The following is a 72,089-nucleotide window of genomic DNA, read 5'->3' on the forward strand; positions in this document are numbered from 1 at the left end:
ATGCGACGAGTCTCCCACTGGTAACCGGGGTAGCAAGCCCTGCTCAGAGCGCCGACAGAAGAGCGTCGGCCCTCTTGGGGTCAGGAAACAACTCTATTGTCCCCGGAGCTGAATCCACCACCATGTCCTGCGATATTTAGGAGCGCAGCAGGAGGCCCAGCTGAAACGGAATCCGTTAACAGCAGGATCCAGGTCGGCGGTGCAGTGCCCAAATTTGCAGAGAAAGTAAACCAGGAGTCTGGAACTCCCATGGTGGTTACATTAGAGTCCATTTGGAAGGCACTTTAAGATTTAACTGAAGCGGTAACAAAATCAGTGCAAGATACCTCTCTTCTCGTGAGTAAGGTGGACAATTTAACTGTATCTTTGGAAAAGGTTAAACAGGACTCACTCAGCTAACCAAGTTTTACAGACACAATCAGAGGTCAATAATTTAAAATCCACAATGGAAGACTTTGATCCATCGAAAAATAGAGCAAATTGAGAATTATAATAGACGTTTGAATCTTCGTGTATTGAATTTTCCCAGAACCACAGGTATAACTCCGATGGATTTATTCAAGAAATACTTTGTTGAACTTTTGAAATTTTCTTCTTCAGCTGTTCCTCCTCTTAATAAGATTTACTATCTTCCAATATCTTCTCAAACAGGGGTAGAGCTCGTGGGTTCTGGAAATTTAGCTCAGATACATGAAATTGAACTAAGAACTCAAGATCTTTCTGCATTACTGGAGGATTTTCTGTCTGATGTTTCCAATCGAGGGATATTAATTGTCTCGTTTGTATTTGAACAAGATCTTAATGCTGTAATGAGACTATATTTCAAGAATTCTCATATACCATTCTGTGGCTATAGAGTATGGACATATCTGGATGTGACAAAGGCCATGCAGGACAGAAGGAAGTTGTTTTTGTCTCTTAGAGAGGAGACGAAGGCTTTGGGTGCATAATTTTTACTTGCATATCCATGTAAATGTCTAATCCGTTATTGGGGGTATTATGTTTTTTTTGTACCAGAACAATTGCGAACTTTTTTGGATATGAAGAAACTTTTTGGTGGACCGAGGGAAACAACTGATTAAAGCAAAAAGTGTGGGATTAATCAGGTTTTTTTTCTACTTTAGTTTGATCTCCTAATCTTTATACCACTCCCCCTAATCTTTTTGAGGTCTAAGGAAGAGAGCTGGTGATTATTTTCTTTATATTTCTTTCTTTCTTCTGTTACTTTTATTTTCTGTATATTTCATTATTCAAGTGTCACATGTAAAAAACTTTAATCGTTATAAAGAAAATTTTTAAAAAATGTGCTATTTTAGCACATAGTTCCATTTTATGCAATGAGACTGTGCACAACTTGTGGTAAAATAACCCATCTTAATGGTAGCCCATGTTGCTAAATTCCTCCCTTAATGTAACCATCCAACTCACTGGGTCACACAAAATAGAATTTCTAATCTTTCTGTCTCTTGCTGGGGAGTGGATGATCACTCTCTCCAGGACAAAACTCTTTTCACAATTCTTTCTACTCCCCACAGCAACACAGAGGACATAATATACGTTGTTTTGAAAACACTTTCTATACTTATGGAAATACAGTAAAGGAAATATCTACAAAAGATGTCTTCTGCAATTTCTTGAATTTACATCATAGTAACATAGTAGATGATGGCAGGTAAAGCCAATTACGGTCCATCCAGTCTGTCCAAAGAGATAAACTCATTACATAAGGTATGAGGTGATACAACATATGTATACCTGAACTTGATTTATCCATGTGCTTGTTCAAAAACTTTTGAAGTTGTTATCAAACACTTGATAAGTTCCATTCCAGCCCATCCAAATCTATCCAGCCACGATCAAGGCACAGACCATAGAAGTCTGTCCAATACTGGTTTTGCTTCCCAATTACCAGTGTTAACACCTAGTCTCTGCTAAACTTCTTTGGATCGATTCCTTCTAAACACGATTCCTACGCATTTATCCCATGCATTTTTGAATTCTGTTATGGCTTTCATCTCCACTACCTGCTGCAGTAGGGCATTCCAAGTATCCACCACCCTCTCGGTGAAAAAATACTTCCTGACATTATTCCTGAGTCTTCCTCCCTTCAACCTCAATTCATGTCCTCTAGTTCTACCACCTTCTCATTTCTGGAAAAGTTTTGCTTGCGTATTAATACCTGTCAAATATTTGAATGTCTATCATATTACCCCTGGTTCTCCTTTCCTCCAGTGTATACATATTCAGGTAATCAAGTCTCTCCTCGTACGTCTTACTATGCAAAACGCATACCATTTTTTGTTGCTTTTCTTTGAACTGCTTCCAGTCTTTTTATATCCTTAACAAGATACGGCCTCCAAAACTGAACACAATACTCCAAGTGGGGCCTCACCAACAGCTTGTACAGGGGCATCAACACCTCCTTTTTTCTACTGGTGATACCCCTCTCCATGCAGCCTAGCATCTTTCTGGCTGTGGCCACCGCCTTGTTGCATTGTTTCATTGCCTTGAGATCCTCAGACACCATCACTCCAAGGTCCCTCTCCTGAGCCAAGCTTATCAATCTCTCCCCTACTATCCAGTACATCTCTTTTGGATTTTTGCACCCCAAGTGCATCACTCTGCACTTCTTCATATTAAATTTTAACTGCCAGACCCTTGACCATTCTTCCAAAGTTTGGAGATCCCTCCTCACGGTTTCTACACCTTCCAAAGTATCCACTCTATTGACTATCTTTGGGTCATCCACAAAAAGGCAAACTTCAAACCCTCCAGCAATGTCTCTCTCAAATATATTAAACAGAATCGGCCCCAGCACCAACCCTTGAGACACTTCACTGCTCACTTTACTTCCCTCTGAGCGGGTTTCATTTACCACCACTCTCTGTTGCCTATCAGTCAACCAGTTTCCAATCCATTTTACCACTTTGGGTCCTAAGTTCAGCCCTCTCAGCATATTTACGAGTCTTCTGTGAGGGACCATATCAAAGATGTTGCAGAAATCCAAGTAGAATACATCTAGCACATGTCCTTTATTCAGTTCTTTGATCACCCAGTCAAAGAAGTCAATCAGATTCATTTGTCAGGATTTTCCTTTGGTAAAGCCATGTTACCTCGGATCCTGTAACCCGTTGGCTTCAAGAAAGTTAACTACCCTTTCCTTCAGCAGTGACTCCATTATTTTTCCTACCACTGATGTGAGGCTTACCAGCCAGTAGTTTCCCACTTCTTCCCTGTCCCTGCTTTTGTGAAGTGGGACCATCTCAGCTCATCTTCAATCCTGAGGAACTTCTCCTATCTCTAAAGATCTATTAAATAAATCATTAAGAGGACCCACCAGAACTTCTCTGAACTCCCTCAGTATCTCCCATCTGGCCTTATAGCTTTGTCCACTACCAGATTTTCAAGCTGCTTATAAATGATTTCTTCCATGAACAGCATAATATCCACTCCATTCCCAGATATACCCTCAGTAGCCACCATGGTTCTTCTCCAGGATTTTATTCTGTGAACACAGAAGAGAAGTATTTGTTTAGCACATTTGCTTTATCCTCATCACTCTGCACATAGCTATTCTCAGCTTCTTTCAGTCTTTTCTCCTTTCCCAAATATATCCGAAAAAGGTTTTGTCACCTCTTTTTACATCTTTAACCATTTTTTTCTTTTGCCTGTGCTTCCGCTTGCCATATTTCCCTCTTGGCTTCTTTGAGTTTAAGCCGGTAATCTCTTCCATGATCCTTCTGTTGCATTCTGTATTTCTTCAATGAAGCCTCTTTTGCCCTTATTTTTTCAGCCACCTGCTTGGAGAACCATATAGGCTGTCATATTTTTGCTGGGGGTGACTTTCTGAATTCCCTTTTTTCCTATTGTCACCCCCCCCCCCCCCCATCTGGTTTAAATGTCTAAAAACATACCATCTGAATTTCTCCCCAATGATCCTTTTTCCCGTCACCAGGTACAATGTAGCCAAATTAAGTCTCAATCAACTCTACAGTAAGAAGATTCAGCAAGAAAAAGCCACAATTTTTGAAATACAGTACCCTTAAGCAGTTAATCCAGCATAACATTAAAAAGTCAGATGACAGAAATATAGAACTTATAGAAACCAGATCTAGTTCACAGGAGAGGAACTTTGTTTATTTTTTTTTTTGTGGGATAAACATAAAGGAATCCTGTGCAGAAGGAAGGGATCCTCAGGAGCTTAGCCTAGAATGGGTGGCAGAGCTGGTGGTTGGGAGGCGGGGCTAGTGCGGGCAGACTTATACGGTCTGTGCTAGGGCTGGTGGTTGGGAGGCGGGACTAGTGCTAGGCAGACTTATACGGTCTGTGCCGGGGCTGGTGGTTGGGCGGCGGGGATAGTGCTGGGCAGACTTATACGGTCTGTGCCAGAGCCGGTGGTGGGAGGCAGGGATAGTGCTAGGCAGACTTATACGGTCTGTGCCAGAGCTAGTGGTGGGAGGCGGGACTGGTAGTTGGGAGGCGGGGATAGTGCTGGGCAGACTTATAGGGTCTGTGCCAGAGCTGGTGGTTGGGAGGCGGGGTTGGTGATTGGGAGGCGGGGATAGGGCTGGCCAGACTTATACGGTCTGTGCACTGAAGAGGACAGTACAAATAAAAAAGTAGCACATATGAATTTATCTTCTTGGGCAGACTGGATGGACCGTGCAGGTCTTTTTCTGCTGTCATCTACTATGTTTACTATGTTCTTAATATATGAAAGATAAGAGGTCAAGAAATGTATTAAGAAAGGGGGATGCACAGAGAAGAGAACAGTTCAGAATTTATCAAAACAATCTCAAATACAAATTTGATAATGTACAAACTCAAAAGAGCTTAACTTCAGCCTTCCACTACTTTTCAAACTTCCAAGTCAGGAAGTAAGCATCCCCTCCCCCAAAGACAGGCTGACTAGATACCAGGTACAATGTAGCCAATACAGTCTCAATAAACTCTACAGTAAGAAGATTCAGCAAGAAAAGGCCACAGATTTTGACATCACATTTTTATGGCTATTACACCATTATTGCAGCCACAGAAAGCTTGTAACCCATCCCCTCCGGGGGTGCAGGCCGATATTTCTATGGACAGCCTGCTGAATTCATGACCCAAACATAAGTTTTGTGACCCAAAGTTTGGGAAGCCTTGGTTTACATAATAGAATTCTATATATATTAAAATTATATTAAAAAAACAATTCATTCTGTCTATCTTTTCTTAGACAATGGTGGTTATTTTAGAAACTCTATTCTTGTTTTAGATGTCTGAAAACTGGCATTTATTTAGTCCATATTTCATGGATGTACAAATCCCAATTTTACAAAGGCAGGATACTACTACTACTACTACTATTTAGTATTTTTATAGCGCTACAAGGCGTACGCAGCGCTGCACAAACATAGAAGAAAGACAGTCCCTGCTCAAAGAGCTTACAATCTAATAGACAAAAAATAAAGTAAGCAAATCAAATCAATTAATGTGTACAGGAAGGAGGAGAGGAGGGTAGGTGGAGGCGAGTGGTTACAAGTGGTTACGAGTCAAAAGCAATGTTAAAGAGGCGGGCTTTCAGTCTAGATTTAAAGGTGACCAAGGATGGGGCAAGACGTAGGGGCTCAGGAAGTTTATTCCAGGCGTAGGGTGCAGTGAGACAGAATGCGCGAAGTCTTAAGTTAGCAGTAGTGGAGAAGGGAACAGATCAGAAGGATTTATCCATGGAGCGGAGTGCACGGGAAGGGGTGTAGGGAAGGACGAGTGTGGAGAGATACTGGGGAGCAGCAAAGTGAAAAAATATTCCCTTCTATTTTTTTTTACATTGAACAACATTGAACTCCCGTTGGTTTATATGCTGGTATCATACAGTTGTTGCTACCATGAATGGTAGAGATTATTGTAACTCTGGAGACCATGATTTGTTGTTGTTGTTGTTGTTGTTGTTGTAAAGACTTTATGGATTACAGACTATTGAATATGCCAAAAAGAGAGAAACTGTGACCTCTTTTACAGGCAGTGAGAATGTCATAAAATTTGAAAATTTGGGAGAGAAATATGTGATAAAAAAAAAATCAAATAAGTCATTAGTCTAATAATAGATTTAGATCCTAAGAGTTTTCTTATATGGATCTTAGGAGAAAGGAAATAAATAAAACTTGCATTGCAATTACTTCTGGCTGCAGGAATTAAATTTGCTAAAAACTGGAAAGCTAGTATCGGTCTAGTATATGGGGTCCTTTTACTAAGGTGTGCCAAAAAGTGGCCTGTGCTGGTGTAGATGCATCTATTAGACACGCGCAGGTTCATTTTTCAAGGCACCTGCAAAAAAGGTCTTTTTTTTGCCAAAAATAGATGTGCGGCAAAATGAAAATCGGCACACATCCATTTTGGGCCTGAAACCTTACCGGCACCCATTGACTTTAGCGGTAAGGTCTCACACATTAACTGGGCGATAATCATCAGTGCGCATACAATGCCGATTACCGCACGGTTAGTGCCGCACATCGGAAATTTTCCGGCACTTGTAGTGGGTGCACATAAAAAATGAAATTACTGCCTGGGCCATGCAGTAGCCAGGTGGTAGTTCTGAATTAGCGTGTGTTGGGCGCACGTAGGCACCTACGCAGTTTAGTAAAAGGGCCCCTATGTGAGATAGGTATATAAGGAATGCTTTTACTGAGTTGCAGTAAAAAGTAGCCTACTGCACCCTTATCTGGGTTTTGTCCCATGTGCTAAGGCCAGTTTTACTGCAGCTGTAAAATGGCTGACGATTATCCTATACTAATGTTGCCATTAGCACATTGCAATTTTTAAACACTACCGCATGAGATCTTACTGCTACTCATTTTGTAGGTGGTAAGGGCTTATGTGGTATTCCTATGCTAATTAGTTAGCATGCTCTAATGTAAATGCCCCCTGACAAGACCCCTCAAAAAATATTTTAAAGTGCACGGTTAACGTGCACATTAAGGGCCCTGTTTACAAAGATGTGCTAGCATTTTTAGCACACGATAACTATGTAGATGCCCATAGGAATATTATATCAACCAGCAATACGGCACTCATATACTTTTAAATAATGAAGGAAGCATTCAGTCAATCTTTCTCTATGCGCTCAACTTCTCCAATAGCTTATCCTTTATATTACTCAGGTCTAGATTACTACTACTACTACTATTTAGTATTTCTATAGCGCTATAAGGCGTACGCAGCGCTGCACAAACATAGAAGAAAGACAGTCCCTGCTCAAAGAGCTTACAATCTAATAAACAAAAATAAAGTAAGCAAATCAAATCAATTAATGTGTACAGGAATGAGGAGAGGAGGGTAGGTGGAGGCGAGTGGTTACAAGTGGTTACGAGTCAAAAGCAATGTTAAAGAGGCGGGCTTTCAGTCTAGATTTAAAGGTGGCCAAGGATGGGGCAAGACGTAGGGGCTCAGGAAGTTTATTCCAGGCATAGGGTGCAGCGAGACAGAAGGCGCGAAGTCTGGAGTTGGCAGTAGTGGAGAAGGGAACAGATAAGAATGGAGCGGAGTGCACGGGAAGGGGTGTAGGAAAGGATGAATGTGGAGAGATACTGGGGAGCAGCAGAGAGAGTACATTTATAGGTTAGTAGAAGAAGTTTGAACAGGATGCGAAAACTGATAGGGAGCCAGTGAAGCGACTTGAGGAGAGGGGTAGTATGAGTAAAGCGACCCTGGCGGAAGACGAGACGGGCAGCAGAGTTTTGAACCGATTGGAGAGGGGAGAGGTGACTAAGTGGGAGGCCAGCAAGAAGCAGATTGCAATAGTCTAAACGAGAGGTGACAAGGGTGTGGATGAGGGTTTTGGTAGAGTGCTCAGAAAGAAAGGGGCGGATTTTACGGATGTTGTAAAGAAAGAAATGACAGGTCTTGGCGATCTGCTGGATATGAGCAGAGAAGGAGAGAGAAGAGTCAAAGAGGTGCTGGGTGTCTTGCAGCAGTAGAAAGAAACAACAGAGAGCAGACACCAAAAGTCCAAATAAATCCTTTATTCAAACAGACCCAACGTGATCACATCTGGGCCCAGAGAAGGAAGAACTAAAGCACAAGTCTATGCCTGTACAGAATAAGTTTAGTCGTTGTAACGTGGCTGAGATGTTTTATGTCTCTACCCCTGATGAAGCCTTATTGGTAAAAAGTGGCCATGTCGGGTCTGTTTGAATAAAGGATTTGTTTGGACTTTTGCTGTCTGCACTCTGTTGTTCCTTTCTATCAGATATGGAATTCAATTTCTCATATTTAGAACAGGATCTGCTGACATACAGGCTGTTCTAAACTACATAAGAAATGGATGTCCAAGTGCTGGCTACGTCCAACATGAACATCCGTTTTACAAACTGAAATGTCTAAACTATTAACAGGGCAAAATAAGGGATATGGACAGCTTTGTGGCAGAATAGGAATGTCCATATTATAAAATGGCCAGCCATGCAGCGGATTATCCTAATGGTTAGATCAGCCAGCTGAGAACCAGAATAGACATCCAGAGATTGCCAGTACAAATTCCACCGCAGTGTTTTGTAATTTGTGTGTGTGCGTTTTCTTTTAAATTGTGAGCCCTCCAGAAACAGCAAACTATCATCTGTGACTTCCCTTACTCCATTCAGTGGAGAACTGCTCAATTGGAGCATCTTTCTGTAATCTGCATGCGTCAAATAGAAGGTCTAAATACGGACCGCCATCTTTCTGAACATGGATGCCCCTTTCTCTTCTGCAATTGGAGTTGAAGTTCTAACTTTTGGTCCTTCCTTAGTCCGATCCAAACCACACCCAGACCACAGCCCCTTGACATATGTATGAACAGCAGTTTTAGACATCCATATCCTGGCTTTATGAAATTGACTTTTGGACATCCATGAAAAGCTAGAGCTTTTCAGCTTGGGAAGAGACGGCTAAGGGGAGACATGATAGAGGTATATAAAATAATGAGTGGAGTGGAACAGGTGGATGTGAAGCGTCTGTTCACGCTTTCCAAAAATACCAGGACTAGGGGGCATGCGATGAAACTACAGTGTAGTAAATTTAAAACAAATAGGAGAAAATGTTTCTTCACCCAACACGTAATTAAACTCTGGAATTCGTTGCCGGAGAAGGTAGTGAAGGCGGTTAGCTTGGCAGAGTTTAAAAAGGGGTTGGACGGTTTCCTAAAGGACAAGTCCATAGACCGCTACTAAATGGACTTGGGAAAAATCCACAATTTCGGCAATAACATGTATAAAATGTTTGTATGTTTGGGTAGCTTGCCAGGTGCCCTTGACCTGGATTAGCCACTGTCGGGGACAGGATGCTGGGCTCGATGGACCTTTGCTCTTTTCCCAGTATGGCATTACTTATGTACTTATATATGAATGTCTAAATGCTGGTTTTCAGATGTCTAAAACACGACTAGAGCTTGATCTGGAAATCTCAAGAAGTCATTCTCAGTATGCAGTTCAATACTAAAGAAATAGAATCAGAAATGCACTTCTTCTTGTACCATGTAAAGTACAAAAAAATCAGAGATGTACATGTTCTAAAGCTGTCAGAGAAAAAGGTTAGCTACCAGTAAAATTATTTTAAATATATAAGAAAAATAGCAAAACAGAGTGAAATGTGAATACATTAGGTTTCAAAAAAAGTAGAAGAGAGCTTTTGTAAATTTAGAGGTGGATTTTACAAAGGTTGTAATAAATTGAAATAAAACAAGGAAACACCATGATATCTTTTTATTGGACTAACTAATTTTTTGAATAAGTTTATAGTTCATAAGATAGGAAACCCAGATCTTAAGTCCTGTCTGGTGGGTGTCAAAATATTTTGTCATTTTAACTGCAAAGGTCTTATGTTCCTGGATTGATTTTACATTTCTTTTAGTAATTGATGCAGTGCTTTGATCTTGCAAAGTGCTGTCCCAAGGTGTCACCCTGATTAGCTTTGTGGTGTTTAATTCGGTGCCTCTGTAAACTGACTCTTGTCTTTACCATCTGCTTGTCTCCCCAATATAGCATCCTTCTTCTCATTTCTTGTATTGAATCATATATAAAGCATGAATAGGATTCCCTTATGCTGAACATTTTTCTATCTCAGTAACAGTGCGGGCCTGTGATATTTTTGGCATAGTTTGCAGCTTATATTGCAGGGATGTGTGCCATTCTCTTTGTTTTGAGTGTCTGTTAGGAGTTTGCTTTTTACAAGTTTTTATTTCAGATTAGGTGGTTGTCAAAAGGCCAGCACTGGTAGAGCTGTGGTAGCAGTAGGGGCCATTTTTCCCGCAACCCAGGGCCTTTTTACTGCAACAGATAAAACTCACCCCATAAAAAATGGCCATGTGGTAAGATTGTTCTTATCGCGTGGCCATGTGGTGGGGAACACTTATCGCTACCCACTGAGGTGGCAATAAGGGCTCCCGCTGGGTTAGCACCACAGTAAAAATTTCAGCGTGTCAAAAATGGCACACACTCGAACCGGAATTACTGCCGGCGGCTGCATTGGGCCAGCAGTAGCTTGTGTGGCAACCCTTTCATAAAAGGGCCCCTCAGTGATTCATCCTCCTGGAGTAGATCTTTGATTTCTTTCATTTTTCAAGCTTTGGATTCTCTGTCACTACGAGGGGGATTCTCAGTGTTTTTCTTCTCTTTGTATTGCAATAGGTTTTCCTTGGGTGTTTCAAGTGTAAGGAGTATATTAGTGGTCAGTGCAGTGGATTTTGAGCAACGGGACCCAGGTGTAACTTCCACTTTAACTCTTATTCCTGTACAAATATGTGAGCCCTCCTGGAACATAGAAATACCTGCTGTACCTGAATTTATAAGACACCTGCAAACCTGAGGGCTATTGTAGTGTTGTACCTTTGGGCACAGTAGATTTTATTTGTTCCTGGAGAGCTCACAATAAAATTTAAAGGAATTAAGGTGGGATTTGTACCTGGGCCCCATTGTTCAAGTCCACTGCACTGACCACTAGGCTGCCCCTCTACTCTGCACGGATGTCTGTATGGCCAGTTTTGTACAAATAAAGGTGCTTCCAGTTATAGGCTGGGAGCGGATAACATGGAACCATACAGGTTAAATAAAGAAATTGATGGTCCAATGCCTTCAATAAATTTGACTTCAGTAGCTAGAGAATGAATAGAATAATGGCATATATGTTTGTACATGCCAAAAGTCTACCTAAGTGCTGTTCTGTAAATAATTGTATACCTTTCACTGTGTGTATTTTACAGGTGGGTATATGCATAGGTAGAGTTTAAGCAGATCAAAGGCAGAACTCACACATATTTGTATAACTTATAAAATACTATAAATGTGTATCTCCAAAATTTAGGCATGAACACTTTCATCAATTCTATGGCTGGCATACATGTTCACGCTTAAATTATTCATGTGTATCTAACATGTTATGCTAGCATTTTAGAAAGGGAAGTAGGCACCTGTTTTTTTTTTCATAGAATATGCTCCAATCAGGTGCCCTCTAGGTGCTTATATTTAAGCACACTGGGCTAGATATATTACGCCTGAAAAATCCATGTGTAAAAAACTCCCGCCTAGGTGTATTCTCTAAAGTACATCTAAATTTTATAGAATAGGCTTCAAGTTCCGCATGGTTTATAGAATATGCCGAGCAGATCTCCACGCGACCACATTTGGCCACACCAGCTGAGATCCGGCAGATCTACGTGTTAGAGTGACAGTAGCTAGACCTGCTGTGATGAGAGGAACTGGAAGAGCGACAGTGGTGAGAGAAGCGGGAACAGCGGCCAGAGAAGCAGGTAAGCAGCATGAGGAGCAGGAGTTCCAACTGCAGTAATTAAAGAAGGAGATGGAATTGGCTCACATGCAAAGCTCCAGCCCAACCCCTGCGCCAAGGCCTGAAGCAGGATCCAAACCCAGATCAGGTCCAACTTGTTTCCGCAGTTTGATGATACCCGAGGGGACACTGACGAATATCTAACTGCCTTTGAAAATACTTGCCACCTCAATGAGATTCTGGGTGCACTATCTGGGAGGAAAGCTCACTGGTAGAGCACTTGAGGTGTTTCAAGGACTGTCCGTGGAGACGTGCTCCCAGTTTGAGGAGATGCGCAAAGATTTGTTGAACCGTTATGCCATTACCCTCAAGACTAAAATCCCAGACTTTGCAAAAGGGGGCAGATACTCACAGCAAGTTTGTGATTCAGCTAAGATACCAACATCAGAGCAAGGTCTACGCCCTAATCGTGACTGAATAGATAGGGATGGGCTGGAGTGTAAATTTTAAGGTGCTTTAATATTACCTTCAGAACTTAGTACAAGAACAGTACTGGGCAGACTTCTACGGTCTGTGCCCTAAGAAAAGCAAGGACAAATCAAACTTGGGTATACATATAAAGTATCACATACTATATTAAATGAGTTTATCTTGTTGGGCAGACTGGATGGACCGTACAGGTCTTTATCTGCCGTCATTTACTATGTTACTATCCAGCTTATTTTTGAAGGAGATTGCTGGTCATCTTGCGACACAAACTGGTGATCTCCTGAACCCAGCTAAATTGGTATAATCGAAAGCCGATTTTGATCGGCGCCAACTGCTTTCCGTCGCGGAGCCGACAAAATTTCAAGGGGGCGTGTTGGTAAGGTAGCAAAGGTGGGACGGGGGCGGGATGGGGGCATGCTCACAAGATGGCCAGCTTCACCCGATAATGGAAAAAAGAAAGCCGGCCCTGATGATCATTTCGCCGGCTTCACTTGGTCCCTTTTTTTTTCCAGGACCAAGCTTTAAAAAGGTGCCCCAACTGACCAAATGACCACCGGAGGGAATCGGGGATCCCCTCCCCTTACTCCCCTAGTGGTCACCAACCCCCTCCCACCCAAAAAAAATATTTTTTGCCAGCCTGTATGCCAGCCTCAAATGTCATACCCAGCTCCCTGACAACAGTATGCAGTTCCCTGGAGCAGTATTTACTGGGTGCAGTGCAATTCAGGCAAGTGGACCCAGGCCCATCCCCCCTACCTGTTACACTTGTGGTGGTAAATGTTAAGCCCTTCAAAACCCCCCAAACCCACTGTACCCACATGTAGGTGCCCCCTTCACCCGTAAGAGCTGTGATAGTGGTGTATAGTTGTGGGGAGTGGGTGTTGGGGGGGATTTGGGGGGCTCAGCACCCAAGGTAAGGGAGCTATGCACCTGGGAGCTATTTTTGAAGTCCACTGCAGTGCCCCCTACGGTGCCCGGTTGGTGTCTTGGCATGTCAGGGGGACCAGTGCACTACAAATGCTGGCTCCTCCCATGACCAAATGCCTTGGATTTAGCCGGGTTTGAGATCGCCGGCATTAGTTTCCATTATCGACGAAAACCGATGCCGGCCATCTCTGACATTTTGCCGGCACCAACCGTATTATCGAAACAAAAGATGGCTGGCCATCTTTTTCAATAATACGGTTCGGGACTGTTCTTTGCAGCACCGGCCAAATAGATGGCTGGCCATCTATTTGGCCGGCGTCGTTCGATTATGCCCCTCCATGTTACCATGTTACATCAGCGGTGGCTCAGTGGAGCTGAAGCTAAAATTCTGGAGGACTGCCAAAACCTGATGGTCCTGGAGCAGTTTCTTCAGCATTGTCATTCATAGGTAAGGTGAATTATATGTCCTGATCTTCCCAGGTATTTTTTAGAAAGTAAAACAAATATTTAGTTGTTATAATTGATCCATATTTCAGTTACCTGTTATTGTTTGCTAATTGCACATTTTTTGTTCATTGTTCAATTCTAAGACAATAAACAGTTTTCAGCTTATTGCCTTTGTCTGGATTGATAAACAATTCTGGTGGGTTGTGTGCTGGGTCTGTGAGTGCTTTCTGGGAACTGTGGGACCACTGGGAGTGTGGCACCAGTAATTTAGAAATCACTGGGGATAATTTGAGAGTGGGAGACTCGCCCAGAGGAGGGTGGAACCCAGTCAATGGGAGGAGGGTGCTTGTGTACAGCACAAGCGTCAGGTACAGGCGGACCTGAGCTGTGCTGAGGATAGACCCTCTATGCGGCTATGGGGTAACCCCAGGCGGGTGGCTAGGTGTTTTGTGACAGTGAGCATGAAAAACATTTTACAACAAAAAATAAATGAGACAGAATGGAAATGATGCAACAAAACAAAATTTCCACTGCACATCCTTAGCTGATACTAATGCTTCCTCTTTCTTAATGTGGAGTTAACTTCAAATTGTGCTATTTCATTGGTATGTGAAAAGTTGGTTCATTTTGTCTCAAAAGTTAATTCTAATAAACAATGTCAAAAATAAGAATGTTTATAGAAGTTCTATTATTAATCTTGAGGAAAAAGCCACATTTAAAAAGGACAGTATTAAAGCTCAGCAACCAAGACTACAGAGGAATCATAGAAATAGTTAGCAATAGGTAGCAAGACTTTACGTTCACATATGGTACTTTATCAGGACTGCCTTACAGGACTGAAGGATCTTCTGTATGGTATATTACATAAGTACATACCGTATTTTTCGGACTATAAGACGCACTTTTTCCCCCCAAATTTGGGAGGAAAATGGGGGGTGCGTCTTATAGTCCGAAGGTAGCGAGGTCCGATTTCGGGATCATCCTCCCCCCGAGTTCGGGATCACCCTCCCCTACTCACGTCACGCGATGTTCTCTGGTGGTCTAATGACGTCGGGGCAGGAAAGAGCCCCCTCTTTCCTGCCCAGCACGCTGCTCTCCGTCCTCCTGTATGCTGCCTGACTGACGGTCTCGGCGAGATTCAAAATGGCCGCCGAGAATTGAAGTCTCGGCGGCCATTTTGAATCTCGCCGAGACAGTCAGGCAGCATACAGGAGGATGGAGAGCAGCGTACTGGGCAGGAAAGAGGGGGCTCTTTCCTGCCCCGACGTCACTAGACCACCAGAGAACATCGCGTGACGTGAGTAGGGGAGGGCGATCCCGAACTCGGACAAGACGCACCAGAGCATCTAGGTTTTAGAGGAGGGACAAAGGAAAATTCTTTTTTTCCTATTTCCCTCCTCTAAAACCTAGGTGCGTCTTATGGTCCGGTGCGTCTTATAGTCCGAAAAATACGGTAAGTATTGCCATACTGGGAAAGACCGAAGGTCCATCAAGCCCAGCATCCTGTTTCAAACAGTGGCCAATCCAGGTAACAAATACCTGGCAAGATCCCAAAAAAGTACAAAACATTTTATACTGTTTATCCCAGAAATAGTGGATTTTCCCCAAGTTCAGTTAATAATGGTCTATGGACTTTTCCTTTAGGAAGCCGTCCAAACCTTTTTTTAAACTCCGCTAAGCTAACCGCTGTTTTTAGTTACCACATTTTCTGGCAATGAATTCCAGAGTTTAATTACACGTTGAGTGAAGAAAAAGTTTCTCTGGTTCGTTTTAAATTTACTACATTGTAGCTTCATCGCATGCCGCCTAGTCCTAGTATTTATGGAAAGCGTAAACAGATGCTTCACATCTATCCGATTAACTCCACTCATTATTTTATAGACCTCTATCATATCTCCCCTCAGCCACCTTTTCTCCATGCTGAAGAGCCCTAGCCACTTTAGCCTTTCCTCATAGGGAAGTTGTCCCATCCCCTTTAGCAATTTCGTTGCCCTTCTCTGTACCTTTTCTAATTCCACTATATCTTTTTTGAGATGCGGCGACCAGAATTGAACACAATATTCGAGGTGCAGTCGATATACTCTCCACTCTTTGATATATACCATATCAAAGAGTAGGACACTCTTTGATATGGTATATAATTTAAACGTTTGCATACTTCATACTTTTCAAACTGCTGAAGCATATTCCACCTGTACACTCTACTCCATTCTGTGTCTAAATATCAGACAGATCTATTCTGTAGCTCTCAGTCATAGTATGAATGTGGCCTAATTATGGTATAATAATAGTGAGCACAGAGCTACTAAAAGCAGCTGCTCTGTGAAGCAGATGAGTATAATGATTATCAGCTTAATATATTCTGAGTGATTTGCTCTGTCTTTGACTTTCGACAAAATTTATTCCTGAATCTCCAATAATTTCCGTCTATGACCATCATTAGGCAAACTGTTCAGCAAGAAGCAGCAAAAAGTAATTTCTGCATCAACTTATTGTACAATACTTTCAAACAATTTCTAAATTATATCACATGAATGCAACGTGTCCATGACATGCCTGGAATGGTTATGATATGATTGATTCAAACATGGTGTGGGTGGAAAATGGACCTAAATTGATTTATGGTAATCTAGTTTCATAGGAGAGAACAGAAAAAAATATAACTAACCACTTCCCCAGCTTATTTCTTCACTTAGGTGGGAGTCAAGGGGCCAGAAAGTTAATTGGGAGTGGCACCAGGTTGATCCTTTGCTTAGGACATCTGGAAAACCCTCACACAAGCCCTGCATTCCCTGTCAGACAAACTGCAACCTCAGTGTAACTGTCTACATTTTGTTAAGCTAGATTTAGGCCAAGACCTATCCAATTTGAAAAGGAATGCATGATTTTGTCCAAATGTCGCATATTAAATAGCAATATTCTCAAAATATTTACCTTTAACCCATAGGCACCCTTTTACCAAGCTAAGGCAAACTCTGGGCTTAGTGTTTGATAATGTAGGACTTTCCGATGCTAAACCCAGATTTACCATGGCAGTATATTAAGGATTTTTTTTTTAGGTTCCGCACTAAAATTTCCATTGGCATACGGATCTATTTAGGAGGTGCAAAGTGCTGCTGTGTTAAGTATGCATTATCCGGTTAACATGCACTAATATGAATGCACTACCTGGATACATTCAAACCCATTCCCTCCTGCCCATACTATGCCCCTTTCAGAAAATAAATATATTTATAGATAGATAGATAGATAAAACATATAATTAGTACACGGTAAGAGACAAATTACCGTAAAACACTGTAATGCATTTTGCAGTAGGCCTTTTTTCCCCACTTTTAAGGGTCCTTTTACAAAGGCACGTTAGTGGTTTTAGGGTGAGCTAATCAGCACGCGCTAAACGCTAGTGATGTCCATAGAAATATATGGGCGACTCTAATGTTTAGCGTGTGCTTATTTTTAGCATGCACTAAACATGCTTGTGCACCTTTTTAAAAGACCCCCTAAGTGTGTATTAGCACTTAACGAGATTTAGCAAAAGGGCCCCACAGTTTAGTAGCACAGTGCAAGATAAACAATGAGAAGAAAGTCATGGAAATGTATATAAAGCACTTTGTTACTATGCAACTTGAAAATGTAACTTGCTTTTATCCTTGTAAGTGGTGTAATTCATAGAAATATCATAGGTGTTTGACATCTGGAGGTCAATGCTTGTAATTGTAACATACCTCCTGCACATCAATCACTCTGGACCCTTATTTTCCTCAAACTACCCCCCATACTGTGGCAGCCTAGTCCCTGCTGACAGCAAGAGAACAGGGCTGATGACATGATGTGCCCAGTGGTTCTCTAATGTAATCTTCCTATCAATGGTTCCTCTCCTGGCATGGAATCTTTCAGATTCTACGTTATGTGAGAATATAATACTCCTTACCTACTGAAACCCTAATATTCACAGGATTTATGCTTAGGGTTACCATATGGCTCCAGAAAAAGGAGGACACATTGATCCAGTCCGGGTTTTGTTTCCATTGAAAGCAATGGAAGTAAAATCCAGATTAACTCAATCTGTCCTCCTTTTTCTGGAGCCATATGGTAACCCTATTTACGCTCCTAACTTTGTTATCCCCTGTATAGTGTGACTTAAATTGTTCGCATAAATTCATTCATATTCTGGATTTGCGCATGCAACTTAATTAGCTTAACAAGCCAATCAGCACCTATAACTGAACTTAACAATTATTGATCCTAATTGGCATTAATTAGAATTTATGTGCACAAATGTCTAAACATATAAGTGATGCACGTAAATTCTAAGACGCAGATCTTAAAAGGAGGCACGGCACGGATGGGTCGTGGAATCCCTTGAATTTATGTGCAGGGTTATAGAATATGCCCATTCCATGCATAATTTAGGTGTTGTTATATATATCAGGTTTTCATTAGCATAAATGGCTGTGACTAAATCTGGCCTAGATTTAGGTGTATTCTTTAAACTGTGCCTAAATTTAGGTGTAGTTTATAGAATACATCTAGATGCATTATTTTTCAGCCCCAATTTTTTAGCCGTGATATATAGAATCTAGTCCTATGCTCATAAACTGGGTTATTTGAAAATTTACTTGGCTGACTACCTACATTTATATTCAAAAATTCACTAAAATCCTAAATTTAGAAGAATAAAAAGTGGGTGGCAACAGGGGTGAATGTAAGGGGTGAAGTGATAAGGAGCTTAGTGCTGCTTTTCAGCATTAGGCTTATAAATTAGATTTATAAATTTAGGCAAATGAATGGCAGCCTTGAATTCATAAACATACTGGGAGACATTCAGCCCATGGTGGTCAGCAGTATTAAAAGCCACTGACAGCTGCAGGCTGAATTACACCCTGATGTTCAATGCTGGACCACGTCTGGGTCCCGGCATTGATTATACAAGTCTTCGACAGACCTGGAAGTTATATAGGTGTAGGTACCCGCGTACCTATTTGAGGAAGTATAGGACTATTTATGTGTCCTATCTACCTGGACATGTGGACATCAGCACTAAATATCACTGGTGGCCTCATATCTTCTAGGTCCACCCTGACTCTGCCCACAGACTGCCCTGACACTAACTGGACAGCACTGTGGTGGCCAGAGAGGATATTCAATGGCACTGCCTGCTTAGGTGCTGCTAAATATTTATTTATTTATTTCAGGTCATTTATACCCCGCCTTTTACCGCAGTTTTGCAGCCCCAAAGCAGCTTACAATGAACTAATAACATAAATACAGTTACAGTTACATTTCAATAGTTAGAGCGGGAGAACAAGATAAGAAGGGAAAGGAAAGGTAAGGGAGACAAAGATGGGCAGCAGAAGACCAGGTAGGCCAAGGGGGATGATGGAAATCCAGTCTGACACGAACAGGTCCAGCAAGGCGAATGAAGCACTGAAGAAACAGCAGCAGCATGCAGAGGCAGGACGAAGCCGGAGGTAGGCATCCTCTGTGATGGAGTCAGTGGTGCAGGAATCAAGATGGCAGACCAAACGGTCATCCTCCGCAGCCCCAACCGTCGGAGCCCTCCGAGCCAGAGACCTCCTCCACTGCACCTCCATCAGACCGGCCGATGAAGCCCGCAGCAGGCAGAAGAGCAGCAGGGCAGAAGAGTTGACACTGGAGTCGCTCGCAGAAGCCGACGATTGCAGCAGGGATCAGCTGGGAGGAAGTAGAGCCAGTGATTTCTGCAGGGGCTGCTGTGAAGAAGTGAAAGCCGGCGAATTCAGCAGTGGTCAGCTGAGAGGAAGCAGAGCCGGAGAGGTCTGCAGGGGCTGCTGTGAAGAAATGAAAGCCGACGAGAAGCAGGTTGTAGACAGAAAAGGCGGGGCCCCGTGGACTCGCTGGGAGATGCCAACGAAAAGTCGGAGCAAGGCAGCGCAACGTTCAAACGGCGACTCGATGCAGCCCGACTTCAGCTGTCAGCGCGATGTTCAGTCTGTGCCCGATTTTAGGTTAAGGCAGAGCACACCAGGCCCTTCCTGGCTCACTGATCAGCTTTTTAGTGGCATAAGCCTCTCCTATCTGCTTAAACACTTTTGATTATCTACCCCATAACCTGTGGAACAGCATTTAAAAAGGACATTCAGATCAGAATAAGGATGTCTGTTTCTCATGTATTTTATGTTTAATTCTTGTTTATTGATGACAAAATTATTTTCTGTTTTTGTAGCACCGGTGCTTACCCAGTGGTAATCAAGCAATGCCGCACGCTGCCCAGTTACTGCTGGTTAGCGCGGGAGCCCTTACCGCCACCTCAGTGGGTGGCAGTAAGTGCCCCTCCCGGCTATGGCTGTGCGGCAAGTGGTTCACTTACCACATGGCCATTTCTTTTCCAGAAAAAAAGACAGCCTTTTACCCACTGCGGTTAAAGGGGGCCTCAGCACGTGTCAAACACACGCACTGACGCTAGCGCAGGGCAGCTTAGTAAAAAGACCCCTAGGAGAGGTTCTTGGCCACTTGAATCACCCGTGTCTGGCTATCTGTTGATGTTCAGCAGCTCTTAACCAGTAGGTGCCTCTGAATATCACCACAGACCGCTAAAGTGAAAGCTGGCGTTTAGGAAGAAGGTGAAAAACTTTTTATTTCCTAAAAATGTTAATATGTAGAATGTCTTCTACGTTTGTAATTTGACGCATTTTGAACTTCATCATGTGCTTTGCACACCTCATTGAACCCTGAAGCTGGGATACTAGCAGTCAACAAGTTAATATTTGATTTGATTTGGTTTGTGAGGAGTCTGGGAGCAGAGTTGGCACTATTCAGCACTTAATCATCAAATCAGATTGCATAAAACTCAGTCCTATCTTTCTACAGTGTTGAGAAGTTCTGAGAGAGCTGAGAAGTTCTGAGAGAAGAGGACATTTCTCTGGTAAGTGAACACTACTTTGCTTGTGCTTTAGGAACTTAAAGATTGGGGTTTAAAGGAGGAATTGTAGGTTAGGGTTAGGCAAACTTAAAAAGCAAATTTCAACAGCTAACAGAAAACAGCTAATCTCCATAGTCTTTTCCACTTAGTTTTAAAAGCCTTGTACCACAGCATTAACAGATAGAATCTAACAGCCACTGCAGGATCTAATTTAGTATTCCCCCCCACCCCTAGGACAACTCCTCATTCATAGTCAGTTATTGTAATTAGGGTAACAAGCAAGGAGTGCTCTTATAGAGTTTTAAATACATTTCATTACCATCTAAGAAGGAAATACTAAAATCATACAATACACTATATAAAGTAAAAGACACTTTTATATTAGGCTAATATCCTTAATACTGTAGCAAGTTTTAAAATATTGGAAAACTCAAAACACTAAGATGGAGTCAGCAGTCCAGCAGCGAGAGGGGTGCTATCCAGTCTTTTGCATTGAGTGTCACGTGTATGATTATCTCCCAGTTGGTGAGATGTCATATGTTTGCGCCCGATGCAAAGAGCTCCTAGCTCTTAGAGAACATGTCCGTTCTCTTGAGGCTAGAGTAGCAGACTTGGTGGAGCTGAGGGAGACAGAGAGGTACATAGAGGAGACCTACAGGGATGTTGTAGAGAGGTCCCACCTCCAGTCTAGTAGCCCTTGTGCTACCTTGGAGGAGGGAGGTCTCCTAGAAGGAGAGCATCACCCTGGTGAAGTAGGAAGTACTCCTTTAGCCAGGACCTGCCCACCAGGGGATGTACTATCCTCTCGCACTGAGGATATGTCTCCAAGTGCTGCCCGGGAGGGAAAGGTTAGGACAGCTGTTGTAGTTGGTGATTCGATCATTAGGCATATAGATAGCTGGGTGGCTGGTGGACGTGAGGATCGCCTGGTGACTTGCCTGCCTGGTGTGAAGGTGGCGGACCTCACGCATCACCTAGATAGGATTTTAGATAGTGCTGGGGAGGAGTCCGCTGTCTTGGTACATGTGGGTACCAATGACATAGGAAAATGTGGGAGAGAGGTTCTGGAAGACAAATTTAGGCTCTTAGGTAGAAAGCTCAAATCCAGATCCTCTAGGGTAGCATTTTCTGAAATGCTACCTGTTCCACATGCAGGGCCCAAGAGACAGGCAGAGCTCCAATGTCTCAAAGTGTGGATGAGACAATGGTGCAGGGAGGAGGGTTTTAGATTTGTTAGGAACTGGGCAACATTCTGGGGAAGGGGGAGCCTATTCCGAAAGGATGGGCTCCACCTTAACCAGGGTGGGACCAGGCTGCTGGCGTCGGCATTTAAAAAGGAGATAGAGCAGCTTTTAAACTAGAAATGGGGGGAAGACCGACAGTCGCTCAAAAGCGCATGGTTCGGGAAAAGGTATCTTGCAAAGATACCTCACAAACAGGGAAGATAGGGTTTCTGGATAGTGAGGTTGCACAACAGACCGTGGTAGGCCAGGTGCCCTTAAATACAACTAAAGATCAGACAAAAGATGTCAAATCAATAGTGTCAGGTACAAAGCATCATGCAAATAAGAACAACAAACATACTCTGAAATGTCTATATGCAAATGCTAGGAGTCTAAGAAATAAGATGGGAGAGTTGGAATATATTGCACTAAATGAAAAATTGGATATAATAGGCATTACTGAAACCTGGTGGAAGGAGGATAACCAGTGGGACACTGTCATACCGGGGTACAAAGTATATCGTAATGATAGGGTAGACCGGACTGGTGGAGGGGTAGCATTGTATATTAAAGAGAGCCTTGACTCAGATAGATTACAAATTCAGCAGGACACAAATCACACCTTTGAATCACTGTGGGTTGAAATTCCATGTATAAAAGGGAAAAAAATGGTAATAGGAGTGTACTACCGTCCACCTCGCCAGGATGAGCAGGTAGACACAGAAATGATAAAAGAAATCAGAGACGCGAACAAAATGGGCAATGTGATAATAATGGGTGACTTCAATTATCCAAATATAGACTGGGTAAATGTAACATCGGGACACGCTACAGAGATACAATTCCTTGATGAAATCAAGGACAGCTTTATGGAGCAACTGGTGCAGGAGCCGATGAGAGAAGGAAAAATTCTAGACTTGGTCCTTAGTGGAGCGCATGATCTGGTGAGGGACGTTATGGTACTGGGGCCGCTTGATAACAGTGACCATAATATGATCAGTTTTGACATCAACCTTGAAGTAACTGTACACAGAAAGTCAAATACGTTAGCGTTTAACTTTAAAAAAGGAGACTATGATAAAATGAGAAGAACGGTAAAAAAAAAACTTAGGGGGGCAACTGAGAGAGTAAAAACTGTACAACAGGCGTGGACGCTGTTCAAAAATACCATCCTGGAGGCCCAGGCCATACATATTCCGTGAATTAGAAAAGAAAGACGGAAGTCCAAAAGACACCCGGCCTGGTTGAAAAGTGAGGTGAAGGAAGCTATTAGGGCTAAAAGAAACGCCTTCAGAAAATGGAAGAAGGAACCGTCTGAAAATAACAAGAAACAGCATAAGGAGTGTCAAAGCAAATGCAAGGCACAGATTAAGAAGGCCAAGAGGGAGTATGAAAAAAAGATAGCATTAGAGGCAAAAAAACATAGTAAAAATTTTTTTCGGTATATTAAAAGCAGGAAGCCGGCAAAAGAATCGGTTGGGCCGCTGGATGACCGAGGGGTAAAAGGAGCGATCAAGGAAGACAAAGACGTAGCGGAGAGACTGAATGAATTCTTTGCTTCGGTCTTCACCGAGGAAGATTTGGGTGGGATACCGGTGTCGGAAATGGTATTTCAAGCGGACGAGTCGGAGAAACTTACTGACTTCACAGTAAACCTGGAGGACGTAATGGGGCAGTTCGGCAAACTGAAGAGTAGCAAATCTCCTGGACCGGATGGTATTCATCCTAGAGTACTGATAGAACTGAAAAATGAGCTTGCGGAGCTACTGCTAGTGATATACAACTTATCCTTAAAATCGAGCGTGGTACCGGAAGATTGGAGGGTGGCCAATGTAACGCCCATTTTTAAAAAAGGCTCCAGGGGAGATCCGGGAAATTATAGACCGGTGAGTCTGACATCGGTGCCGGGGAAAATGGTAGAGGCTATTATCAAAAACAAAATTACAGAGCACATCCGAGGACATGGATTACTGAGACCAAGTCAGCATGGCTTTTGTGTGGGGAAATCTTGCCTGACCAATTTACTTCAATTCTTTGAAGGAGTGAACAAACATGTGGACAAAGGGGAGTCGGTTGATATTGTGTATCTGGATTTTCAAAAGGCGTTTGACAAGGTACCTCATGAAAGGCTACAGAGGAAATTGGAGGGTCATGGGATAGGAGGAAATGTCCTATTGTGGATTAAAAACTGGTTGAAGGATAGGAAACAGAGAGTGGGGTTAAATGGGCAGTATTCACAATGGAGAAGGGTAGTTAGTGGGGTTCCTCAGGGGTCCGTGCTAGGATCGCTGCTTTTTAATATATTTATAAATGATTTAGAGATGGGAGTAACTAGCGTGGTAATTAAATTTGCTGATGACACAAAGTTATTCAAAGTCGTTAAATCGCGACAGGATTGTGAAAAATTACAAGAGGACCTTACGAGACTGGGAGACTGGGCGGCTAAATGGCAGATGATGTTTAATGTGAGCAAGTACAAGGTGATGCATGTGGGAAAAAAGAACCCGAATTATAGCTACGTCATGCAAGGTTCCACGTTAGGAGTTATGGACCAAGAAAGGGATCTGGGTGTCGTCGTCGATAACACACTGAAACCTTCTGCTCAGTGTGCTGCTGTGGCTAAGAAAGCGAATAGAATGTTGGGTATTATCAGGAAAGGTATGGAAAACAGGTGTGAGGATGTTATAATGCCGTTGTATCGCTCCATGGTGCGACCGCACCTTGAGTATTGTGTTCAATTCTGGTCTCCGCATCTCAAGAAAGATATAGTAGAATTGGAAAAGGTGCAGCGAAGGGCGACTAAAATGATAGCGGGGATGGGACGACTTCCCTATGAAGAAAGACTAAGGAGGCTAGGGCTATACAGCTTGGAGAAGAGACGGCTGAGGGGAGACATGATAGAGGTATATAAAATAATGAGTGGAGTGGAACAGGTGGATGTGAAGCGTCTGTTCACGCTTTCCAAAAATACTAGGACTAGGGGGCATGCGATGAAACTACAGTGTAGTAAATTTAAAACAAATCGGAGAAACTTTTTCTTCACCCAACGTGTAATTAAACTCTGGAATTCGTTGCCGGAGAAAGTGGTGAAGGCGGTTAGCTTAGCAGAGTTTTAAAAGGGGTTGGACGGTTTCCTAAAGGACAAGTCCATAAACCGCTACTAAACGGACTCCAAAATTCCAGGAATAACATGTATAGAATGTTTGTACGTTTGGGAAGCTTGCCAGGTGCCCTTGGCCTGGATTGGCCGCTGTCGTGGACAGGATGCTGGGCTCGATGGACCCTTGGTCTTTTCCCAGTATGGCATTACTTATGTACTTATATTAGGCGGATAACTACAGAATAATGTACTTAACCGCATTAGAGATAGCCACCCGCATAAACCTGGATATTCAGTTCCAGTGACTGGACATTACATGATATTGAATATCCAACACCTGCAGTGGCTAAAAAAAATGCATTGCTTACTGCCACCTGAATATCTACCCCTATATTTTTTCTTACATTTGTACCCCAAGCTTTCCCACTCATAGCAGGTTCAATGTGGCTTATACATTATATACAGGTACTTATTTGTACCTGGGGCAATGGAGGGTTAAGTGACTTGCCCAGAGTCACAAGGAGCTGCCCGTGCCTGCAGTGGGAATCAAACCCAGTTCCCCAGGACCAAAGTCCACCACTCTAACCACTAGGCCACTCCTCCACTCAGATGTAAAGGGTCTACTAGGATCAAGGTAAGAATTGTAGGGTATTCCCATATCCCACAAATACACATGCCAGAATGCCACCTAATAATGTCTTGGTTTCATGTTCAATCCACTTCATATTTTTTTGTTACATTTGTACCCCACGCTTTCTCACTCATGGCAGACTCAATGCGGCTTACATATTGTATACAGGTACTTATTTGTACCTGGTGCAATGGAGGGTTAAGGCTACGTTGGGGATTCTGTGGTGATCATGAGAAAGAGGTATGCTTTTTGGAGAATATAACTATTCCATAAATACAAGTATGCAATTATGTTAGTTAGTTATTTGTGTAGCTTGCATCCAATTCATATCAAAATTTCAAGAGATGTCAGGGGCTGAGGGGCCAAAAGGAATCCGCCATTGGTAATTTTTATTCACATATGCTTGGCATACAAATTTGTGTTTATTCCAGAAAGTAAGCTTCATTCATCCATTCATTCCCATGTGGAACCTCCGGTTTCGTATGCAAAACAAATAAAATAAACTTCCTGTTTGGACATGAGGAAGGCACTGTTGGTTCCCCACAGGTAGTAAAGAAACATATAACATTAGTGCAAAAAGGCATCACCTTGTATTATATTTTTTGCTGACCTTTATTTCTGTCCATTCAAATGGACTAACATGGCAACCACACTACTTTATCCAAGATATTTTTTTCTGAAACTCTTCTTTTGATTTAAGAAAAGAGATCTGTTTCAACTAAAATATTTTCCCTCTAGACAGCAGGTAACATCTTTAAAGAGGTAGGCATGGGATATTTTGGTTTTCTTTATGGTGACATCATAGACTAGGACAAAGGAGTAGAGGCTGGCCAAAGGCCACAGACTATTATAAAGAACAAAATTACAGAGCATATTCAAAAGCATGGATTAATGAGACAAAACCAACATGGATTTAGTGAAGGGAAATCTTGCCTCACCAATTTCTTTGAAGGGGTGAATAAACACGTGGAAAAAGGTGAGTCAGTTGATGTGGTGTATCTGGATTTTCAAAAGATGTTTGACAAAGTACCTCATGAAAGACTCCAGAGGAAATTGGAGAGTCATGGGATAGGAGGTAGTGTACTACTGTGGATTAAAAACTGGTTAAAGGATAGAAAACAGAGAGAGTAGGGTTAAATGGTCAGTATTCTCAGTGGAGAAGGGTATATAGTGGGGTTCCTCAGGGGTCTGTGCTGGTACCGCTGCTTTTTAACATATTTATAAATAATTTATTGATGGGAGTAACTAATGAGGTAATTAAATTTGCTGATGACATAAAGTTATTCAAAGTTCTTAAATCACAAGAGGATTACAAGAAAACTTACAAGATGACCTTACAAGACTGGGAGACTGGGCATCTAAATGGAAGATGACGTTTAATGTGAGTAAGTGTAAAGTGATGCATGTGGGAAAGAGGAACCCGAACTATAGCTTCGTAATACAAGGTTCTACGTTAGGAGTCACCGACCAAGAAAGATCTCGGAGTTGTTGATGATACATTGAAATGCTCTGCTCAGTGTGCTGTGGCAGCTAAGAAAGCAAATAGAATGTTAGGTATTATTAGGAAAGGAATGGGAAACAAAAGTGAGGATGTTATAATGCCTTTGTATTGGTCCATGGTGCGACCGCACCTCGAATATTGTGTTCAATTCTGGTCACCGCATCTCAAAAAAGATATAGTGGAATTAGAAAAGATACAGAGAAGGGCAATGAAAATGATAAAGGGGATGGGACAACTTCCCTATGAGGAAAGGCTGAAGTGTCTAGGGCTCTTCAGCTTTAAGAAGAGATGACTGAGGGGAGATATGATAGAGGTCTATAAAATAATTAGTGGAGTGGAACGGGTAGACATGAATTGTTTGTTTATTCTTTCCAAAAATACTAGGACTAGGGGGCATGCGATGAAGCTACAAAGTAGTACATTTAATATGAATCGGAGAAATTTGTATTCACTCAACGTGTAATTAAACACTGGAATTCGTTGCCAGAGAATGTGGTAAAGGTGGTTAGCTTAGCGGGGTTTAAAAAGGGTCTGGACAGCTTCCTAAAGGAAAAGTCCATAGACCATTATTAAATTGACTTGGGAAAATACACTGCTTATTTCTGGGATAAGCATTATAAAATGTATTGAGCTTTCTTGGATCTTGCCAGGTATTTGTGACCTGGATTGGCCACTGTTGGAAGCAGGATACTAGGCTTGATGGACCTTTGGTCTGTCCCAGTGTGGCAATACTTATGTACTTATGTAATCCAACCCAGAAGATCGTGCTTTAAAAAGTTGCTTTATTCACTGCTTGGACACAAAGGACCCGACACGGTCCATGTTTCGGCATTTAATAACGTCTGCCTCAGGGGTCACAATAGTGTTCAGAAAAAGACACTAAGAAAGAAACAAAGCCACAAGGTAATCAGCTCGGGAAAAAATGCTGACCAAACAGCATTACTCGGGAGTGTTCGCATGTAGCAGTTTTTCCGAGCTGATTTCCTTGTGGCTTTGTTTGTTTCTTAGTATCCTTTTCTGAACACTATTGTGACCCCTAAGGCAGACGTTATTAAACGCCAAAACATGGACCGTGTTGGGTCCTTTGTGTCCAAGCAGCAAATAAAGCATCTTTTAAAGCACCACCTTCTGGGTTGGATTGTCCTTTGGCCAGCCTCTACTCCTTTGTCCATGTACTGTACACGTAAAGGTTCTTCCTGTTTGCTGACATCATAGACTGGACATGTTCAATGTGAATCCTGCACTTCATACCAAATGATATAGGGCTACATTCGGTATATGGAACAAAAAAAAATTGGAGCCCCCAAAAAATGACTGCTAAGCACTATTCTATAAATGGCACTATGAGTTGGGTGCTGTTTATAGAACAGCATGTAGTGCTGAGATCCACACCCAAAATACACCACCTGAAACCTGATGTAACTCCTTGTGCTTAAATTAGGTACTGATCTGCCTTATTCTATATAACTGAATGCAAATTCTTCAACCGCCCCTGACCCGGCCATACCCCTCCCACGGCAAAGCCTCCTTTTCAGATCGACATGTTAAAATTAACGCACACATCTTTATAGAATATGATTATAAATATGAGCAATTAAATTCAGATCATTGCCAATTAGCATCAATAAATGATTAGATCCCAATTATTGGTGCTAATTGGCTGCTCGTCTAAATTCACATATGCAATTTTGAGCGCCATATATAGAATAAGAGAGATAATGTCATCTGTGTGGAGGATAGATAGATAGATAGATAGATAGATAGATAGATAGATAGATAGATAGATAGATAGATAGATAATTTATTTATGCAATTCCAAATTTAATTTACAGAAGTGTTTCTTGTACATTAAATGGGAATGAAAATAAAACACAACAGCCAGAAGGAAGAGGAAAAAATAATTTACCATACTCAATTTCATACTATAGTCCTCCCCTGTGAGGGGGAAGCTACAGAAATGTAGCAGCAATAAAACTTAATCACAATATAGCAGAGGAAACCTAGGACAGCAAGTCAGGGTTACTAACTCTTACAAGCAGCTTATTCCATACTACCCTGAGGGAGAAGATTGAAGAGGGATACAAGTCTCCAGAGACAATTTATCACTAAGGAAAAAAGAAAATTGAAATGATTTTAAAACCCCACACAAACTTAGGGCTCTTCTACTAAAGAACAGGCTACTGCAAAATGCATTAAAGTGTTCAGTGGTATTTTACCTGTTAGCATGTAGTAATCCACACATTATATCTTTTTAAAAAATAGTTTTGGAGGGGGCATGTCATGAGCAGAGAGTGGGCAATCCCTCCTCATCCAGCTAGCATGTTAGGATTAGTGCACAATAACTGGGTAACACAGGGTTAATGAAGGAGCACTCCCATGTTAATTATTTGCAGGCCTCATGTGCTAATGGAGGAGTGGCCTAGTGGTTAGAGCCCCAGTCTTCAAATCCAGAGGTGGCCAGTTCAAATCCCACTACAGCTCCTTGTGATCTTGGGCAAGTCACTCAACCCTCCATTGCTTCAGGTACAAACTTAGATTGTGAGCCCTCCTGGGACAGAGAAATATCCAGTGTACCTGAATGTAACTCATCTTGAGCTACTACTGAAAAAGGTGTGAGCAAAATCCAAATAAATAAATTAGTGCACAGTCTGTAAATAAAAAAAAAAGTATTTAAAAGTGCCACATTAAATCTGGGCTTAGCGTGCAGGGAAGTCCTACGTTAAAGTCCATGAAGCTAAAATTGTACCACACTTTAATAAAAGGGTCTCATAGAGTCCTTATGCTTCACAATTCATTTACATAGATATCTCAGGAAAAAGGTTGCTCCAATCTGCAGTACTCTAGGATGCAAAATAACGAATTGTTGTCTCCTCTGGGTAACATGGACAACATGAGGAAACAACTGAATTTTAAGACCCCAAATCTGTATCCCCCAAATTCTATAAATGGCACTTTAAATTGCAAATGCAAATTTGAGCATGCATGCAGTTTAATTGATTAATGAGCCAATTAGCACTGATAACTGGTTTAACAATTATCAGTGCTAATTGGCATTAAATGAAATTTATGAGTGCAAATTTATGCATCGATAAAATTTACATGCAGCTCCACAATGGGGGCGTGGCATAGGAGGGTCATGGGCAGATCAGGGGCATTCCCACAATGTATACGTATTGTTATAGAATAAGGGGGATCCATGCCTAATTTAGGTGTAAAGATTTATACCAGGGTTCAGTTGGTGTAAATGCTCATACCTAAAAGTAATTGCGGATCCAGGCTCTAAGTGTTATTCTATCAACAATGCCTAACTTTGAGTGCCAATTATAGAACAGCGCTAAGCGTTATTTTTCAGCACCAATCCTTTAATGCCATTTGTAGAATTTAGTCCTGTATCTTATTTTGATTTTTTTTTTAAAGTCTCAATATCCAGTCTTTATCAGAATCAAAAAATAAGGTACCTTCCAAAGTACTAGGGACAGTCTGGAATTCAAGAGACTATTCAAAAAAAAAAAAGTAAGATTCATAACTTTTTTTATCCAAAAAATCAGCAGAATCCAAATTCTTCTGCAACTTAAGTAGGCAAATAATACACCTGAGATAGATGTTTTCAGAATTTTTAAGGCTTCAACAGGATACTTATTAAACATTTCTTTCAATGATACATTAGAAACCTTAGGGAAGTTTGTCAAATGCAAATTCTTACAACTCTAAATATATTCCATATTTTGAACCTTGTTGAAATGAAGCAAATTATCCTTAATTTATGCAGAACTACGTTGAAACACTATCTTTTCTTCCACAGCCTGTAAACATCCTGAAAAAAGATTTTAAATCATGTTCCTGCACGTTTACCTTAATAGAAAGACTCTGGATTTGAGAATGAAATGCAGAAAAAAGATAAGATAACATCCTACTCAGACTTTCAATTCCCATCCATATAGAATCCAGTGATTACAACGACTTGACATTGCATTTTAAATTCTATTACTGGAGGCATTTCTTCCAATTTATCTGCTCTACTCAGTTGCACAGCAGACTGTGGAATGATCACTTTAGGAGGGAGACTCCTCCCTCTGATACAGCTGTGCTTCAAGCACCAGCAGCTTCTCTATCAGCCATGGACTGCTCTCCATGGTTGGGTTTGTGGCTGTTGTCTGGGCTAACTGAAGTCTCAATGGCCAGAGGAGATGCTGTAATATGCAGCTGAATTCTGCACGTGATCCTGAGGTAGGTGCTGCGGGAGGCTGTACTCTTCCCCTGCAGCTATTTATTTATTTTAAATACTTATAACCCACTCTATCTTTCAATTTTAGGTGTGATACAAAAATTAAAACATACACGGAGGGGCATTTTCGATATATGACGTTTAAATCTGACATTGGACATTTTGTCTTGGAGTGGAGGAGTGGCCTAGTGGTTAGGCTGAGGAACTGAGTTCGATTCCCAGCACAGGCAGCTCCTTGTGACTCTGGGCAAGTCACTTAACTCTCCATTGCCTGCCGCATTGAGCCTGCCATGAGTGGGAAAGCGCGGGGTACAAATGTAACAAAAATAAAATGTCTAAAATTCAAGTGGTGAATATAGCAATTTTCAAAAATGAAAAACGCTTATCTTTTTGTTTTGAAAATAGCCTTTTTCTAGATGTTGCTATACTCAGTGCATTTATCTTTTTGGACCTTGTTTGAAAAAAAAAAAAGTCCTAGTGAAAAATGCACAAAATCAAGCCATTGGGCTGTAGGAGGAACCAGCATTCTTAGTAGACTAGACACACAGACATCCCAGCAGAGCTCCACACTTGTGCAAAGCAGACAATTGCTCTGACGTACATAGTTGTACATAATTGATTAATCATACTGCTCCTTCATCTTTGACTATGAGCCTTTTTTTTCTCTCTCTACAATTCATTAGGATTTAGGGTTCCATGACTGCTGGATACACCTAGTTCCTCAATCTGAGCTTCCAACTTCAATATACACTGTGGTTCCCTTTTACAACTGGAATCGTCTTCAACACCCAGACCCACAGGAATATACATCTGCTCCCAGGCATGTCTATGTGTAAGCTAACTACTAATTTGAACCTGAATGAATGTTCTGGATACTTACCCAACTCTTTGCCTCCTGTCCCTGAGAGAGGTCAAGAGGAATAAAATATGTAACACAGTCAACGACTTTTCATAGACAAAAGCTTTTAGGGAGAGGCTTCTGGTATTCACCCTTATTAGTGAAGTTTACCTGAGCTCTCCAACCCACTGCTCTACATCTATCCTTTTATTGAAATCTGTTTGACAGTTGATCCACAAATAAATCTGCAGTTCAGCTATTGTTCTGTGAGATAAGCAATAAATAATAACATGGAGTCAATGTTTCTCCCCGTCCCATCCCCATGGATTCTGTGTCCATCTCCATCTCATCCCCGCAGGTTCTGTCTCCATCCCCACCCCGTCCCTACAGGTTCTGTCCCCATCCCTGCCCTTTCCCGTGGGCTTTGTCCTCACCTACAGAAGCCTTGAATACTTATGGTTTTATATTTAAATCTTTTTATTGAAGTATAAAAAGGAACAATATTCTGTGCAACTGTTTATAAATCACAAATAGAAAACAGTAATAATGAGCAACTATAATAACCTCTCTCCCCATCCTCTACCCTTTCAACCCCAACAATAACTGACTTCTACTACCCTAAGGAACCATAATCAACCCTGTTAAAATGTCCAGGGGTACAAAATACAACCCATTCTGTATGCCCTAGTGGGGGAGAAATATGCCCTATGAAGCACTGTTGTGATTTTTCAATCTGTGGATGAATAATAAATCATCAATAATCTCAGGATTCAGTCTAGCTCTCCTGTCTTCTATAGTCCATCCTGCAACAGAAAATGTCTTCTCAGAAGATGTGCTGGTAGCAGGAATGTCCAGGATCCTTTGTGCAAATTTTGCCAGTTGCAGCCAGCACTTTCGCTTGTTTTTTCCAAAAAATCAAAACATCGTCTTCTGCATCACTCAAACATAAACAAATGTCCAATTCATTAAGGGGTCCTTTTGCGACGCGGCGGTAAGCCCAACACAGACTTACAGCTTGTAAAAGAGAAGTACTGCCAGTTTACCACAGCAGCCTGGCAGTCGTTCCCTCCCCCAGCATGTGCCATTTCTGGCGCTGCAAAAATATTTCAATTTTTGTAGCACCAGTGTGTACCCGGTAGTAATTTTGCAGTGCTGCACGCAGCCAGGTTACTGCTGAGTTAGCGTGGGAGCCCTTACCGCCACCTCAGTGGGTGGCAGTAAGAGCTCCCCTGTGAAATGGCCATGTGGCAATGCTTCACTTGATGCATGGCCATTTCTTTAAAAAAACAAAGACCTGTCTTTTACCGGCTGCAGTAAAAGGGGGCCTCGGCGTGCATAAAAACACGCACCGACACCAGCGCAAGCCCCCTTTTGCTGCAGCTTCGTAAAAAGACCCCTAACAGCCTTCAAGTAGAAAATGACACAGGGACAAAGTTTGTCCCCATTCCCATGTCATTCTCTACTAAGTAAGCAATAACAAGAAACAGATAGTATCTGTTTCTCACTCAGTGATTACCTATACATTATTTCATTAGTTCAAGGATAAACAAAACTATAATAAGATTTCAACTTTGTTCCATGTTCTTGTTCCTGACATCTGCACAGGATATGTTTATCACATACACAAGTCACGTTAACCTCTGATACTTCTCCTGGGGGGGTTAGTGTGATCCTATTCTCATAGGAGTGGCCTAGTGGTTAGGGTGGTGGACTTTGGTCCTGAGGAACTGAGTTCAATTCCCACTTCAGGCACAGGCAGCTCCTTGTGACTCTGGGCAAGTCACTTAACCCTCCATTGCCCCATGTAAGCTGCATTGAGCCTGCCATGAGTGGGAAAGTGTGGGGGTACAAACAAAAAAATAAAGCTTTCATGGGTTGGAGGAATGATTGGGATGGGGGGGGGTGGAATTTGGCTAACATCTTCAGAGTTTAAAACTACCTGAAAAATCCAAAGATTGGAGCTTGACTCCTTATTTGACTTTCTTTGTAGTTTTGTAAAATCTGCTATTTATTTATTGTTACATTTGTACCCCACACTTTCCCACTCATGGCAGGCTCAATGCAGCTTACATGGGGCAATGGAGGGTTAGGTGACTTGCCCAGAGTCACAAGGAGCTGCCTGTGCCTGAAGTGGGAATTGAATTCAGTTCCTCAGGACCAAAGTCCACCACCCTAACCACTAGGCCACTCCTCCACTCCATGTATAAATGATGGCACTTACACGTATAGGTTGTAAAATCTGCCACTTACAAATGCAGAGCCCCAAGAAATGTTGTTTTTGAATGTATTTCTTTGCCAAATGGTTTCTCCAGTATATGTGCTACAAAAATGGACTAATGTATAGAGAACTCTAGACTCTCGACTAGGTATGTGAACTTTCGACTTGGAAAAATCTCATAGCTTCCAGAAGGGCTGACTCTCCTGCCTGAGTGACAGAAGTAGGAGGAGAAATCTTTGGAACAAAACTAAGGTTGAATAAATACTCAGCCCTTGTCCATTGTACCATTAAGTACAGGAGAGTTTGAGACTAACAAACACAGCTATTACACAGGGAAAGGGAAGCAGTGTGGCGTCATCAATGGAGGCACTTAATCCTGGTGAGAACTGGAACAGGTATTGTATTGTATTGTATTGTATTGTATTAATGGATTTCTATTCCTCTCTTAACCCGAAGGCTACAAGGTGGATTGCATTCAATAATAACTTCTCATGAGAGAAGGAATTTATAATAAAACTGTAATAAAATTGCCTATCCAATCTAACTTATACAGTATCATTCCTAACAGATAAAAGTATAATTATATAATTCAGTTAAGATCTAGTACAATATTTGCTTTGAAAACAGCTAGGTTGTGTCAGAGTTGAGTTGGGATGATGTTCCAAATTTTGACACTTTGAAAAATAAAACAGCACTCCCAAACTGATTTACAATTAATACTTTCCTTAGAAAATTCAATAATGTCATGCCCCTCACCTATTCTCTGTGGTCTCCAGCAGCATTCCATGCCAAGATGGATCTGTTTACTTCCTGGAAACCCAGAACTTCCTTTATTGTTCTGCAAGAGCACGCTGGCTGATGTCAACATTTCCTGTCTGATAGTATTTAAGGAAGTCTTGACTCTCAGCCAGTGCCTTTGCAATAGTTTTCCTAGCGCTGTCTAGTGTATGTTGCAGCCTTGTTCCATTTTGTCTTCTGTTTCCTGTCTGTGTCATGTTCTAGCCCTGTCCCTTGATCCTGCCTTGTTCCTGCCTTCCATTTCCAGCCCTGACTTCAGGAGCCAGCCCTACCTTCAAGCTCCAGCCTGTCTTCAGTCCAGCCTTGTCTGGGTGTCTCGCCCACCACAAGTCGGGGCCTAGCCAGCTCTCCAGCTGGCTGGGTAGCGTCAACTTGGCTGCAACCCAAGGGCTCACCCATGTCATAACAAATAATCTTTCCCCACTCCTCGATTTAAATCAATTTCCATATAATATTAAAAACTGAGCTATTATCTCAGGGTTTACCTGTAAAGAGTTTTTTAAGCTAAACATGCAAGTTTGAAATGAATATGGCTATCCACCTTAAGTCAATGCAAATAAACAACCTCTGTGTTAGCTTCACAATATCTTCCTAAATACCTAGCAGAGGTATTTTCCAACAATTGAAGCTTCTTGTTCAACTTCATAGTTTGAGAACAATAAAGTGAATTGCAGTAATCTAAATGAGGTATTAAAATAGTTGTGCAACTGTTCTAAAACTAGCAGGACTCAATGAAGACCTTATGGATCTTGAATGACGTAAGGCAAAACAAAATAAAAAAGTTTTTTAACAAATTCATTAATCTGATATTCAAATGTTAATTTTGAATCTAAGGTTATTCTCAGCACTCTGGACTTGGCCTCAAATTTGAGTTCTGCTCCTGAAGGCAGAAACCCATTGCTGTTCTCCAAACCAAAGCAATGTAGTTTTTTTGAGTATTCAATTTAAGAAAATTGGCTTTTGCCCAATTTTCCACAATAGCTATTAAAAGTGTGTAGGAGTTGGGGTGATGGGGGGCCAGGCCCCTATGGCTACACCACTGCTGCTTCCATAGGAGTAAACTGAGAGGAGCAGTCTTTGAAAGTGCATACCTGTCAAAAGATTCTAAAGGGAACCCTTGTGCATCCAGTAGATTCTCATGGAACAATACATTAGAAGAATGTGTTAAAAAGCTTTTCTATTCAACTACTGTTTGCAAAGTTTTAGATGAATATTGTCCTATGTTTTCTTGAAAAAATGGAATCTGTAATTCCTTTCCTTAAAGTAACCAGAGAGGGAAAACAGTATACATAAATAGCAAAACAAAGAGAAAAGGCACAAATATTGAAATAAAGGACTTCTGTTGTCTCAGTCTTGAAGGCCCAGTTGTGCTTTTTCTCTTAATTCCTTTCCTTAAATGTCTTGTATTTTTTTTATTGTAAACCATTTTGAACTGCTAGCTAGCAAAAGCAGTATAGCAAATGTGAGTAAACTATAGTATAAATATGTTTTGACTTAGAGCTTAGATCCTGCTTGGACTATTTCATTGAGACAGAGAAGAGTGCTGAATGAGTGTATTTTTAGTGTCTTCTGGCCTTCCAGCTTCCTGGTTCTGACCCTGATATCACAAAACAGTCCTAAAATATTTAAAGTAACCTGCCCTGATGCTCAGCAAAACAAGGGTTACATAGGTATTTTGTAAAGGCTCTGAGTTTATCAATCCTATAGTAAAATGCACCATAAACTGTAAATGTTCTGACTTGGAAATCCCTTTTCCTACTTAGATACTTTATAGCCACAGCCACGCAAAGGTTTAAAAGTTAAACAAATCTCTTTATTAATGTTTAACAAGCTATGCTGAAGCCTGTTCACAGGCATGATAAATTGAAAATAAAGTCTCTTGAAAGTAAGTTACAATTTTCACATGGGCCTGTCTTCTGCCAGGCCCCACAGTCACAATGTGCACTAGTTTAACTTCAGTACTAAACCCAGGCCTGGCTCTGGCCAGACCACAAAAGGGTCAAGACTTCTTCAACTTTACAGAGTAAGTCTTTTCCTTTCCTATGCAGTATTCTGATACTTTAAACATCGCCGGATATACTCTAATATAAATGCATCCAAATATAAACTGAGATAATATTTTTCCCCTAAAAGAGGGAGAAAAAATGTAAACTCGAATATAACCTGAGGATTTATATTCAAGTATTCTTCTCTCTCTCCTTCCCTCCTTCTCCTGTGGCATCTGGCATTCCTCCTGTCTCCCCTCTTTTCCGAAGTGTCCTGGTGCCACCACATCCACCTGGCTGCACCCCTCCCCCCAAACAGGAAACTCCCACTCTCTCCCTCCCTCCCACTGTGCAAACAAAGGCCCTTCCCTCCTCGGGCCTACCTTACAGCCCTAGTAGTCCAGTGGTGAACTGGAGCAGGAAAAATCCCCATATACTCCTATGGTCTCTATAGCGCAATGGCTGCTTTGAGTTCCAGTGGTAGTCTCATGAGTTGGATGCTGAAGACATGGCAGCTATTTTGGGATTGGAGCTAGCATGCACAGCTCTGTCTAGTTGAGGGGGTGAGGAAGGGATGGAACGCTCTTTCTGGTCATGGAGAGAAGGAGTTGGTGCTGTTTGGGAGGAGAGGGCATGGCTGGACCAGTTTTGGTTTCAGCATCAGTTTCAACTGAACAGAGCATCTAATTTCAGTTGCAGAGTCGGTTTTGGCTGAAATCGAAAAACCTGGTTTCAGTCAGCCACTTTATTGCAATAGCAACATTGGAATGGGAGGGATATAACCAAAGGGTTGAAGCTCTGGGTGTTCAAGAGGATTGATAAGCTAGAGTTTCAAAACTGATCAGCAGGACATTGCCAAACAAATAAGTAGATCAATAAAACGTAAAGGAAAGATATAGGCATGCAAATCAATGTTCTTTTCATTTATTTCTGCTTATTCAGCCTCTCCCCTGATATATGAATTATAGTCTATAGAATTACATCAGAGTAATACATGCAGACCAAAATAAAAATATGAATCCACTTTAGTGTCATTCTATGATAGCAAGCAGAACTTGAAGTTATTAAGAATATGTCCACTTGAGAGAACAAATTGATTTAGATTTTTATTGTGCTTCTACAATGAAACCCTAAATATTTAGTAATAAGGAATTCATTCATTTATGTAAACCTAGTTATCATTCAAGATAAAGTGACGAAAGATTTATTGTTATGTAACAAAACACCACAGCTATTGAGAAGGGTCACAAGCAATAACAAACTGATAAAACTTGCTACCAAGATGAAGAACTTTACAATTTAAATTGGTGAATCAAGAATGATTGAATAAATCCAATTAAACTGCAGCCACAATTGATTTGTTTATAGTCCTTGACTGTGACACATTATACAGTGTATTACTAGGAATTCATTTTCTGTGTTCATCATACTAAATTATACTAGGTTTTATAGCGTTGTGTGATACGGGGTATATGCATTCAGTTCCAAAATCATGGACCCGTTGCCTCCGGAGACTGGGAACTGAAAGTGGAATTTTATGAATTTGGAAATAAATCACTACTGTCCAGTAATGCAGTTTAGACTGTCACTAACAAATCAGAAGACATTCCAGTTCATACTCTTTGTAATTGGTACACTAATGCTTGCATGCCAATCAAAATAGTTTCCTGGCTAGTAGATGGTATATAAGAAATAAAACAAATAAATAATTAATTAAAATGCCCAATTCACTGACTTGCATCCAGACATCCTGTTGATAAGCTTTATAGGATGTCATCACATGCATGGATGGGAACTGATGTATTCCACAGGCCCTAGGCCCCAGAGAAATGTTTTCCACTGGCTTTTAGTATTACAGCACAGTCTCAATTATCCGACTTTCACTAATCTGGCATATCCAACAGACCCCCCCCCCCCCCCCCCCCGTGCTGACATTGTTCCTTGCTGTTTAGTGTTAATAGTAATATTTTTAATTAAACATACCATACGTCTGTTCTTTATGCATAAAGTATGTTTCTGTACATTTTTTAAATGGGTTACCATTGTTTATTATCTGACTTCTCACTTATCTGGGGGTAGAAAGGTTCTTCTGGGGGGGTGGGGTTCAAGAGGGGGATAGATGCATTGAGGGGTCCTAGGGTAGGACTCCACAAATTTTAATGAAATCTAGGAGCTAGCCCAAAACCTTAGGAGCCCGCAACTGAGACCTATCTCAGTCCCCTCCATCATTGTCCCTGGGGAATTTCAGGGGGGGGGGGGGGTTGTGATTGGCTCAGGGACTTCCAGGTCTCTCAGCTGAGTGAAGCACTGCCAAAAAAGACGTTTTTATTATTGTGGGGGAGGGGGGATGACGGCCAAAATGTACGGGTTTTTTTTGGATGGTTGTCCTCAACTACACTGTCCTCTGGATCGAGCCGCATCGGAGGGGGTGAGCAGTGCAGCGTCTTCGGGGGGGGAATGACGGCCAAAATGGGCGGGGATTTTGGGGGGATGGGCGTCCTCAACTGCACTGTCGAGCCGCATTGGAGGAGGTGAGCGGCGCGGCGTCTTCGGGCAGCACAGGGAGGCTATTTGGCATGCGCAGAGCAGCCAGCATAACGCTTGGCTGCTCTGCACATGCTCGACCAGCCGATTGGCCGACTGTTTAACGATGGGATACAGAATGCAAGTGAGCTACAACGAGCAGCTTATTTGCATTCCCTTTCCTTAATGCATGCCCGTTCCTTACCGATTCGCTAAGGGAATCGGTAAGGGAAGGGCTCTAACGATTGTTTAGTGCATCTGGCCCTCAGTTGACAGGTGATGTGATAAGATGTGGCTAACTATGCATTTCAGTGAAATTTGCAAGTGATAAAGTATCTAGATAGTTTGGAAAAAAGCCCATTAAGAATACAGGGCCAGATGCACTAAACTTAACAAGCCCTTAATGAGCTATTAACGAGCAAGTAGTAAACCCTGGCATGCACTAAACGCCATTTCCCGATCACGGTAGCAGCTAACGAAAACAGAATGCAAACAGAATGCCACCGGGCCCTCACAGCGCCTCTCACCCCCTTGTGAAGGCGCTGCACCGGCCGCAGCAGGCAACAGCTGATCGCTTCGGGACTTTCCTTCTTTCCTCCTTGGCCTGCTCTTGTCTGACGTTGTGCCTTCACACGGGGGTGAGAGGTGCTGTGAGGGCCCGGTGGCAGACGGAGGGGGGTGGGTGGAGGGGGAAGCGGCGACGACCTCAGGGGGGGTGGTTTGGCAAAAGGGGCCCTTAATGGGCCTTTTACAAAGGTGTGCTAGCATTTTTAACGATCAAATTAAACAAGAAAAACCACCTTTATTTCTGAAGAAACTAAATAAAACACAATCTAGCAAAGTCTAGCAGGAGAAGTATTTTATTCATAATTGTAGGATATATAAATTGGCAAGGCAATGGGAAAGGTCATTAAGCAGTTGGACTAGCCACAGCTGGTTAAATTTAGCCTGAACACACAAGGATTCAAATCATAGTTTTGGCAATGCAAGTTCTTTATCAATCACAGCCAGTTAAAAGAACAAGGTTTAAAGTGTGCAGACTACCTTAGTACACAGCTGTATGAGGTTCTCCCAAATGCTTCGACTGACAAAGCAAAGCTTGCATTTTTTTTAGACACTTTATCTCTCTTAGATAGAAACTACAGTCTGGTTTCTTTCAGCTTCAGTGATTTCATTTACACTACCTTTCTAACAGCCCTCCAATAGTGCACAATGTCAGACTGGGGTGCCATTTGCTTGCTGCCTTCCCTTCTTCCCTCTCAGGGTCAATTATGCCAGCCTCTGTGTCCATGTTGCTGGAGGGAGAGGGGAGGGGCAGGGGGCATCATGTGGCAGCCAGAGAGAGCAGCACAGCAGGAGAGTGCACAGTCCAGGAACAAAAAAACAAAACAACCACCAGTGAGAGAAGAGGTGGCTCCTCCTGACCTGCTTGGTCCTTGCGGCAGCCAGTGCACGAGGGGGAGTCAGATGTGCACGCAACAAGCCAACTTGCTCTTCTTAGGCACACCACGCATGTGCCAGTAGATCAAGTGACTGTGACCTTACTGGCACCTACGTGTGTGTCTGCGGTTGCACAGGGTTCCTAGTTGCCTTGAAAAAAACGGACAAACTCTCAAATTGAAATAAACCAGCTGGATGTCCAACAGTGCCCTCAAAGGGAGGACATGTCCAGGGAAACCCAGTTATACGGTAACCCTGACACTGTATATTCTGAGATCTGTATAAACTGTTTCACAGGTCTAGTATACATCAAGCTCTGTAATACACTAGCAGGGTATAATTAGGGTATTAAGATATGGGAAGTAGACCATGGGGATTCTTTCCCAGAGGCACTTTAATCATGATTTTCTTTTTTGGGGGGGGGGGGGGAAACTATAATACTTTTCTATCTGCCTTGGTTATACAAACACCCTATTTTGTTGTACATCACACATTCTGGACCCAGTTAAGGTTACTAAGCTTGGAACGAGGGATGATGCTAGGTGCTAGACCTGTAGGGTTCTGCCTGGAACCCTCTCACACATGCTCTTTTATTGTACTTCTTGATGCAAAAGTGGGAGTGGATTTTGCAGTTCTGAATATACAAGGATAGTTTTGTATGTAGAATGTTGATATGGAGCTCTCTAGCCTTCCAAGGGGTTATACCCAAGGAGCACTTCAAATCGTTGGACATACTACTAGCACTGGCACTCAAATTAATTCTCATCCACTGGAAAGACAACAGCAAGCTGAATATGAATCCCTGGTGGAATGCTGTATGCCTTACCCAAAAGTAAGACAGCATTGCTGCTGAAAAGAGAGGAATCCTATTCAGACATTCCCAAAGCTGAGCACCAGTAGAGATATTTGTGGTAAATCTTTTATATATCACTAGATATATCTTTTATATATCATTTTCGACCCCTAAAGAAATCAGATTGTTTACCTTTAACAAATTCATGCTCACTGGAGTTTTATATGCTATGTAACTTTCAAGGCATCTGTAGTTTCCAAGATATAAGCGGCCACATCTAGAAAAAACAAAGAGGTCATAAGAACATAAGAGTAGCCATACTGGGTCAGACTAATGGTCCATCTAGCCCAGTATCCTGTTTTCCAAACAGATCACAAGTACCTGGCAGAAACCCAAATTGTGGCAACACTCCATACTACAAATCCTAGTGCTAGCAGTTGCTTTCCTATGTTTGTCTCAATAATAGACTATGGATTTTTCCTCCAGGAATTTGTTCAAACCTTTTTTAAACCCATATACGCTAACTGCTGTTACCGAAACTCCTCCGGCAAAGAGTTCTAGAACTTAACTATTCGTTGAGTGAAAAAATATTTCCTCCTATTTATTTTAAAAATATTTCCATGTAACTTCCTCGAGTGTCCCCTAGTCTGTACTTTTGGAACGAGTAAAAAATTGATTTACTTCTACTCGTTCTACACCACTCTGGATTTTGAAGACCTCAATCATATCGCCGCTTATCCTTCTCTTTTACAAGCTGAAGATCTCTAACCTCTTTAGCCTTTCCTCATAAAAAGGAGGTCCATCCCCTTTATCATTTTGGTCGTTCTTCTTTGAACCTTTTCTAATTCCGCTATATCTTTTTTGAGATACAGTGACCAGAACTGAACGCAATACTCAAGGTGCGGACACACCATGGAGTGATACAAAGGCATTTTTGGTCTTATTCACCATACCTTTCCTAATAATTCCTAGCATTCTGTTTGCTTTTTTGGTCGCTGCCACACACTGAACAGAAGATTTCAGTATATTATATACAATGACACCCAGGTCTTTTTCTTGAGTGCTGACCCCTAAGGTAGACCCTAGCATCAGGTAACTATAATTTGGATTATTCTTTCCAATGTGCATCACCCTGTATTTGTCCAAATTAAATTTCATCTGCCATTTGGATGCTCAGTCTTTCAATTTCCTAAGGTCAAATTGATCCCTCTGAAGTTATAGCCATTTTACTGTGGCTTTCTTCAGGATGAAGTAGTGGACTCTGTGTGGGACTGGATTGTTTGATGTGTGAAAAGTCTTATAAATTTAGCACCTCCAGCTTGAAGAAAATATGGTAAAACTGTTGGTGAATAATCTGAAGTGTGGAGGAGGTTGTTGGTCCTGGACATTTTTTTTTTTTTTAGCTTTGAAGTGAGAAGGATGTTGTTAGTTCTGGGCATTGATTATTTTGATCTTAGATTTTCCTTTTGTATGAGTGGTTACCAGGCTTTGTTTGTGTTGAGACCTTTGTTGCTTTGATGCTTTCAGTTTAGGCTGAAAGTGGACATAAGTTGATTTCTAATTTGTTCTAGAAATTTTCTGTCACACACCCTTTCATCTTATTAGCTCAAACTGCTTTTTTTTCTTTTTAACTTTTTATACTCTGTAGTGTTTAGCCAGTATTGTATATTGTACTATTATATTAGTAAAAATGCCTCATGGAGATCATTATACAAGTTCCTGCTTTTCCTACTTCCATCCAAAACTAGCCCAACCTAACCCTATGAGAACCCTTTTTCCTAATATAACCACACTTCCCAGCATTTCTCACCAAACAGAAAATACAAGCCTTAATATTGGTGCTTGCATCGCATACATTCCTGACTCACACATGAACAAAGAATACTATGACAACTTTATAAATTGGAGAAATAATTTTGTCTGCAGCTTTATTAACCAATCAAAAATTCATAACCAACACAAATACAAATTTTATTATCAATATTTCAATGCAACCTTCACTTTTCTTATTACCTTTTATAAAGCTAGTCGGTGCCGACCTAGCTGAAGATATTCCATCAAATGTATTAATACTCCATGAACCCCCTTGGAAAGTGAGACCTCCATTGACGTCAAGTCCTCACTTCTGCTTCTGGTGGTTTTGCGTACAAGCAGATTACACTGTAAAATCCATATAGCCAGTAAATTCATTGTCCTTACATGAAGGCTGCTTGAAAATTTATCATTTAAATTATCGTAGTTGCAACTTAAACTACCCTTTTTAACATCCCTAAACATCGCTATCCCAACTACAAAATTACCCAAGATCGAAATCTCAACCCTCATTCTACTAAATTTTGGGAGGCATTGGGTGGGATGAAATTTCTTGCTTCAGTTCCCTCAACTAGCTTTCCTCCTTGCTGCCCATCAATTCTCCTCAGCCTGCAGCCCACCAATTTTCCTGATTTTCTCGTGCTCTTTTGTTCCGCCCCAACCTTAAAAAGAAAAACAAAATTTACATTCCCTTTGAAGTCACCATTCTTTCTGTTCTAATTTGGATTCCTTACTAAACCTCAACATCTCTAGTAATCCCTTCTTATTTTGTTTACCCCTTTTTGCTAATTAATTTGTTAATTAATTAATTCAATACATCAAATTTCATTCATTTTAATTTTTAATTCCTAAGACTTTAAGACTCACATTGCAAATATTTTAATTATCTTTCTATCGAGTATATATCTCCCCCCCCCCCCCCCCACACACACACACCCATTTTTCTTTATCCTTTCACCATAAGCAACACCAACATTATCCATCCATAATTGATCTTATGGGTTTTCTTTATTCTTGACATCTTCTCATAGGATTTCCATAATACATAAAAGACACCAGTAACAAAATAATACTTCCCCTTTCCTTTACAAACAGTAGGACATCAAACACGTACCAGTGAGGATTCTCTCTTACCAATGCTCCTCTCTTGTCCCACAGCACTAGTTGCTCTTAGGCAGTCTACCCCTCTTCCAGGCTGAGCCTGCCAGGGCTTCCTCTTGTTTCCACAGAAATACATAAGGAAGTACCGCTTTTCCTCCTTCTCTGCATACAAAATGTGCAACCCCTAAGCTCTCCAACCCTTTACCCGTACAGCCTACCCGTGCTGCTTCCCTTGGGTTGCAAAGCACTGCACAAGGAGGTTTCTTTCTTCCTTCCCCCTTTCTGCATCCAGCATAAAAGTGTTCCCAATTCTTAGCACTGCTGTGATCCTATATACTGTATTATCTATCTATCTATCTATCTATCTATCTATCTATCTATCTATCTATCTATCTATCTATATATATATATATATATCTATCTATCTATCTATCTATCTATCTATATATATATATATATATATATATATATATATATATATATATATATATATATATATATATATATATATATATATATATACCATTGACCTGTGAGACCCTGATTTTATTGGATTTTAGAAATTAAACAGGGTCGGACTTGGCTAGTACTTAAACACAGTAGGTGGCAGACCACTTGGGCACGCTGTGGGCTGCAAAAGGCACTGATTAACTTTTATTGTATTCTATCTTGAATGCTAACATCCATCAATGTGTAGGAAGAGGACAGGAAACACAAGAAGCTACTCTAAAAAATTATGTATCTTAAAATGTCATGTCTGTTTCTAACTAGTACACACTTAACTCAATCTAGATTTAATATTACTTGTCACTAATGTTTTGGATACTCAGGCTTTTACTATAAAGACTAATGGGTAGAAAACAGTGCCTGAAACCAACATCACACATCTGAGTCAGCAAGAGTATTTGATTGACCTGTTGTTGAACTGTTGCTCTAATTTCATCAGGTTCTGTACTTAAAGTGTTAATTCCTCAAAACTCAAGTATCATGATCCATAAATGAGTTCTCAAATGCACTAGGAAAGATGCAAGATGACACAAGGACCATATTGAACTCTCTACCAAAGACAGAATTCCAAAGATAGATAACAGAATAATTTGTGTTACGTATTGAACACTTCCTAATGATCCCTTTTGTAAAGGTGAGAGCAGCGTCACTAAACTAGGGTGGCAATATGCAAGTATATAGCTGCCAATTCATCCTTTTCCAGTAGTGGCATTTTAAACCAGTTCTGAATTATTCATAGCCCTGTGCGGATTCATTATGTGGCCTGCTTCAGGGATTACAAAAAGCAAACTGGTTTGGGATTTAAGTTCAAAACTAGAACTACAGTGAGAACCAGATAACTTTAACGGTGATATCCAAACAAATAACCTGTTACGACATCAGTTTTAAATATGCCTGTTTAAACTTAACTAGATTATCTGTATTCAATTACATTTTAGACAGATATTAACTGGATAGCCCTGAATATCAATGATATATAAATGATAACTGTGCCCAAGAAATGTCTTGCCCCCTTCAATACTTAGGGCCATAGCTATCAACAAGGGCTGCCATTAACCTGTGCTATTATAGCATACTGTAGGTCCCATTTTATTCATTGAGATCTAGTCACTGAGGTTAACAGTAAAATAATACATCTTAATGGTAGTCCATGTTGATAACTTCCCCCCCTTAACTGGTCAACGTTTAGTACAGAAGCGTTATCTAGACAAGAGTTAACAGGTCAGTGGGAAGTTAAATTTTAAAAGATAAGCTTTGTTTGGTTAACTCTCAAAGGTAACAGGTGAATCTTTTGAATGTTGGCCCCTTTCCAGCTTATTTTCGAAGGAGAACGCCGGCCATCTTCCGACACAAATCGGGAGATGGCCGGCCATCTCCTGAAGCCGGCCAAATCAGTATAATGGAAAGCCGATTTTGGCCAGCACCAACTGCGTTCCGTCGCGGAGCCGGCCAAACTTCAAGGCAGGGTACAGAAGGCGGGACGGGGGCGTTGTTTACGAGATGGCCGGCTTCGCCCGATAATTGAAAAAAGATGGCCGGCTCTGATGAGCATTTTGCCGGCTTCACTTGGTCCATTTATTTTTAGGACCAAGTCTCAAAAAAGTGCCCCAATTGACCAGATGATCACCGGAGGGAATCGGGGATCACCTCCCCTTACTCCCCCAGTGGTCACCAACCCCCTCCCACCCTAAAACATTAAAAAAAAATTTGCCAGCCTGAAATGTCATACCCAACTCCTTGACAGCAGTATGCAGGTCCCTGGAGCAGTATTTAATGGGTGCAGTGCACTTCAGGCAGGTGGACCCAGGCCTATCCTCCTCCTACCTGTTACACTTGTGGTGGTAAATGTTGAGCCCTCCAAAAAAACCCAAAGCCCACTGTACCCACATCTAGGTGCCCCCTTCACCCCTTAGGGCTATGGTAGTGGTGTAGAGTTGTGGGGAGTGGGTATTGGGGGGGGGATTTGGGGGGGATTTGGGGGGCTCAGCACCCAAGGTAAGGGAGGTATGCACCTGGGAGCAATTTTTGAAGTCCACTGCAGTGCCCCCTAGGGTGCCCAGTTGGTGTCCTGGCATGTCAGGGGGGCCAGTTCACTACAAATGCTGGCTCCTCCCATGACCAAATGCCTTGCATTTGACCAGGTTTGAGATCGCTGGCATTAGTTTCCATTATCACCAAAAACCAATGCCGGCCATCTCTAAAGCTGGCCCAAATGCTGACATTTGGCCAGCTCCAACCGTATTATCAAAACAAAAGATAGCCGGCTATCTTTTTCGATAATACAGTTCGGCCGCCACTTTACGGCGCCAGCCATATAGATGGCCGGACATCTATTTGGCCGGTGCTGTTCGATTATGCCCCTCCACATTACTTGGCCAAATCCCAAAGACTCACATTCAAAGCATTGCCTTCTTTAGTTTTAATTATAATCCATTCATTTTTCTTTGTGTTCTTTTCCTAATATGGTATTTAAAAAAACACACTTGGGGTCTGAATCTCTTGCTGGGAAGCACTAGCACGTTCAATACAGCTCATCCTAAAATCCAATTACAACTGAATTACTTGATTTGATAGCAGGAAAATTGTACTCTTCTTTCTGAAAAGTAATTTCTTTCCTCTTTGCATGATTTTGAAATGATATCATCTGTGCAAAGACTTTAAATCCTCCAACTGCTAGTAGAAAAGAAAATGTGTGCCAAAAAAACCCGCTGAAACCTGATTGACCCTTAATTTAGTTCTTAGGGAAAAGTCCTCTAGTGTACCTTGCATATGTTTTTCATGTACAAAGTTTGCCTACAGTCCCCATTTGTAGTGCAAAATATCCAGCAGGGCCCCCAGCAACAGCATTAAAAGTGTAGAACTAAAAGTTTTAGGGTGCTGGACATCTTGCACTAAAGTCTCTGTGCAGCGCAAAATATCTAGCCCTGTGTTGCGCTAACACAGCCCCCCTCCTGGCAATGACCTGACCAGCCCTGTGCCCATGGGCCACCGCAACCAATATGTACAATGCCCTCTACTGAGCCCTCACATGCACATAGAAGATGGAGGTCAGGAGGCAGAGGAACTTTTCAGACAAGGAAAGTGACTACCTTGCCCTTCTGGTCATCCAAAATGAGAACCTCCTCTTAAGGAAGGACAGGTCCAGGGTACCCCAAGCCACAGCAAGAAGGGTTTGGCAGTAAATCTGGGCAACCCTGGTAAGCCGAGCAAACACACTCTCCACAAATCCCCATACCCTCAGCCATGAGGGCTAACGCACATGCCTGTGCAAACTGGCCAGGTAGACCTTAACATCAACTGGTATCTTGCAGCTCACCTATAATACCTGCCAATAGTTCCACACTAGAGGGCAAGAAGGGCAAGCAATAATGTTTTCAGATTTCAAAGCTACATTTATTTTTACAATGTTGCCACAAATGCCAACATTTGACAGTTCATAGTAAATGAAGATGTCTTATGTTGTAATGTTACAATATGAAAATACATGTTATTTAATAATTTTTCCATAACACGTTGCTGTCTCCTCATTTCTATCCCAGAGGCCTATATAAAACTGCAAGGATGCTGAGAAGGAACCCCAGCAGCCAGACCACAGAACACCTGCACACATGCAGTAGGTGTACCCTCATCAGGCAGCTGCACATATGCAGGTGTGTATATCTACCCCTCCTGACCATTGTCCAGCAACCTCTCCCCCTAGATGATACGTTGGACAGTGTTACCAACAAGCCCCTGTACACATACCCTTCCCCTCCCCAACCCAATCCAACATGAATTCTGGTGTGGATAGATACTAGTTACAGCTATCAGATGTTATGCCATTGGTTCCTGTGCTCTACTCCCTGTCAGCGGGACCTGTGAAACATGTGTAATCCTGGCCTCACCAGACACAGAGTCTGGACTACGGTTACCACCCAGACATGTCCTCATTTTGAGGGCACCGCAAGGTGTCTGGGCAGATTTTACTAGCCTGCCCATTTGTCCAGGTTTGAGGGCAGTCTGGCTTGCAGGTGGGCAAGCTGACTGGCTGACTGGCTAGCGGGCAGACCTCAGAGTGTCCTCCCCTCATGTACCTAGTGGTCTCTTCAGAGCAGGAAAGAACCCCCTCTTTCCTGCCCATTGCTGCCACCGACCATGCTCGGTGCTGGCACTGCTTCAAAATGGCTACCGAGACTTCAAGCGGTGGAGTATGGGCATGTACAACATTTATTTGTGTAACTTATGGAATACTGTAAGTTACACGCTAATTCACCACTTGTGCCCACTCATTCTATTGACATGGATTTGCACAAACAAAGCAGACTTCAAAACACAAGCAGGCAGATTTCACCATAATTTACATGAAAGACACTATCCTCAACATGTGCTCTGAAGCGCATACAAACGCGCTAAGTACAATAACAGACACCTTCTTTTACAAAGTAAGTCCTCCACTACACACACGGACCCTACACTCACTTTTGTCATGCGGTTCGTGGCAGGATGAGATACAGCTGCTGGAATCATTAAGCAACATTGGGATGTTCTGCATACCCACCCAGCCTTTGTAGATCAACATCTGAGGATAGCTTTTTCCCGTACGAAGAATTTGAAAGAAATTTTAAGTCCAGCTGCATTACCAGCGGTCTGCCAACCCCAGGAAGAAAATTCACCAGTAGGACATTTTAAGTGCGAAAGACGCAATTGTAGTACATGTCCGATGGCCATCCAGGTGGATAGCTTCAGCAACGGGGGCAACAATAAGTTATACAAACTCAGATACCATACTGATTGTCTAACTTCCAGGGTGGTCTATTTAATTAGATTTCCTTGCAACAAGTTTTATATAGGCAAGACCACCAGAACATTACATGCCCGAATCATAGAACATCGTTCCCGCATTACTCAACAACCCATTGGAGCCCCACTGGTACAACATTGTATGTCTCACACACGTGATTTCAAAGATTTACAATGCATGATCATCGATCATCTTATTCCCTCTGTACGAGGAGGAGACATCAACAGGACATTACTACAGAAGGAATTATTTTGGGTTTATCATCTTGACACTATCCAGCTTATAATCGAAAGAGAAAAACGCCTATATTTCGACCCAAATCAGGAGATGGGCGTTTTTCTCGCAAAGACGCCTAAATCGGTATAATCGAAAGCCGATTTTGGGCGTTTCCAACTGCACTCCGTCGCAGAAACGAATAAAGTTGATGGGGGGGGGGTGTCGGAGGCGTGGTGGAGGCGGAACTGGGGCATGGTTATCAGCCAAGGAGAGATGGGTGTCTTTAGCTGATAATCGAAAAAAAGGCGTTTTTACTGCAATTTGGGGTCACTTTTTTGGACCCTTTTTTTTCACGAACAAGCCCCAAAAAAGTGCTCCAACTGCCCAGATGACCACTGGAGGGAATCGAGGATCACCTCCCTGGACTCCCCCAGTGGTCACTAGCCCCCTCCCACCAAAAAAAACCCACTTTAAAAACTTTTTTTCCAGCCTCTATGCCAGCCTCAAATGCCGTACCCACCTCCATGACAGCAGAATGTGTTTGATCCTGTCACAGCCTTTCCCTGGGTCAGATGTGGCTCTCGGGTGCAGTACAGGGTCACATCAGCATTGCATTGTGGTGGGTGTAGGGTATTGGGATCCGTGATTTCATTAGCATGTGTTACAGTCTCACGATGTTGGTAGTTGTTAGCGTCTTTTCCCATGGTGCTTTTCCCCCTGCCTACTGGGTCAGAGTGTGCCCTGTTGTGTTTCCTGTTGTAGTCCATGTGGTAGTGGCCAATTTTTGTAAGCCAGTTTTAGTTCCCTTTCCTGTGTTAGCCACGTTACAGAACTTAGTTCTTCCCTTGAATGTGGCTGAAAGAGGGCATTGTACACCATTCTGCCAGCTCTGACCTACTGCTCATCTCAGTACCAGGGAGACTCGTTGCTAGTGGGGCACAACCTCTGATCTGCAGTTAACTGTGAGTAAACGCGGTTATTCCAATAAAGGACGTTTTCGGAGAGATTAGTCTTCAGGTGTCAACTGGTGTGCCAATGTTATACAGCAGCAACAAGTCCTAGAGGCCTGCGTGTATGCAGGTCCCTGGAGCACTTTTATTGGGTACCGCAGTGCACTTCAGCCAGGTGGCCCCAGGCCCATCCCCCCCCCCCCCACCTGTAACACTTGTGCTGGTAAATGGGAGGCCTCCAAAACCCACTGTACCCACATGTAGGTGCCCCCTTCACCCCTAAGAGCTATGGTAGTGTTGTACATTTGTGGGTAGTGGGTTTTGGGGGAGGGGGGTTGGGAGCTCAGCACCCGTGGTAATGGAGCTATGCGTGTGGGAGCTTTTTCTGAAGTCCACCGCACTGACCTAGGGTGCCCAGTTGGTATCCTGGAATATCAGGGGGGCCAGTGTACTACCAATCATGGCCCCTCCCACGACCAAATGGCTCGGATAGGACGTTTTTGAGCTGGGCGTTTTTAGTTTCCATTATCGCTAAAAAAAAACAAACACCCAGCTCAAAAACATCCATTTTTTTTGAAAATACGGTTCGGCCCGCCCCTTCATGGACCCGTTCTCGGAGATAAACGCCCATGGAGATAGGCGTTTCCGTTCAATTATGTCCCTCTATGCATCCTATGGGCCTCAATACACATATGCATTGGGGATGCTATATGTAACTAGTTGTGGCATTGTTGTTGTCATCATAATACAGCTGATGTGAGCTTCCGGTAGCTCTATGAAGCATTTCCGGTTTATCAGCTGATAAATAAACGCCGCCGCCATCTTCTTTTATAACAGATCGTGGTGAGTCAATTGAAGAGCTACACCAAGTAAGTATGCGCTGGGTTACTACACCTTATTTTGTTCACTGGCAGTTGCGTGATAGTTCATCAGGACTCTCTTTCACAGGACAGCATTGCTGCATCAAGACAGCAGAAGAGACGTATTAAGACAGCATTAGCGAAAGAAGTGATATTGAGATAATATCAGCAATAGTCATGATTTCAGCTGTAATAAGCCTATATCAGCAGAAGACAGAATTGACCTCTTGACAAAGCAGACTGCGAAATGAGTACCTGTCGGGGTCTCGTTGGCCAATGGATTATCTCTAAATACAGATAAGTTTCACCGAATCTGATGTTTTATCATAATTGTCACCAGAAAAGTATCATGTTTGATGTTTTATCATAATGTGCCATCAGAAAAGCATATTGCATACATAGAGGCACATGATAGTTGAAGAGAGTTTCGTCAAGAAGCACAATCAAGTATTGTAACACAAAAAATTCTAAAAAATTACAAAAATGTAAAAAAAAAACATTAACAAAATAGTATTTATACAAAAGAACGGGAATTTGGTTGGAGGGGGTTGAGTCAATGATTACATGCAGACACCGCAGGTCATTTGCACGAAGGCAGGGTGCATGTTGTTTATATGTATATGTTGGACATTGTTTATATCAGATTGCATTGCCTGTAACAGTTTGCAATGCTTGGGCCCTTAAGAAAGTCAGGAAGTGCCTTTTGACTACAAATCTTAGTCTTCCTGCACTGCTATGTAATAGACTTTTCCTGAGCACGTGTCCCAGTTCCCTATGCCTTATTGGATTTTTCATATTGGCCGGCCCTTGTCCCTATGTTTACTGGGTTGTAGCCTGCCCCTTCTCTCTCCACTGGGGTTGAGAGAGTGTCTGCAGCATGCTTTTCTAAGAACTGTGAGCTGGCTTGCTGTAACTTGTTGCATACACTCCCTTTAAACTACTATAAAATAACCAAGTTTTTACCACTTTAAAAGTATTCACAGCTTGTACTCTCTCAACTTGGTGCTGAGATCTCCCAGATCCCTTGTACACAGGGCGAGCTGGTAGAGAACAGACGCCCAGTTCTTTAAGGCAGAGACTCTTGTCCAGCATCTCTAACTGGAATGGAGGAGTGGCCTAGTGGTTAGAGTGGTGGACTTTGGTCCTGGGGAACTGGGTTCAATTCCTACTACAGGCACGGGCAGCTCCTTGTGACTCTGGGCAAGTCACTTAACCCTCCATTGCCCCAGATACAAATAAGTACCTGTATATAATATGTAAGCCACATTGAACCTGCTATGAGTGGGAAAGCACAGGGTACAAATGTAAGAAAAAAATGACTGTAATTCATTTTCTTTTGTTTGAATTTGCATTTAAGAAGATTTGGTTCAAGAGTTCTGAGTCTTCACAGTGATGTTCTATATTCTGGTTAACTGCATGCTAATCTCCTGAGTAGAGAGAGCCTATCAGGAGACAGAGCAGAACGTATAACTTTCAAAATATGCACTCTGGTGCATAAAATAATTCACGGTGATGCTCTGACCTACATGTCAGACCTTATTGACCCACCACCCAGGAATAAAGATCGGCACGCACATTCCTAAATCTTCACTTCCCCAGCTATAAAGGTCTAAAATATAGATTAATACATGCATCCAGTTTTTCATACTTGAGTTCACAAATGTGGAATGCTCTACCATTGGACCTGAAAATAATTCACAACCTAATTAACTTCTGTAAAGCACTGCAGATATATCTCATTAATACGACATAATTGGAACTGTAATTCACCATCATTTACTTAACAATCGGATTACTTTCTCCCTATATCGTATTGTTTAATTTTAGTATGCAATCCATGTTCAATATGTGATACCATTTGTATATTTTCCCTTTTTTACCCAATTGTTCATTTAGCATTCATGTTCTATAAATATATATATATATACATATATATATATATATATATATATATATATATATATATATATATATATATATATATACCAATTGTATATGTATTCTGAAATGACATGCCATGATGGAAAATTGTAAGCCACATTGAGCCTGCAAATAGGTGGGAAAATGTGGATACAAATGCAACACATAAATAAATAAATAAATAAATAAAACATCTCTTGCCCTTTATATATTTTTCTAACATTATGCATTTTATTTCTCTATGGTTCATCCATTTGCCATCTTAAGATGATTTTTTTTTGCTTATTATGTGAAGCATTCGAAGAAGGCTTTCTCCATTACTGGGATAGTATCTCTGCATGAGATCAGGTTATGGTTCTACAGAGAGGTGAAATCTATGCTTCTGCAGAGATTATTCTTTTGTCATTCTTCTTCATCCAAAGATTGATGTATGAACTTCATGATATTGTTATTACAGTTTTCAAAACTTCAGTGTTGCCAGAACAGTCATTTTTATTGGTTCTAAATAAAAAATGTCTGTCTCCACCTTAGGTATTCTGTAAGCTGCTGATATCAATACATCACTGCCAGTCTTTATTTCTCTTTCTAGTCCTTAGAGCTCGCACAAATGAGCCAAAAAAAGCTGAGTTGTCCTCATCTCTTTTCTTGATGAATACAATTCTTGAGTGCCTGAGGCTTTGTTTTTCAGGTGTTTTTCTTTTCTTTTCATTTTTTTTCTTTACTAGCACTTTCTCTCTTCTTTCTTTTATTGCTGTTCACTTATGAGCAGTTTCACCTTCTGCATTGCAATGTTTGAAACAGAACTCACTTTACCCCTGGAATGCTTTCTGAGCACAAGCTTTACTCAAGGGATCATCTTTTAAAGAAAAGAACCGTGTTCAGTGTTAGGGTGTTGTAGCTTCTTCAATCCACATGTTCAAGGTACTATGGGATGACTTTATAAATATTTTTTTCCACATGTTAAGGCTGTTTTACATGCAGACAAGGCCTTTCATAAAACTGTATGGCACTATACACTTGTTTAAACACAAGTGGTGATGAAATGGCACCGTCTTATATACGTACTATGTGTAGTCATTCCTGGGGGGCGCGGTTTTGGCGGAGCAGGAGCAGAGTTCCAATGAATGCATATATTTTGTAAAACAAACAAGTAAATATGTAAATTACATGCGCTTATTTACACCAATCTTGGAGAAGGTATAAGTGTGTGCATCGGGATTTGCATGTTATAGGGACTGGCTCTTGGTGTGTATTCTATAAAGGAAGACTGGTGCCTATGTTGCTTTTACAGGCTTAGAATAGATGCCTTTTGGACCTCTCACAGTGATGCCATTATAAATCCCAGTTGTATTTAATAAAAAGAAAACACAATAGCATTTGGATATGCCGCCTGGATTTATAAGTTAAATACTATGGCTCCCCAAGGCCTGAATGCTGAGCTGGAGTGGGCATCATTGCTTTAGAATAAAAAAAACAAAAAGGGATGCATGGATGCGAAGGGGGTGGGGGAGAAGAGGGCGGGCCAGGCTGGGACATGGGAGAGAGAGGAGCATGGATGCGAGGGGGGGCCATGGAAGGGAGAGAGGGGACTTGCTGGAAAAGGATGAATGGAGGCAGCAGGGGACAGAGGAGCATGGATGGGAGGGCAGGGCTCAGGGAGAGGGGGCAAGGGACAGAGGAGCATGGATGGGCATGGATTGGGAGGGCAGGACTCAGGGAGAGAGGGAAATTGCTGGATAGGGATGAATAGAGGGGACAGATGGGCATGGATGGATATGGATTGCAGGGCAGGCCTCAGGCAGAGAGGGCAATTGCTGGATAGGGATGAATGGAGGGGCCAGGTGACAGAGGAGCATGGATGGGCATGGATTGGAAGGGCAGGACTCAGGGAGAGGGGAATTGCTGGATAGGGATGAATGGAGGGGACAGATGGGCATGGATGGATATGGATTGCAGGGCAGGCCTCAGGCAGAGAGGGGAAATGCTGGATAGGGATGAATGGAGGGGGCAGGGGACAGAGGAGCATGGATGGGCATGGATTGGGAGGGCAGGACTCAGGGAGAGAGGGAATTGCTGGATAGGGATGAATAGAGGGGACAGATGGGCATGGATGGATATGGATTGCAGGGCAGGCCTAAGGGAGAGAGGGCAATTGCTGGATAGGGATGAATGGAGGGGCCAGGTGACAGAGGAGCATGGGTGGGCATGGATTGGAAGGGCAGGACTCAGGGAGAGGGGAATTGCTGGATAGGGATGAATGGAGGGGACAGATGGGCATGGATGGATATGGATTGCAGGGCAGGCCTCAGGCAGAGAGGGGAAATGCAGGATAGGGATGAATGGAGGGGGCAGGTGACAGAGAAACATGGATGGCCATGGATTGGGAGGGCAGGGCTCAGGGAGAGACTCACTCTCTCTCTCACACACTCACACTTTCACTCTGACTCTCAAACAGTCACTCTCACATACACTCTCCCAAACATACACACTCCGAGGAAAACTTTGCTAGCGCCCGTTTCATTTGTGTCAGAAACGGGCCTTTTTTACTAGTTTGATATAAGATACCATGTAATAAAGTTTGATTGAGTCATAAGGTGTGGACTGTATATAAGGTGACACCAAAAAGTGAACTCTAAGATACCATATGTGGTACATGTGGTATCCCTCTATTTTTTATTATCCTCTACCTCTGAACCAACCATGCAAAATGTTATGAAAATCAGATATAATTTAGAGGTCGGTCATGACACATGTACTTTCTAGAAATACTACTAATAAAGCAGTCAGGGCTAGATTCAATACATGGCACCCAAAGTTGGGTGCTGGGATGATTCACACTAAACTAGTATTAGAACATAAGAACATAAGAGTAGCCATACTGGGTCAGACCAATGGTCCATCTAGCCCAGTGTCCTGTTTCCCACAGTGGCCAAATCAGGTCACAAGTACCTGGCAGAAACTCAAATCGTGGCAACATTCCATGCTACGAATCCCAGGGCAAGTAGTTGCTTACCCATGTCTGTCTCAATAGCAGACTATGGACTTTTCCTCCAGGAACTTGTCCAAATCTTTTTTAAACCCAGATACGCTAACCACTCTTACCACATCCTCTGGCACAAAATTCCAGAGCTGAACTATTCGTTGAGTGAAAAAAATATTTCCTCCTATTTGATTTAAAACAATTTCCATGTAATTTCCTTGAGTGTCCCCTAGTCGTTGTACTTTTAGAAGAAGTAAAAAATTGATTCACTTCTACTCATTCTACATTACTCAGGCTTTTGTAGACCTCAATCATATCTCCCCTCATCCTTCTCTTTTCTATGCTGAAGAGCCCTAACCTCTTTAGCCTTTCCTCATACAAGAGGCGTTCCATCCCCTTTATCATTTTGGTTGCTCTTCTTTCAACCTTTTCTAATTCCGCTATATCTTTTTTGAGATATGGCAACCAGAACTGAATGCAATACTCAAGATGCAGTCATGATACGAATCTTGTGAAAAGGGTGCTCTGAGCACAGTGTCCTTTATAGAATACTAGCTAAGTGCGCATTTCACACCTAACTTTGGGCGTGAGAATTTATATCTGTCAAAGGTTGGTGTAAATGCTGGCACCCAATTAATGGCAGCAGGGCCGGTCTTAGGCCGAGGCGACCGATTCTCTGTGTGGCAAATGAGAGGAAGCCCATTCAATTCCTATGGGCTTCCTCTCACTTGCCATGCGGGAATTGCTAGTGCAGCTTTGAAGCTCCTAGATTTTCTGTGGATTAAATGAATAAAATTTAAATAAATAAATGAAACACCCTGATGCTTTCATATAAGTTGTATTCTATTTTGCACATTTTTGAAAATGCTACGATTGATTTTTCCATAATAAATCCAGCAGTAAATAAATAAAACTCAGAATATTTGATTAAAAAATGTCTATTGCAAGACTCCAGAGATGCTTCTACTACTAATCATTGCTATAGCTCTACTAGACATACGCAGATCTGTACACTTGTACATGAAGAGACAGTCCCTGCTTAACAGAGCTTACAATCTACTTAGGACCAGAGGCGTAGCCAGACCTCGGCGGGAGGGGGGGTCCAGAGCCCAAGGTGGGGGGCACATTTTAGCCCCCCCCCTCACACTTTCAACCCCCATGCCGCCGACGCCGACCCTTCCCTGCCACTTTCGACGACAATGCCACTGACCCTCCCCCACCACATTTGACCCCCGCCGCCACAAGGTACCTTTGCTGGTAGGGGTCCCAAACCCCCACCAGTCTTAGTCTTCTTCAGTGCTGGACTTCACTGATCTGTGCTGTGAGTCCTAACGTCCAGCATGTCCTGCACATTCCTTTAAGTGGGAACGTGCAGGACTCACAGCACAGATCAGCGAAGTGAACGAATGCACTGGAGATTGGCGATGAAGAAGACTAAGGCTTGCGGGGGTTGGGGACCCCTGCCAGCAAAGGTACCTTGCGGCGGCAGCGGCGGAGGGATCGAAAGTGGAGGGTGCCCGGACTAAATCTGTGGCATCCCATGCCCCAACCTAGCTATGCCCCTGCTTAGGACAGACAAACAGGACAAATAAGAGATAAGGGAATTACTAAAGTGGGGATGATAAAATAAGGGTATTGAACAAGTGAGTAAGGGTTAGGAATTAAAAGCAGCATCAAAAAGGTGGGCGTTTAGCCTAGATTTGAAGACGGCCAGAAATGGAGCTTGATGTACCGGCTCAGGAATATTCCAGGCATATGGTGCAGCAAGATAAAAGGAATGGAGTATGGAGTTAGAGGTGGAGGAGAAGGGTGCAGATAAGAGAGATTTACCCAATGAACGGAGTTCCCGGGGAGGAATATAGGGAGAGATGAGAGTGGAGAGGTACTGAGGAGCTGCAGAGTGCATGCATTTATAAGTCAATAAGAGGAGTTTGAACTATATGCGTAAATGGATAGGAAGCCAGTGAAGCGACTCGAGGAGAGGGATAAAATGAGCATATCGACACTGGTGGAATATAAGTTGTGCAGCAGAATTTTGAACAGATTGAAGAGGAGAGAGATGGCTAAGTGGGAGACCTGTGAGAAGCAAGTTGCAATAGTCTAAGCGAGAGGTGATAAGAGTGTGGATAAGAGTTCTGGTAGTGTGCTCAGAAAGGAAAGGGCAAATTTTGGTGATATTCTAGAGAAAGAAACAACAGGTTTTAGCAGTCTGCTGAATATGTGCAGAGAAGGAGAGAGAGGAGTTGAAGATGACCCCAAGGTTACAAGCTGATGAGACAGGGAGGATGAGAGTGTTATCCACAGAAATAGAGAATGGGGGAAGAGGAGAGGTTGGTTTAGGGAGGAGAGGTTGGTTGCTACAGTATTGACTCATAGCTGGCCATTTTTAAACTACAGCTATTTATTATAATTTTTAGATGCAGTGTTCATCACAAACTACACAGCTGAATGAGATAATTCATGACCCTAATCTATGAAGATCATGGACACTTTTACAGTAATAACTAATAAGCAGAGCAGCTGTAATTGACTTAAGCACTGAAAGGTCTTAATCACTCAAAATGTTACTGGTAACCTTATACTATTGTATATCAGAAGAGGCAGAAAGGTGTAAATCTCAAGGCAAGAGATGGGGTAGGATCAGAGACGACAGCATTTCCCTACTTCCATAGGGGCCAAGAGACTTTCCATAGGCAATCATAGGATTGGAGGAGAAGCCCTGACGAACGTGCAGGGCTTCTAAGCTACAGTTTAATATGCTTGCGCAGATATGGCTATTATAAGAGCCACTTGGAGATGGAATTAGAAACAGAGCAGAAAGAGAAGGATTTTTCCTTTAGATATTCAAATGTGTTTTTTGGAGGGAAAAACATTTGGATTTATCCAGATGTTACCAAGTCAACTCAAGAACGAGGAAAATTGTTTTTGGCTATGAGACAGGAAACATTAATTTAGGGGGAACATTTTTCTTTCTTATCCATGTAAATGTTTGGTCCAATATGGAGAGACAAAATACACTTTTTACTCCCCTGAGCAACTAAAAGCTTTTCTTGATTTAAAAAAAAATAAAATAATAATAACGTTGTAAATAGAAGAATAAGATAGGTAATCATGTGAAGTCTTTATGTTTGTACGTATTGCTGCAGTGGTGGAAATAAGTATTTGATCCCTTGCTTGATTTTGTAAGTTTGCCCACTGACAAAGACATGAGCAGCCCATAATTGAAGGGTAGGTTATTGGTAACAGTGAGAGATAGCACATCACAAATTAAATACGGAAAATCACATTGTGGAAAGTATATGAATTTATTTGCATTCTGCAGAGGGAAATAAGTATTTGATCCCTCTGGCAAACAAGACCTAATACTTGGTGGCAAAACCCTTGTTGGCAAGCACAGCGGTCAGACGTCTTCTGTAGTTGATGATGAGGTTTGCACACATGTCAGGAGGAATTTTGGTCCACTCCTCTTTGCAGATCATCTCTAATCATTAAGAGTTCTGGGCTGTCGCTTGGCAACTCGCAGCTTCAGCTCCCTCCATAAGTTTTCAATGGGATTAAGGTCTGGTGACTGGCTAGGCCACTCCATGACCCTAATGTGCTTCTTCCTGAGCCACTCCTTTGTTGCCTTGGCTGTATGTTTTGGGTCATTGTCGTGCTGGAAGACCCAGCCACGACCCATTTTTAAGGCCCTGGCGGAGGGAAGGAGGTTGTCACTCAGAATTGTACGGTACATGGCCCCATCCATTCTCCCATTGATGCGGTGAAGTAGTCCTGTGCCCTTAGCAGAGAAGCACCCCCAAAACATAACATTTCCACCTCCATGCTTGACACTGGGGACGGTGTTCTTTGGGTCATAGGCAGCATTTCTCTTCCTCCAAACACGGCGAGTTGAGTTCATGCCAAAGAGCTCAATTTTTGTCTCATCTGACCACAGCACCTTCTCCCAATCACTCTCGGCATCATCCAGGTGTTCACTGGCAAACTTCAGACGGGCCGTCACATGTGCCTTCCGGAGCAGGGGGACCTTGCGGGCACTGCAGGATTGCAATCCGTTATGTCGTAATGTGTTACCAATGGTTTTCGTGGTGACAGTGGTCCCAGCTGCCTTGAGATCATTGACAGTTCCCCCCTTGTAGTTGTAGGCTGATTTCTAACCTTCCTCATGATCAAGGATACCCCACGAGGTGAGATTTTGCGTGGAGCCCCAGATCTTTGTCGATTGACAGTCATTTTGTACTTCTTCCATTTTCTTACTATGGCACCAACAGTTGTCTCCTTCTCCGCCCAGCGTCTTACTGATGGTTTTGTAGCCCATTCCAGCCTTGTGCAGGTGTATGATCTTGTCCCTGACATCCTTAGACAGCTCCTTGCTCTTGGCCATTTTGTAGAGGTTAGAGTCTGACTGATTCACTGAGTCTGTGGACAGGTGTCTTTCATACAGGTGACCATTGCCGACAGCTGTCAATCATGCAGGTAACGAGTTGATTTGGAGCATCTACCTGGTCTGTAGGGGCCAGATCTCTTACTGGTTGGTGGGGGATCAAATACTTATTTCCCTCTGCAGAAGGCAAATAAATTCATATACTTTCCACAATGTGATTTTCCGGATTTAATTTGTGATGTGCTATCTCTCACTGTTACCAATAACCTACCCTTCAATTATGGGCTGCTCATGTCTTTGTCAGTGGGCAAACTTACAAAATCAGCAAGGGATCAAATACTTATTTCCACCACTGTATACTAATTTAAAAAAGGCCCGTTTCTGACACAAATGAAACGGGCGCTAGCAAGGTTTTCCTCGGCGTGTGTATGTTTGAGTGTTTGAGAGAGTGACTCTGTGAGAGCGAGAGAGTGAATGTGCGAGTGTGTGTGTGTGACAGAGAGAGAGTGAGACTGGGTGCGAGTGTGTCTGTGAGACAGAGAGAGAGTGAGACTGGGTGCGAGTGAGTCTGTGAGACAGAGTGTGTGTGTGTGAGAAAATGAGAGTGTGTGGCAGGGGCCCCCCCTCCCTCCCAGTTCCAGGGTCATCCCCCCTCCCTCCCTCCCTCCCTCTCTTCGAGTTCCAGGGTCATCCCCTCCCTCCTTCCGAGTTTCAGGGGCATCCCTTCCCTCCCTCCGAGGTTCAGGGTCCCCCTCCCTCCCTCTGAGGTTCAGGGTCTCCCTCCATCGAAGTTTCAGGGTCCCTCCCTCCCTCCGAGTTTCAGGGTCTCCCTCCCTCCGAGTTTCAGGGTCCCTCCTCCCTCCCTCTCTCTTCCCCATCCCAATTCAGCATCTCCCTTCTATCACCCTTCTCCCACCATGTCTACTATCTACCCTTCTCTCCCTGAGCAAGCATATTTCCTTTCTTTCCATCCTTCCTTGATCCAGTATCTCCTGTCTTCCCTATCCTCTCTACTCCTCTATCCAGCATCTTCCCCTTGACCAGTGGCATAGCAAGGGCGGGGCGGGCGGTCCGCCCTGGGTGCACGCCGCTGGGGGGGGTGTCGGCTCCACTGGTTCCCTGCTCCCTCTGCCCCGGAACAGGTTACTTCCTGTTCCAGGGCAGAGGGAGCAGGAAACCAGCGGAACCGACCCCCCCCCCCCCCAGCAGCGTGCACACGGCAGGCAAGAATGCACTCGGGGGGAGCGTGGGGGATGCACCGAGGGGGTTGAGTGCTGAAGGGGGGGTTGATATGCCGAAGGGGGTGTCATGCTGCACCCCCCCAGGTGTTTCGGGAGGGCGGCTGTTGAGCGCGTCAGTGGCATCAGGCAGGCTCGAGTCACAATGCGTTTGCTGACGTCAGCCTGTGCTACGGAGCCTAGCAGACCAACTCCGAAGAAGTCACGAACACAGGCAGCAAGACCAATAGAACGTTGGAGGTGAGAATTATTATATAGGATATACAGGTGATACAGTATTAGAATAATAAACGCCTATGATTTTGTCACGCTTCCTAAGGATTGTGGTCCAAGAAAGTTGATTCTATTTGCTTTATGATATTTCATCTCATTTGTTTTTGGTCCTACTGTGTTTCTGAATAACAAGAGTATTGTCGTGTAAAAAAAAATGTGTAAATTCATTACTAAAAAAAAAAAAGAAAGAGAAGGATTTTCCAAGTATTAATCTATGGAATTGGAGGTACTGGAAAAAGTAGTTCCTGTGAAATCTGGTTTTCAAGGAGAAGAGGAGAGGTTCATGGAAGTCACGACACTCTGAGAAGGTCTTTTATGAAGCTGCGGTAAGCCCAATGTGGGCTTACCGCTTGTTAATCCGGAACTACCGTTGTGCTACCACAGCAGCCAGGCGGTAGTTACCACCCCCAGCATGTGCCACTTCCAGGGCTACAGTGTTACCCAGCAGTAATCGAGCAGTGCCATGCACTGCCCGGTTATGTTAGTGCAGGAGCCCTTACCACCACCTCAATGGATGGCGGTGTGCTGCCCCCCGAAATGGCCGCGTGGCAAGTGGTTCACTTGCCGCATAGTCATTTCTTTTTTAAAAAAAGACAGTCTTCTACCCGCTACGGTAAAAGGGGGCTTCAGCACGCGTCAAAAACACACTCTGATGCCTGTTTCATTATAGCTGCAATGGTTAATGGGACACAGATGTGCATTCTGGGATTTTCTGCTGCTTTGGAAGAGGCATATTGGAGCTTTCCATTGAGTACCAGCAGGTTATACCAGTGATATCATTGTGAAAGATCAATTTCTCTACCTTCATATGCTGGCAGGAAGAGATAACACCAACTTATCCAGAATGGAACAGCCCAGATGCTAAGAAAAACAGACTCAAGTATGGAGAAAAAGCTCCATTCTTAGAGGCCCGTGTACCAAACTGCGGTAAAAAGTGGCCTATGCACATGCTTATGCAGGTCATTTCTACCCACTAAAATCCTTTAACTGCATGGGTAAAATAGATACTTTTTCTATTTGATTTAATGGCCATGTGCTAATTTTCCTATTAGCGCTTGGCAATAAGCATGTGACATCTTACCACCACCTATTTTATAGTCAGTAAGGACTTGTGTGCTAATCATGCACTAATCAGTTAGCGCACGGCAGTGTAGCTGTGTTAACCGAATAGCACAGAAGAGGCCTACTGTCAGTCCCTTTACGCCCCCCCCCCCCCCCCCCCAGTGCTACAAAATAAAATCTGTTTTTTAGTGCGTGGGAAGCATGCACCAATCACAAAATTACTGTGGGATGCCTGAGCGCACCCCACGGTAAGGCCTTTTGTTTGCTTAGTAAAAAGGCCCCTTAGTGTTACTTCCCTCCGATATTCAGTGCTATTTAACCATCCAAAACAGCTACTGACCAGTTAAATAACACTTAACCAGCTATCCGCTGATATTCAGCGGAGAATAATCGGCTACTCCCTGCTGAATATCCCCGGTTAGGGCCTTATTCTATAAAGATTATGCTCCTAAATTTATGCTCCTAAATTATGAGTGTAATCTATTTTGGAGCATAGATTAGGGCCTAATCTATGCTCCAAAATAGATTACACTCATAATTTAGGAGCATAAATTTAGGAGCATAACCTTTATAAAATAAGGCCCTTAGCAGCTAGCCACTAGCTGGTTATATCGCATGATATAATCAGCTATCTGACGATTTTTAAAGTGAGTTCAGCGGCCATATTTGACCGCATGAAACTGTGGAATATCTTTGGCTGGTTTCAAGATAACAAGCTAAGTTCGAATATCAACTTAGCCGGTTATCTTGAAACCAGCCAAAAATAAACCGGATATTCAATCCTGGTCACTGGAAACGACCTGGCATTGAATATCCGGGCTCAGCACTGACTGCAGGAGTTAGCTAGTCCCACAGATTGAAAATCAGCCTCTTGATGCTTAAGAACCAGAAAAACTAACTAACATATCTTATGTGATCAGAAATAACAACTTCTGGCCCAGGGAGATTGGAAAGGGGGAAAGAAAAAGAAAAAGGAAGCACCAGGGGTGTCAGGGATAAGAAATTCCTCAGAAATTTACTCTTGCACAGAATGTACTTACAAAAAACAAAAGGATATTATACTTTATTAGTGCAACTTTCATATCACAGAACAGAATTCTGCTAATAGAGCAAGGACTATTGGCTATTCTCAGAGAATAACACTCAGAATGGAGTGAGTCCTCCCCCTTGTCAGCTAAACATGAAAAGAGTCCGGTTGCTCTCTGGGTCTACTAGAATGAAAGCCAGCTCAAAAATGTCCCAAAAGAGAACTCACTCAATCTTTAAAACATGGAAATAAAAATTTAAGAAGAATATTCAGTAGAAAAATTATTCCTCTTATTCTTTTTTTCTTTTTGTATCTGCTATATTATGAACATAAGAATATAAGTGTAGCCATACTGGGTCAGACCAGTGGTCCATCTAGCCCAGTATCCTGTTTTCCAAACAATGCCAGGTCACAAGTACCTGGCAGAAACCCAATTAGCAGCTTCTCCATGTCTGTCTCAATAGCAGATTATAGACTTTTCCTCCAGGAATTTATACAAACCTTTTTTAAACCCAGATATGCTAACCACTGCTACCACATCCTCCAGCAATGAGTTCCAGAGTGGAACTATTCGTTGAGTGAAAAAATATTCCCTTCTATTTTTTTTTACATTGAACAACATTGAACTCCTGTTGGTCTATATGAGTGGCTGGTATCATACAGTTGTTGCTACCATGAATGGTAGAGATTACTGTAACTCTGGAGACCATGATTTGTTGTTGTTGTTGTTGTTGTTGTTGTAAAGACTTTATGGATTACAGACTATTGAATATGCCAAAAAGAGAGAAACTGTGACCTCTTTTACAAACAGTGAGAATGTCATAAAATTTGAAAATTTGAGAGAGAAATATGTGATAAAAATTTTAAAAAAATCAAATAAGTCATTAGTCTAACAATAGATTTAGATCCGAAGAGTTTTCTTATAGGGATCTTAGGAGAAAGGAAATAAATAAAACTTGCATTGCAATTACTTCTGGCTGCAGGAATTATATTTGCTAAAAACTGGAAAGCTAGTATCGGTCTAGTATATGGGGTCCTTTTACTAAGGTGCGCCAAAAAGTGGCCTGTGCTGGTGTAGATGCATCTATTGGACACGCGCAGGTTCATTTTTCAATGCACCTGCAAAAAAGATCTTTTTTTTTTTGGCCAAAAATAGATGTGTGGCAAAATGAAAATTGGCACACGTCCATTTTGTGCCTGAGACCTACCGCCACCCATTGACTTAGCGGTAAGGTCTCACACATTAACTGGGCGGTAATCATCAGTGCGCATACAATTCCGATTACCGCACGGTTAGTGTCGCACATTGGAAATTTTCCGGCACTCGTAGTGGGTGCACATAAAAAATGAAATTACTGCCTGGGCCATGCAGTAGCCAGGTGGTAGTTCTGAATTAGCGTGTGTTGGGCGCACGTACGCACCTACGCAGCCTAGTAAAAGGGCCCCTATGTGAGATAGGTATCTAAGGGATGCTTTTACTGAGTTGCAGTAAAACGTAGCCTAGTGCACCCTTATCTGGGTTTTTTCCCATGTGCTAAGGCCAGTTTTACTGCAGCTGTAAAATGGCCGACGATTTTTCTATACTAATGTTGCCATTAGCACATTGCAATTTTTAAACACTACCGCATGAGCGCTTACTGCTACTCATTTTGTAGGTGGTAAGGGCTTATGTGGTATTCCTATGCTAATTAGTTAGCATGCTCTAATGTAAATGCCCCCTGACAAGACCCCTCAAAAAATATTTTAAAGTGCACGGTTAACATGCACATTAAGGGCCCTGTTTACAAAGATGTGCTAGCATTTTTAGCACACGATAACTATGTAGATGCCCATAGGAATATTATATCAACCAGCAATACGGCACTCATATACTTTTAAATAATGAAGGGAGCATTCAGTCAATCTTTCTCTATGCGCTCAACTTCTCCAATAGCTTATCCTTTATATTACTCAGGTCTAGATTACTACTACTACTACTATTTAGCATTTCTATAGCGCTACAAGGTGTACGCAGCGCTGCACAAACATAGAAGAAAGACAGTCCCTGCTCAAAAAGCTTACAATCTAATAGACAAAAATAAAGTAAGCAAATCAAATCAATTAATGTGTACAGGAAGGAGGAGAGGAGGGTAGGTGGAGGCGAGTGGTTACAAGTGGTTATGAGTCGAAAGCAATGTTAAAGAGGTGGGCTTTCAGTCTAGATTTAAAGGTGGCCAAGGATGGGGCAAGACATAGGGCTCAGGAAGTTTATTCCAGGCGTAGGGTGCAGCGAGACAGAAGGTGTAAAGTCTAGAGTTGGCAGTAGTGGAGAAGGGAACAGATAAGAATGGAGCGGAGTGCACGGAAAGGGGTGTAGGGAAGGACGAGTTTGGAGAGATACTGGGGAGCAGCAGAGTGAGTACATTTATAGGTTAGTAGAAGAAGTTTGAACAGGATGCGAAAACGGATAGGGAGCCATTGAAGCGACTTGAGGAGAAGGGTAGTATGAGTAAAGCGACCCTGGTGGAAGACGAGACGGGCAGCAGAGTTTTGAACTGATTGGAGAGGGGAGAGGTGACTAAGTGGGAGGCCAGCAAGAAGCAGATTGCAGTAGTCTAAACAAGAGGTGACAAGGGTGTGGATGAGGGTTTTGGTAGAGTGCTCGGAAAGAAAGGGGCAGATTTTACGGATGTTGTAAAGAAAGAAACGGCAGGTCTTGGCAATCTGCTGGATATGAGCAGAGAAGGAGAGAGAAGAGTCAAAGATAACCCCAAGGTTTCGAGCTGAGGAGACAGGGAGAATGAAAGAGCCATCAACAGAAATAGAAAACGGGGGGAGTGGGGAGGTGGGTTTGGGGGGAAAAATGAGAAGCTTGGTTTTGGTCATGTTTAATTTCAGGTGGCATTGAGACATCCAGACAACAATGTCAGACAAGCACGCTGAAACTTTGGTTTGGATGCAAGGTGAGATATCAGGGGTAGAAAGGTAGAGTTGGGAGTCATCAGCATAGAGATGGTAGGAAAAGCCATGGGATGAGATTAATGAACCAAGGGAAGAAGTGTAGATAGAAAAGAGGAGGGCACCAAGAACAGAACCCTGAGGTACGCTGACAGGCAGAGGGATAGAAGTAGAAGAGGATCCACCAGAGTGAACACTAAAGGTACGGAGGGAGAGGTAGGAAGAGAACCAGGAAAGAACAGAGCCCTGGAATCCAAGTGAGGACAGGGTATCGAGAAGTATGCTGTGATCGACAGTGTCAAAAGCAGCAGAAAGATCAAGAAGAATGAGGATGGATTTAGCCAGTAATAGGTCATTGGAGACTTTAGTAAGTGCAGTTTCGGTTGAGTGGAGAGGGTGAAAACCAGATTGTAGTGGGTCAAGAATAGCATATGAGGAGAGAAAATCAAGGTAGCGGTGGTAAACAGCACGCTCAAGTAATTTGGAGAAAAAAGGGAGGAGGGAGATGGGTCGGTAATTAGAGGGACAAGTAGGGTCGAGTGAAGGCTTCTTAAGGAGAGGTGTGACCACAGCATGTTTAAAGGCAGTAGGGACAGTTGCAGTGGAAAGTGAGAGGTTGAGAATGTGACAGATAAAAGGAATAAGAGCAGGTGAGACGGCATTAAAGAAGGTGGGTGGGAATGGGATCAGAGGAACAGGTGGTACATTTTGAGGAAGAAAGGAGAAGTGTAGTTTCCTCTATAGTAACTTCAGGAAAGGAGGAAAAGGAATGAGGGGAAGGAGAGAGAAGGGAACGGACTAGTGGAGAGAGAGGTGGCGAGGCAGAGAATTCAAGGTTTATCTTTTGAACCTTGTCGTGAAAGAATTCAGCAAGGGTCTGAGGAGATAATGAAGGGGGAGTTGGGGGAGGGGGCACCTTGAGGAGAGAGTTCAATGTGATGAAGAGAAGTCGAGGGTTAGAGCCAAGAGAGTTGGTCAGTTGGATATAATAATCCTGTTTGGCACGTAAAAGAGCAGACTGGAAGGAGGTCAGCATGAACTTAAAGTGTAAGAAATCAGCAAGGGCACGAGATTTCCGCCAGAGGCATTCAGCGGAGCGGGTACAGGAACGTAGGTAGCGGATATTAGAAGTCAGCCAAGGTTGGGGTTTTGTACGCCTTATAGGGCGTGTCATCAAAGGTGCAAATGTGTCTAAGGCAGAGGATAGAGTATTGTTGTAAGAAGAAACAGCCTCGTTGACAGACGTGGATGGTGCCACAGTAGAGAGGAGGTTTGAAACATGGGAGGATAGAGATGAAGGGTCAATAGCGTGAAGATTCCTAGATAAATTAGATAAGATAGGACGGGACTGGGAGGGAGGAGATGATCAGATGATCAGACTGTCATAATAGGATCATCAGATCAACGTATCCACCTCCTAATTGGCTAAATATTTCTTCATGAGCCAAGCATATTTATAGAGGTGGTACCGTAATCCTCATCAATCCCATCAGTAGTTTTTTATATTTTTACTTATTTCAATATTTCTTATATATATTTTTGATCAATTAACTGCCTTCATAAGCATTCTTAATCTTACTCTTAGTCTTGATTTATTCTGTTATATACAGATCAATTACTTCTTCAATATATACGTCATACTTATTTAAGAGTAAGCTTTTCAGCTACATTCCATGATATGCGGTGAAGACTAATAATCATCGACATAGATCCATGTTTCACTACATGCTGTTTCAAGGTAGGAATATTATAGGCATCTACAGGGTCAGCGTGCGCTAAGTTTTGCAGCACGCTAAAAACATTAGCAGGGCCCTTAGCAGTTACCGCAGCATACCTGAACACATCCTAAATAGGGGAGAATGTTATATTAAAAGAGGAAATATGAAATATTCTTATACTCCTGGCCATTGGTAGCACAATGGAAGCAATCTGATGGTAGTTCAGATTAGAAATATGTGTTTATTTGTAAGTTTGAACTGTTAGCACTTTGGTAAGATGTCCTTTAGGATTAATTAAGTGCACAAAAGTCACAAATGTTAAAGAAGAAAAATTAATACAGTGGATTCTGTGAATTTTAAAATCTTAAAATCTGACTCCTTACGATGTAAAATACAAAAAGCATATTTTAGATTTAATAGGATTTTATGATTTTGATCCACTGTTGTAACTTGCCAATCTTTTCCAATAAAAAGTGAAAAAAATTGCCCTTCAAGCTTGGCCTCACATTTTCCGCATATTTCTACTTAGGATCCATGGCAGCATAATTGTGTAATGACTTGTGAATTCTGAATATTACCCTGTTTGAAACCTCTGAATTAGGTATGCTAGACTGAAATGGTATTATTGTGATCAAAATCATTGTAACTTGCGAGGTGGCTAGCTCTGTTATCTAAAGCAATAAGTAGAATAAGAACAGTCTCTTGGATAATGAACCAATGATGATTTTTCACTCACCTATATTACAATGCTTTTGCTTCAGCATCATTGCATAGTTTATATTGTAATTTATCCAATGAACCATTTGGAGAATATATAGTTGCATTTCAACTGGTGGCTCCACATTGTTACTGCTAATGTGACAGATGCTGGGTGTGAATTCAAGAACTTCATTTTGCCATTTGTATAGTTCTCCTTAGTCCTGGAACTGCTTTCCACTATGGTGACTGATGATCTGTGCATATTATAAATCACTTCCCCAGCAAATAAGCCTGGTATGCTTAAAAGCTTCTGCAGTAACCAAGAATTGCAGCTCTGCAAAAGGCCATTCCTTTCAGCTGTCAGCTTTCAACTGCCAACATCAAAAGTTCTGCATCTGCCAGCACCATCTTGTAAATCAGCATCCAATGGTGTTTGGAACCATTATAAACAACAGTAAATGGTCTATGGGATACGGCAATAGCAAAACAAAGCTGCTTGATAACTACTTCAGGTTCTTCATGGTAAGGGTAGAGATATTTTCCCAAGCATGTTCTTCGGTTAAACAATAAAAATGATGGATGACAGTGCTGAGAAGTAAATTATGACTCTCTAAGGTTCTACAAATATGCGAGACTCCTTTTTGTGTCTTACCTGTTTCTGTTCGATTGTGACTCCGATCAGCTTGACTATGTACTCAAATATAAAAAAGACTTGTTGCCAGTGGAAGAGAAAACCAGCTCTATCCATTCAAAACAAGTAGCCAAACAATTTAGGTCCAACTGCAGCCTGAAATGCTTGTTGTAGATGGAGTGTATGTAATGGCATTTAATCCAAATGGATCATGCTGTCATCGCCACACACAATAGCATAAATTGATAATTTAATACACTGCCCTTACTGTGCCTCACAGCATCCCATGATATATTACATCAAATTGTGTTAACTAGAAATCATTTTTCTCCAAAACAATAAAACTAGCACAGAAAAACTGTCATAAGATATTGAGATAAGTTTGCAGCTTTGTGCCACTACTATAAAATTACAAAATAACTGTCAGTTAATTTAGGACAACAGTTTCTTTTCTAGCTTCATTTAGTGCTATGATATATTATTAAAGCTGTTTATCACTTGATCCAATTAGGGAACTTCTTTTAAACTGACCAGTGGAAGGTTATATTTAGATTAGAAGGTTGTTGGTTTTAGAATAATTTAAAGCTGATTTTGTGCAGCGCATTAGGTAGGATATAGGATGTCTAGTTCAACGTGAATTATTGATTGATTGATTGATTGATTGATTGATTGATCACTTTTATGAAACATTCACCCAAGGTGGTGTACAGCATGTACAGCTTGAGATAAAAATACAGAGTCAGTATTCAGTCGGTGGTGGTCAGTGCTTTTATGGTCATCACTGACAGTAACCCTGAATATTCAATGCCAGGTCATGTCCCAACACTGGCATTTAATATCTGATCACACAGTAGCCAACTAACATTTAACCAGTGTGCCCTCTTTCAAATGAGTGAGTACTTGCTCCCGTGACAAAAACTGGCCAAACTAAGGGTTCGTTTTACTAAGTAGCGGTAAGCCCAATGTGGGGTTATCGCTTGCTGTACAGGAAGTACCGCCGAGCTACCACAGCAGCCTGGCGATACTTTCCACCCCTTAGTGCGTAGTCATTTCTGGTGCTACAAAAATGTATTTATTTTTGTAGCACCGGTGTGTACCCGGCAGTAATCGGGCAGTGCCATGCGCTGCCCGGTTACTGCCGGGTTAATTCGGGAGCCCTTACCACCACCTCAATGGGTGGCATTAATGGCTCCTCCCCCCTCCCGAAATGGCAGCATGGCAC

The 72,089-nt window shown here is 42.3% G+C and overlaps 1 long non-coding RNA gene across 1 annotated transcript; it reads left to right on the plus strand.

The window, feature by feature from the left end:
- Positions 1–20,462: 20,462 nt before the first annotated feature.
- Positions 20,463–32,546, plus strand: LOC115478005. Its single transcript, XR_003943414.1, has 3 exons — positions 20,463–20,503; positions 30,758–31,182; positions 31,864–32,546. It is a non-coding gene; the product is annotated as an uncharacterized LOC115478005 (long non-coding RNA).
- The last annotated feature ends 39,543 nt before the right edge of the window (positions 32,547–72,089 follow it).

Source organism: Microcaecilia unicolor, chromosome 9 (genome assembly GCF_901765095.1).
Source record: "Microcaecilia unicolor chromosome 9, aMicUni1.1, whole genome shotgun sequence".
Lineage (NCBI taxonomy): Eukaryota > Metazoa > Chordata > Amphibia > Gymnophiona > Siphonopidae > Microcaecilia > Microcaecilia unicolor.